Source organism: Silene latifolia, chromosome 9 (genome assembly GCF_048544455.1).
Source record: "Silene latifolia isolate original U9 population chromosome 9, ASM4854445v1, whole genome shotgun sequence".
Taxonomy (NCBI): Eukaryota; Viridiplantae; Streptophyta; class Magnoliopsida; order Caryophyllales; family Caryophyllaceae; genus Silene; species Silene latifolia.
In genome coordinates, this window is record NC_133534.1 from 225,456,729 (window position 1) to 225,528,817 (window position 72,089).

The following is a 72,089-nucleotide window of genomic DNA, read 5'->3' on the forward strand; positions in this document are numbered from 1 at the left end:
GATCAATCCGAATGGCATTACCGTGTAGCAATACGTTCCCCATTGGGTGACGAATGCGGTCTTGTGCATATCTTCCATGGCCATCTTGATTTGGTTATAACCCGCATATCCATCCATGAAGGATAGTAATGCGTGGTCGCAGATTGTCCACCAATATGTCAATGTGAGGTAGAGGGAAGTCATCTTTCGGACTCGCTTTGTTCAAGTCCCTAAAGTCAACACAAACACGGATTCTCCCATCCTTTTTGGGTATGGGTACTATGTTAGCTACCCAAATCAGAATACTCGGAAACTTTTATGAACCCGGCTTTGAATTGCTTGTCCACTTCTTCCTTAATCTTTAGAGCCCATTCTGTTCTCATTCGTCGAAGCTTCGCATTTTGAGGTTTGAAACCCGGCTTAATTGGAATTCTATGTTCGGCGATATCCCTGTCGATCCCTGGCATGTCTTTGTAGGACCAAGCGAAAACGTCTTTGAATTCATTTAGGAGGTCTATGAAATCGGCCCTTTGGTTGAGTTCAAGGTAGTCCCTATCCTAAGTTCTTTGGGTTCTAGTTCGGTTCCTACATTGATGGGTTCGGTGTCCTCTATTACAGGTCCCCCTTCCCCTTCTTGTAATATTTCTTTGGCTACATAGGGAGGTATTTCGGTCAAGTCTGGGTCTTGGTCATCCTCGGTATCATCATAAACAGAATTGCACTCGAAAGAACACAGAGAGTAAGCGTAACCCGATTTATTCATATTAAGATTTGAGTAAATTTGAAACAAAGAAGCCAACCGATCCATGGTCATAGCGGCAAAGGGACGAAGAATTGGGGCATTTCCCGAATTACCGTGACTACTCGAGGCTAAGCTAGGAGAAACAAAGGGAGTGGGGATGACAACAGGAGTAGATTCTCTAATGACTCCTCTGACTCGACCGACTCCGACCGACTCCGACTCGAACTCTCGTCTTCTCGGGTTCTCCTTTGAACATCTCTCCTTCTCCAAGAGTGAGCTTGAAGAGTCTTCCTTGGTTGTTGGTCCATTTGATAGATTTTCTCCATCCTTTCTGTTGCTTTGTGTCGATTTTCGTGATCAATGCGGTTGGGTTGAAGCGATCGTCCGTAGTATCATAGTAATGATCTCATCCTGCGCGGCCCTAATGAATCGATCTTCTCCAAACAATAGGCTAACAGCTTGTTCGTCTAAGCAAGGTGCTTGACGGGTTCTGACGGTAGGAACCGTTTCTGGAGGAATGAAGTAGCAATCGTGAAAGATCTCGATTCCGCCTAACTTCCTTTCGAGATAATGCCAAGGTTCGGGAAATCCATGAAAGGGTTCTGAACTTCCTTCTTGAACAAAGTACCCATTTAGAGTGGGGAGATATGGTCTCATTTGGACTCCCACGTGCTTGCGATTTTGGACTTGGGCTAGCATTTCGAGAACTTCTTCTTTTGTGGGTTTGTACCCTAGTCCAAGTGGTATCCTTGTCGAGTTGCCTTACTTGTATGGTGCGAAGGTGTTCTTCTGATTTGGGTTTAAAGGCATTCCAGGGAAGTATCCCTGGGATTTGAGTATGTGGTTGACCACCAAGTTAGAGTAGGGATTATAGTATAAGGGTGCCAACTCACTTTCTATGACGTTTACACTTTGGAAGCCCCCAAGTTTGTATATGGGATCCGCAAGGACTTGATTGTTTGATTGCTTTTCGATTATGGCCTTGATGGGTGACGAAGTGATCGTCACTACTTTGCCATTTAGTGGAATCTTGATCTTTTGATGAAGGGTGGATGTTACCGCTTTGGAAGCATGAATCCAAGGCCTTCCTTAAGTATGTTGAATGAAGCTTCGATGTCCACTATTTGGAAGTTAACCTTTCGTTCAATCGGCCCCGTGGCTATGGTTAGGCTAGCAAGTCCAACCACTTTTCGTCGCGTACCGTCATATGCACTAACACCTTGATTTGTAGGAGTCCAATCCGACTCTTTCATGCCTAGTTTGTATGCCGTTTTGAGGGGTATGACGTTGACCGCGGAGCCATCGTCTACCAAGGTCATTGGCACATTTTTCTTTAGACAAATGACAGTGATGTATAGAGCAAGGTTGTGACTAGCGCCAAAAGGTGGCAAGTCTTCATCCGAGAAAGTAATAGGATTACTTAGCTTAGGTGATTCTTGGAAGACCAAGTTGACTACATCTTCAGAAGTGGAGTTATGTGCTACATTCAATTTGGCCAAAGCTTGCAAAGAAAGCTTGGCGGTGTGGAAATGAGCTTGCCACTAGTTGCCAGACTGAAAGATCAGCCTTGGTTTTTTGTAATTGCTTGAGCAAATGATCAGTGGGGTCATCTTCGTTGTCATTTGGTGTGATGACGTTGGTTGGACCGTTTTGAGTAGTGCTTTGATATGGGCGACCCGAACGAGTTAGGTGATCCACATCTTGGTCTTCACCATTTTGGACTATTTCCTTGACTAGGAGTTTTCAATGAGATATTCGTCTTCATCATCATCGGCCCAAACCCCATTGACTGCAGCTAGTTCCTTCATTCTCATGATATCACTTTCTAGTCGTATGATTTGATCGACTAGTTTATCAACCACGGTGACTACTTCTTGCATAGTGGCATTTTGAGAGAAGATCAATGGTACGCGTTCTTTAGGTATTGCATTGGGATTGCGCAAGGCCGTTACCATGTTTTCTAGTTCCCACACTTGTCTATCTACACTCCTTGCCCATGTGATGAAGTCGGAAATGGTAGGGGAGATAGTGGAGTAGAGCCTTTCTTTCTCAATTGCATGAATTTCAATTTCGGTGGGAGAAATGAGGTGTGAGCAATCTAAGGTAGATTCGTCACTTGTAATCACTAGAACTCCAAGAGGATTCTGAGTGTTGTTGGGCTTACCTCCTGGCGGAATTGGAAGTCGACCATCTTCAATCATATCTTGAAGCACGTGTTTCAACTTGTAGCATTTTTCCGTGTCGTGCCCTTTGCCCCTATGGTATTCACAAGATGAATTTTCATCCCAAAACTTGGATTTCTTTTCGGGTTCGGGAGTAGGTCCAATGGGTTGGAGTTTACCTTGTTTCATTAGCCTTTTAGAGCGTTGAGTACGTATCCCCAAGGTTTGTGAACTTCCTTGGTGGGGTAGTTTTCTTGGATGGCTCGAGAAGGTTAACCTCATCGGTCTTGCTAGTAGAGCCGTATGAACGACTTGTGGACCCTTGATATCCTCTTCCTACCGTTTTGGACAAGAGTCCTTTACGGATGTCATCTTCAATTCGTGTCCCTAATACGGTTAAGTCCTTGAAAGTCTTGATGTTTTGATATCTCAAATGACTGGCATAGATGGGTTTGAGATTATCCACGAACTTTTCCACAAGAGTAGCCTCATCCGGGCGTTCAACTAGTTGAGTACTAGTCTTCCTCCACCTACTTAGGAAGTCGGTGAATCCTTCTTTGTCATTTTGGGTAAGAACCTCTAGAGTACGCATGTTGACTTGGATCTCGGCATTATCCGCGTATTGTTTAGAGAACTCGATTGCGGCGTCCTCCCAAGTAGCGACCTTCTTGTGATCTAAAGTGTAGAACCATTGCTTCGGGATGGTGTTAAGAGATGAAGGAAAGATCCTTAAGAACATCTCGGGTTTGATGCCTTTGATAGACATGTAATTTTTGAAGGCACGGATGTGGTTCAGGGGGTTCTCATGTCCTTTGAACTTAGGGATATCCGTCATGCTAAAGTTGGTTGGTAATTTGGAATTGACGGCTTCATACTTGCGATTGTTTTCCCTATAAATGTCATCCCCCTTAAGGTACATCAATTGCTCCTCTAGGTATTGGAGTCTCTTCTCGGCTGCGGTTGTCCCTATGATTGGATTCTCATCTTTAGACTCGTCATCGGAGAAACGTAGTACTTCACCTTTAGGGGGAGGCAACCTTCCCTCTACATCAAAGATACGGCCTTCGATAAGTTCAAGGCGGTCATAGGTTTGTTCTTGAGTGATTTGCATTTGGGCTAGCGCGGCTAGGATTCGATCATTACTCTCTTGAATTTGCTGGAGGTTTGTTTCATCACTTGATCCGGGCATCTTGGAAACTGGATAAGAGATCGGCGACGAATCAAAACACGATCGACCATTCTATCACACTTGCTAAAAGAGGAAAAGTTTTGACTCGTGAAGTGGGTGTGTGCCACTTGTGTTGAGTGAGTTTTGAAGAAAGACAAGGTCTTTGAAAATGTGTGTCCTAGTCAACTGTAGTGTAGTTGTAGGAGTGGACTCGAAGTGAGGTTTGAAATGGTCTTGTGGCCCGAATTTTGACACGACAAACGGACGGAGTTTTGACCGGATTTTGCGCTAATTAAAGGCCTATTTCGAAATTCTTGTTTGAAAATAAAGATTTTGATTTTTTGAAAATTCGTCATGGTTTGTTTAGAAATGGTGATCACGCAAGGTTTACACATATTTATACAAGCATTATAACGGGATGCTGAGTGCATTTAAAAGGGTTTTGGTTTAAAGGGTGGGTTGCCATACCGAACCATCAAACCCGAAGTCTGTGGAGAGGCTCGTGCCAAACAAGAGTAAGGCCGATTCCTAGTCCATTTCCTCAAGTAGTGAAGGCCCTTGATACAAACAAGAGTAAGCATCATGGTATGGATGACGTCAATCGCTATCCATCCTTAGGCCCAAATAAGAATTAGGACCGTTTAGACGGGACGATTGGTCGAATGGGTTGGGTTGGGCCTAGGAAGGCCGAATTAAACGGTCTAGGAAGACCGAGTTATGAAAACCGACAATTGTCTTGTACAAATTATTCCCTAACCTTGTTCAAGTTTCACCCTTGGCTACACGTAAGTGTATTATCCCCAGTGGAGTCGCCAAACTGTGGACAGCGGGCCGCCCACGGGGGCGCTTGGTGAGAAGCGAAACAAGCGTTTGCATTTTGTATGGAGTCGCCACCAATTTTTATGGGAAATTGGAACCGTTCGAATACCCCGTGTCATGTCAAGACACAAAGTAGTGACATGAACACTAAGCAATCGTTACCCTTAGCATTCTATGTCTAGAATGACTCTCGTGGATGCCAATGAACACGGTGCTCACGAGATCCTGGAGTAAGGGGTGAGGGTACGTATTAGGAAGCTCTTTTGATCGAACACCTAATCCCGCCCGCCTCGATAGCGGCCTCTACTAATGATTAGGGAAGTTATTCGTACTCGATATATCGTCGGCTATATGCATGCAATGCAACATCCAAGTTTTAATCCTAGCATGTGAGAATTAGACTAAGTCGGTGAACAAGTAGCTTATCATGTAATTAGGTCGAAGTTGGATTTAATGCTCATTTACATGTGAAAGCATACAAGAAATAAATAAAAGAAAATTACAATAATGAAAATTACAATGATTACAACGGATTAGGCGATTTATGTCGAAAATACCTTTAAAACGGATATTTTGAGAAAAAGAAATAAAAGAATAAAAGGGATAAAATTAATGAACAGGAATTAGCGATATTACGGATATTAGTTAATTAATATGTAAACTAATTAAACTACGTCAAGGCAGAAAAGGAGTTCGGAGGCGTAACTCATCTCGAACAGCGCAGAGATCGCGCCCCTGGAAGAGGCGCGGCGATTCTTTGTCGCGTCATTCTCAAGGGTGAATTTCGGGCCGTGAAGCCGAATCGCAAATCGTTAATGTCAATTGATGATTTTAATGGTTGATTGATAAAATTTACTCGGATGAAAGTGATTAGCATGTTAATTACATGTGAATGATGGTCATAAAAGCGATAAACATGAATGAGACGGAATTAAACGAATTAATTACATGAGATTAATTAATGATGAAAGATCGAATGATTAATTAGTGACATCGGTGAATGAAACAAACTAAACATGATAAATTAATGACAAATTAACGACTTAACATGTGAATGAACAGATGAAAACTATATCAATGACGAATCCCAGAAACTCAATATGAACAAATTGAACCTCTAAAATCCGGGTTTGAATTTAATGACGAAAACCCGTAAATATGGATTATTTAGGATTTAAGTCGGATTTGTGATGATTAAAACAAGTTAATGATGATGATTAATACGATACAATATACATGTGAATTATCAATGGCGATTATATCAAAGAATTAACGGACGAACAAATAACAAAACGAATTACAGAGGACGAGGAAGAAGAAAAGAAGCAGAATCTGCGCGAGCCTCACGAAGAGGCGCAGCAGAATCGCGCTCCTTCAAGAGGCGCAGCAGTTGCTGCGTCTTTTCTCGACGTCTGTCTACTGGAAATCCGCAAAAACAGATTTTAACAAAGGGTTTTAGAAATCGATTTTAACGGTATTTTCGACATAAACCTTACAATGATGATACGATAAATAAAATACAATAAATAAAGAGAATTATACACCCTCAGACTTACATGTTGACGGAACGAGATGAACTAAGATATCGACTAGTGAATGCTCGACGCGAATGCAAAGAGAGTGCCCTCGTAAGAGGAAAACGATTGATTAATTAAGTTGATTAAGTGTAGTTGGTCAAATTGGTCGGTCATGCAACGGAGAGGCTGGTACCCGGAAAGATTCGAGCTTACGTGGTCGGAAGTCCAAGCACGTAGGCGCCAATTAGTAAGAACAAAGTCTAGAATGCAAAGGGAGAAGAGAAGGGCGGACACTCGCGTGAGAAATATGAGGAACGAAAGCTCCTATTTATACTAATCACGTGAAGGAATAGGGTTTCGGAGACTCTTTGGAAGTAAATCTCGGAAAGATATGAAAAAGATACGTAAATCATGCAAAGAAGGGCCTGGGAAGAGGCGCAGCAGCCACTGCGTCTCTTGGAAGAGGCGCAAAGACTGCTGCGTCCATTCCCGTGAGGTTTCCTCCTCCGTTGAAGAAAGATTTCGCGTTTGAGTTATGGTAGGACGGAAATAATTCGATTATCTTATGAATATTACGGGATATTATTTGCCAAAAGATAAAATTTATGAAATATGGAATAGAAATATCCGGAACATTCCAGAATATTCTGACTCGGGATTTAACGGTTATCGAGTAAAAATGGGAGACGGTTTTTGACCCGGACCGAATGTACTCTAATTATCGCCAAAACGACCGTATCGGACGTAGATGACAACTAAGAGGTCGACATTTAATATTTGAGCAATCACTTGACGATAATCTTATGAACTGTCACAAATCGTTCCGCGTATCAAACATGCGGCCCAATCATCACCGGGTGGTTTGCGAGGGGTGCAGAAACGAGGTGTCTACAATCATCATTCGAGCATGGTCATGCATTTCAGTTACAACTCCTCGAGTGGCCCTGAGAAATAACTATACCTGATAAGGGTTGGATATTTTCCTCAACTCGAATCCTGCAGATGTAAGCACGTATGAAATGACCCAGAAAAAATCTACTTAGCCTCCGATTCAGGCGAGATCGTGAGAAAGAAACCAAAGTCACCCAAAAGCGCCTTAATCTCAAGAGACAGTCGATAGTCAAAAGAATCGACTCTAGGAACACAATGGATGTCCTATCCACGACCTGGCACCGAATGTTTTTAAACATTTAGGACTCCATTACGTTGTCACAAAAATTTGTCCTACGAGGTATCGTTATAATCTCGCATTTGTGATCGATCAGTCAACAGTTTGACTTATGGCTCGTTGAACCCGCCATCAATCGATCGCACAATATAATAGCCGAGTTATCGCTCTTGTAGGCGATTACGGACCAAAACAAAATATAATGTAATTCAGTTCACTTTGTGGCGTTCAAAGTTGTCGAGACAATCCACATGAAAAACAAAATATTATAATAAAACGATGAAGTTATAAATAGTATATGAAAAAGATAATGTATCAAATTCATAATCAACTACTACAACTCAGGAACACGTTTAATTCCCATGGAAATAACGTGCCCTTCATGCTTATCAAAATTCAACGGTTTAGTGAGAGGGTCCGCGATGTTATCATCCGTCCCAATCTTGTCAATCACTTTCTCTTCTTGCTCCACGTAATCACGGACCAGGTGAGCTTTCCGATGTATATGTCTAGATTTGTTGCTAGACTTTGGCTCCTTAGCCTGTAAGATGGCACCTCTATTGTCACAATAGATGGTGATCGGTTCATTCGAACTAGGAACTATCGTAAGTCCTTGTAAGAATTGACGCATCCATATCGCTTCCTTAGTGCTTCCGAGCGGCATAGTACTCGGATTCAGTGGTAGAATCGCTACAACACACTGTTTGGAACTCTTTCGGTGACCGCAAGCACCATTAAGAGTGAAGACGAACCGTGACCGAGATTTTGAATCATCTCGATCCGTTTGGAACCTAGCATCCGCAGAATCGATTGCGATAGCTTAAGATCGCCTCCATAAGTCAATACCTATCCTTAGTCCTCCGTAGGTACTTAAGGATATTTTTAACAGCCTATCCAAAGTGTGTTTCACCTGGATTTTTTGGTACCGACTCGTCATACTCAATGCATATGCCACGTCTGGACGTGTGCATATCATGGCATACATGATTGATCCTATTGCAGATGCATAAGGAACACGACTCATGCGCTCAATCCCTTCAGGCGTCGTGGGTGACTGAGACTTGCTCAACTGCATCCCAGACGTCATTGGAAGGTTCCCCTTCTTGGAGTTGGTCATGCTGAACTTCTCAAGAATCTTATCCAAATAAGACTCCTGACTAAGTGATAACGTCCGTCGTGATCTATCTCGGTAGATACGGATTCCCAAAATGCGTTGTGCCTCACCCAGATCTTTCATCTGGAAATGGTTCTTCAACCATTCTTTAACCGAAGATAGGAGAGGAATGTCATTCCCAATCAGGAGTATGTCATCGACATACAATATCAAGAATACAATCTTGCTCCCACTCGACTTGATATATATGCATGGTTCTTCGACTGATCGAGTGAAACCATACTCTTTTATCACCTGGTCGAAACGATGATTCTAACTCCGAGAAGCTTGCTTAAGTCCATAAATGGAACGCTTAAGCTTGCATACTTTCTTAGGATGTTCAAGATCTATGAAACCTTTGAGTTGCACCATGTATAACTCTTCCTCCAAATAACCGTTTAAGAAGGCGGTGTTCACATCCATTTGCCAAATTTCATAATCATGAAAAGCGGCAATCGCTAAGATTATCCGAATGGAACGTAGCATGACTACAGGTGCAAAAATCTCATCATAATGCAATCCGTGCACTTGAGTGAAACCTTTTGCCACTAGTCGTGCCTTATAGGTATCTGGTTGCGCGTCTACAGAACGCTTTATTGTAAAGCCATTTGCACTGTAGAGGTTTTACCTTATTAGGTAAATCAACTAGATCCCATACGTCATTCTCATACATGGAGTCCATCTCGGATTGCATGGCTTCGAGCCATAGCTTTGAGTCGGAACAGGCCATAGCACCTTTATAGGTAGCGGATTCATTACTCTCTAGGAGTAAAACGTCATTCTCCTCGACCATACCAATGTATCTGTCCGGAGGATGAGAGACTCTACCCGACCTTCTAGGTTCTCTCAGAATGTTAATCAGTATCATCGTTGGAGGAACAACTTCCTCCATCTGTTCCTCGGTTGTTGGTTCTGGAATCTCCGACAACTAGAAGGTTCTATTACTTGTCGTGTTCTCGAGGAATTCTTTCTCTAAGAACGTCGCACTAGCCGCAACAAAAACTCGATGTTCGGTAGGCGAATAGAAGTAATGACCAAATGTTCCTTTTGGATAACCTATAAAGTATGTCTTGACCGATCGCGGGCCGAGCTTATCCTCGTGTCTCCACTTGACATAAGCCTCGCAGCCCCAAACCTGAATAAAGGACAAGTTAGGGACCGTTCCCTTCCACATTTCATATGGAGTCTTGTCGATGACTTTAGTCGGACTTGGTTAAGTATAAGAGCAAAGCGGTGACAAAGAGCAAAACCCCATAATGAATCGGCACTACCGTGTGACTCATCATGGATCGAACCATATCAAGTAAGGTTCGATTTCTCCGTTCGGACACACCATTTAATTGAGGTGTTCCAGGTGGAGTTAACTGTAGAACGATTCCACAGTTTTTAAGGTGTTGATCAAACTCATTTGAAAGATATTCGACACCCCGATCTGAACGGAGTGCTTTAACCTTTCTACCCAGTTGGTTTTCAACCCTGTTCTGGTATTCCTTGAATTTCTCAAAGGACTCACTTTTATGCTTCATTAAGTAGACATATCCGTATCTACTCAAATCGTCCGTGAAAGTGATAAAATATCTATAGCCATCTCTAGAGGTAATTGACATAGGTCCACAAACATCAGTATGTATGAGTCCTAATAGGTCACTAGCGCGCATTCCAACACCTTTGAAGGAAATTCGAGTCATTTTGCCAGTGAGACATGATTCACACGTGCCATATGTAGAAAATTCGAATGCGGGAATAGTCCCATTATCGACGAGTTTCTTTACGCGTTTCTCATTTATGTGTCTCATTCGACAATGTCATAGATAGGTTTGATCTTTGTCACCAACCTTAATTTCTTATTATTCATGTGTAATACTTCTGTGGTTTGATCTAAGATGTAAATTCCATTCATGGAAACCGCTTGCCATAAATCATTTCATTGAAAGAGAAAATACAGCTATTATCCTTTATTAAAAATGAAAATCCGTCTTTATCAAGTACGGAAACTGAAATAATGTTCTTAGACAAACTGGGTACATAGTAATAGTTATTTAAAAATAACTCAAAACCACTAGGGAGTTGGATTACATATGTTCCCTTCGAGACAGCAGCAACTCTAGTTCCATTCCCGACTCGCAGGTCCACATCACCCTTTCCGAGAGGTGTGATGTTTCTTAGACCCTGCAAATGATTACACAGATGAGAACCACAACCAGTATCAAGTACCCAAGTTCCGAAACTTGCATGGTTAATCTCAATCATATGAATATAAGATGACATACCAACAGGAATGACGCGGCCTGCTTTGATGTCCTCACGGTACACGGGACAGTTCCTCCTCCAATGTCCAGTCTTGTGACAATGGTGGCACTCAATGTCACCGCCCTTCCTCTTTGCCTTGCCCTGTGAGCCACTAGTCTCACCGAGCCCACTCTTACCATTTCCTGGCTTCTTGAATTTTGGCTTACCTACAGCTAGGTCGCCTGGAACTTTGCCCTTACCTTTACCCTTGTTGGAAATCGTGAGAAAATCCTGCTTCATGCTCCCACTCAATTTCATATCCTTCTCGATCTGTACGAGAAGGGAGTGTAGCTCATGAGGACTCTTTTTCAAGTCATTCATGTAGTAGTTCGCCCTGAAAAGGGCAAAACCATCGTGAAGAGAATGAAGCATTCGGTCAATGACAATGCTCTCACTGATTTTGCAATAAAGTGCCTCCTACTTCTCGACATTCTCAATCATGTTAAGAATGTGTGGGCTAACCGGTTGGCCCTTTTGGAGTTTCGCATCAAAGAAGCGACGGGTATGCTCATAAGTAACGATCCTCAGTGCTTTTGAGAACTCGTTAGTGAGCGTGGTGAAAATATTGTTCGCACCTTGGGCAATGAAGCGTCTCTGCAAATTGGTTTCCATTGCAAAGATGAGTACGTTCTTTATCGCACCCGCTTCCATAACGAAATCACTATAAGCAATTGACTCGTTAACTCCCGCATTGGGGGCTGGTTTGACTGGTATTGGCTCAGTTAAGTACTTGAGCTTACCGTCAGCAATGGCAGCATTCCGTAGTGCTGCCTCCCAGTCCGCAAAGTTGGACCCATCATTCTTGATCGCGTGTCCGATTCATGTTGTCCATAAAAACTTTCACCAGGACTCGCGTCCAAGTGTGGCACTAGGCATTGGGATTTCGTTATTTCCAGCCATTTGTTGTAACAGTAATATAAACGTGTTCTACACTGCGAAAAGAAGAATAAATAATAAGCATTTGCATCGATTTTAATTTAAGTCTAATGAACTAGTGTCATAACGCGAAGACTCAAAACATTTATACAATTGACCTTCCTCAATAATATATAAATGATCCCAAGACTCAATTATCTGTAAATTGATAAGCCAACCTTTTGGCTAATTCTACTGTTAGAATTCTTGGTCGATAAATTTCTGTAAATTCCATCTTTAGTCCATCATAATCACGAGAAACTCTTCGGACTATAATGTTGAGATAAACTAAGTCAACACAAACTACTTACCCAACGTAGAAGGGGTCATATTATGCCTACCGACGAAGAAGGGATTCATAGTTGTTTGCTCTTATAAAGACTAATCTCAATTTCCGTTTTAGAGGAAGATCCCATCAACTTTATTTTAATTCATTTTAAGTGAACTAATATCTAGCATGCGTGAATGAATAAACTAAGGTGATGGCTTAATAAACATGTGACATCTGTATGTCTATGAAAACTAACATACAACCTATATGTGTCAATTTTCATGCATTTTAGTAGTAGGTGGTTTGGTTTTAGGCGGAATATGATGCATAAACTATCATGTGAATGAAAAGCAATAGGAATAAAAAACGTAAAAACAATAAAAAAGTCCTAGTGTGGCCTATCCTATCAAAATGAACATTAAATACAAATTTGGAATCCATCCTTGGACCCGAGAAACTTGTCTCGATGTTCCATCTTGATCCATGTAGCGGGAGTGAGCTCCAATCTCCATCTTTAGTCTTCTTTGAAAAATACAATAAATAAATTTACATAATAAACCTATTTATTACATTCTAATTTCAAAACCCAAAAACTAAAGAAAAATAAAGGAGATTCGAGATCTCATAGTTAAATAAAAATTATGTTTCCTTCATTACGAAAACATAATTAACTAAGGCCACACTAAGTATTACAAATTACAACCGATTGCAAAAATACGTAAATAGATTCATTCAACGATTCATTCAACAAAAGAAAAGCATCAACTAAAAAAATAAATATGCAAGACATACTTATTTAATTATGTTGATTAATTTTATCCAAACCACCTATTTAATTGATCAAATTAAGTGACAATTCCTCAATTAATCACAATAATTTTAATCTTAATTCATATTAAACTTGTAATATGAATTTAATCCATCAATATTGTAAACTGCTTTAAAATAATTAGGTATCTAAGAATTATGAACAGCTTCACAATTATTTATCATACATTGCAAATTTAATGTATAATCATTCTAGGCCAAAACAAAACAAAACAAAAACGAAAACAACCCTTTTTTTTTTATTGGTCTCGGCATTCCCAAAAAAAAAAACAGAAAAAAAAAAATTTATAAAAAAAACTCCCGGCATAATTAAAACAGCCCGGTTTTTTTTTCTTTCACGGTTTTTCTGTAAAAACCGAAACAAACAAAAAATTTTTTTTTTTTTTTTTATAATCTGCCCACTGTGAACAGTAACCGAAACAGAAAAAAAAAAAAAATTCACGGCTCAAATTAAAACAAGAACCCTAATGCCTCCCTTTTTTTCTTTTGCGGCAAAAATGCCCTAAAACAAAAATTCGATGTAGAAAATCGTTTATGGTTGCTATTTAGAACATGATTAGCATATGAATTAATAAAACATGATTAACTGTATATGCCAAAAAACTATATAGCAAAAACAATTTTTATATCATCAACATGACGATTCTATTTGCATTTTAACTTAATCTTCATTAAATCAAAATCTACCAATTCTTCATATGATAATTTTAACTGATTAAAACAACAATATGAAAAATAAAATTGGAAATAAATCATCAAACAAAAGAAAAAAAACGAAAAACAGACGAGAAAAAAAAACACCTCTCGGCAAAAAAAAAATTCAGCCGAAATCCTTTTTTTTTTTCAAAATTCCTTTTATTGTTTACATACAATTTTTATGAAAATCATCAAAATAAAATTCGTGGTCCTGGCTCTGATACCACTTGTGGGATTTATCTGTATGCATCCCTTTAAATTTAAGGACTATAACGAATATATCATGATGAATGCTAGTCATAAAATTAAATTACATAAACAAAAAGGTAAAGAGATGAAGAATCAACCTTCGGTCTTAGCAAATTCGGCCTAAGAACAATATCACAATGATATTCGTCTATTAGTTGCACCCAAGACGATATGAGAAATGCCCTTAACTTGTTGCTAGAAACGATCCCCAAATTTCAGTAAATAAATTAGGGTTTTTGTTTTTGTGTTTTTAGATGAGAGGCAAGAATGGGAAAAAGAATTAGGTTAGAAAATTCTCCCTTCTACTCTTATTATAACCGAAAAAGAGTAGAATAAGGGGAGTTTTTTCATCTCCTAAAACTCGGCCCAAATCTCAAAATTAAGAGAGTTAAATTCTCTTTTTTTCGGTTTCATTTCCTACCCAAAAATAAGGAGATTAAATCTTCTTATTTTGGTAGTATACAAAATGTATAAAATGTATTATTTATAAATTGTCATTTAGTGAGTATCGATCCCATAACCTCTTGGTTTGAGTACCCTTACTATTACCACTATGACACATTCATCTTGTTGATTAAATATAACCGATTACATTTAATTACGAATTAACATATTAATTCGTCCAAGCTTACATCATATACATTAATTAAATATAACTTATTATATTCAATTTACGAATTGTGATTAATTGTCTCAACTAATATTATTTAATTGGCATTAAATAATCGTCTCATCAACACATTGACTAACTGTTTAGTCATATAAGGCATCAATGTGATTACATTTCCATAACCACATCTCTCAAACACATCCTATAGGTGTGACCTTTAGGGACCAGTTGATCACCGCCATATGTATGATAATAACGTCAAACTTTCTAGCAAGTCAACCGTTATTAGGTAATCGTTAATCAACTGATAAAATACGAAGTATACCCTTGTGAACCTGTAAGAGATTTACAAATGTTATCACACTAATTTGTGGAGGACACAAGTTCTAACAAGGCTAGTAGATAATGTAATGTTTGATAGGTTACTTAACCTAATTTTATTGATTTGATGTGTTTTGGTGGGAAATTCAAAAGCTCATTTTCCCACTCTTTTTGTAAAATATCTACTTTCACTCACATTTCCCTCTCGTTATTAGCAAAACCATGAAGAGGATTGTTTTGGTGGGAAGATTTAGCCATGACCCCACATCTTAAAAAATCTGCTTTATTTGATAATTATACACACAAGTTGCATCTAATCTCATTGTCTTGGTTGTTGTACCAAATGGAAATGGGTAGATAATTGTAGAATGGAGGAAGTATTTTTTTTTTCTTGAATTTTTTTTTGTGAAAGATGTCATGAAAATAAGTGTAAATGTTTTACTTTTATAATCTAATAATTTTTATTCTCCAACTTATTTTCCAAACTTTGACCTGCCAAAAGTGAATGGGATGAAAATAGATTTGTGGAGGGAGTACTATTTTAAGCAATAGAATTTGCAAATCCACATAATTTTATCGGGCTTATTTGCTAATATTTATTGGGCTGGGGTGAATAGTGAATTGAATTAAGCAAGCTAACTGTATAAAGGAGCAAAGAGTCAAATATACTTTCTCGATCCCGCTTATTTGTTTGGCTGACACTTGAAAAACACAGGAATTGGAAAATCCCATGAATTGCAAAAACATAGGTTGTTTGGTTGCCATATTTTTTGGAAAATGAGGGAATTAGAAGTTCCCAGGAACTTCCAATGCCTACATGATATAGGAATTGGCTTACCTACTCCCCCCAAGGTCATTGGAAGTTCCCATGGAATTTAATTCCTACATGAGCAACCAAACACTTTTGTCAAATTCACCCGAATTGGATCCAGGAACTTAATTCCCATGAAATTGAAGTTCCTAGGAAAATTAAGTTCCTTGATCAACCAAACGACTCTTGGACTTGTTTGGTTGACATAAGGGAACTAAAGATCCCGGGAACTTCAAGTTCACATGAATTTCCAATTCATGTGAATTTCCAAAAAGTGTTTGGTTTGCATGTGGGAAGTTAATCCATGTGGGAAGTTCCAATGACCAAGGGGGGGCTTGGTGAATGACTTCCCACATAATGGAGGAAGTAGATTCATGTGGGAAGTTCTACTTCCCATGATTTTGGCAACCAAACAACATCATGGTTTTACACTTCCTAGGAAGTTTAAAATCCCATGATTTTAATGGGTAACCAAACAAGCCCTAGACTAAGGAAAGATGGGGAGTAATTATTACTCCCTCCATTCAACTCTACTTTGCAAGTTTGCTTTATCACGTTTGCCAACGCAACTTTTACGCGATAAGTGCATATTAAAAACATTTCTAAAATAGAAAGACAAACAATTGACCAAATTGAAATAGATAAATAAATGACGGGACGGGAGAGAGAATATATATATAGACGTATGATTTAAAGTATCAATGAATTTTTTTTTTTTTTTTTTTTTTTGTCTAAACCATCCGGTAATCTGAATTACATTGAGCCGATTAGTCCGGATTTTGGGGCGTGTCCAAGAATTACGGTATTTAAACCTCTCCCAATCGCAGTTGTAGGGGATCGATCCGCAAACCTACCTACCAAGGATGATCCCATGCTACCACTGCGCCAACCAACTATTGGTTGTACGAATGAAAATATGAAAAGGGAAGATTTCGAGAATAGAAAAGGTAGGCAGGCTAGGGTTCATATAAATTGAGAGTTGGTAGAGCTGTGAAATACATGGAGTTACCCCAATTTGATCACACCCCTTACTACTGGTAAGTGGTACCTACCTACTTTCCTTTCGCTTCTCAATTCGCAACCATTGAATTCTTCTTCATTTTTTATATTTCCTTATTTATATTATATTCTGCACAACAGAATTGGAGTATGATTTGATTTGATTTGATAAAGATGAACAATTGAACATGATTGATTAATCTATGTATGTATGTGTTGCTTTTAAATCGGAGTATCGGACCTCCGAAAATTGGCAGTGCATGGATTAATCTAACTCACCTAGCTTGGTTTTTGGTAGTGAGGAAAACATCTACAACCTTTGCAAGAAACTTTCTTCATCCGGGATCGCAGATGCTCAGGCTTCTCATCTTTTTGTTGTTTTTATATCTAATCATAATAAACAGGCATGTCCCTCCACCTTCTTTGCTCTCTTGCTTGGAATGGGAGTAGTTATTAAGGGAGTAATGAAGCTAAAATATAGTGTAATAATCACTCCATTAGGGGAGTAATTGTTCGTAATGGAGGTAATAATTCCACCCTCCACACACCACCAATCTCCTCCTATTTCTTCTTATTTTAGCTCTCATTACTCTCATTCGAAGCAAGCCCTATGTGTAATTCTCAGTTGAATTTAAGATGCAAGTGAAAACAACGTTTGTGGATTTACAGTGACACAAATTTAACTCGTATATTTGCAGTAGATCCCACTCTGGCATCAGAAGGCCAGCCATAGGGCTGATGGCGTTATTCTTTGGGACTACCATGTCATCTGTGTACAGGTAGGTAACAACTCTTTTTCTTATTCTCTTTTTTTTTTTAGATGAATCATTCATTGTGTGAGGACTGAGAAGAGTATTTGACTGATTTGCTATTCTGTTCGTTTTACTTGGATTGTTGCTGGATGGATAACTTGTCTCATCTTAATATAATTTCTTTCAGATAAAAGGAAGCGGTGACGCTCCTCAAGTATGGGATCTGGATTCCACTCTTGCATTTCCTTCTCCTCTACCATCCTATGTGGCACAAACTTTCCAGCCATCATTTCAACTTTTTCCTGAGTACCAGAGGTTTGCAATCTTTACTTGAATTCTTTCCTCTTACGAGTATTTTTGATAAAACAAATTATTTTGGTGCTCTTCTCTATGCTGGCCATGACCAATGACTATCCATAACAATTTGGGTTGCTTGAACAGATTTTACCGCATAGTGCATGCTCCCATTTTCCTGCGCAGTTTTGCATCTGATAGAAGGCACATGAAGGATCCTAATGGAGAGTGGACTGCTCAGCCACCTTCTTATGACCCAATAATTGCTCAAGGTATGCGAAAATCATTACTTATTATACAGTTGCCCCTCTTTTCTTGTCTTTGTATGGTGTAACTTACTCATAGGTAACTAATGTGAGAATGCTAGAATTAGGTACTGAGTAATTCTCAGTTGGCAAAGATGTATTCCCAGTAGTGTTTAGGTGCAAGCTCTTACTTTGTTGCTCTAAGTTAATTACTCCTAAGTCCTAACTCTTTCAGCATTCACTTACTTTTGCGTAGATGGAACAATCCACAACCTGAACGAGTACATGGAAATTCACAGTGGTGACGCCGTTCCTAAATTAGAAGCCAAAGTGGTAAATGCAGTAAGTGAGGAGAGGCTGGGTGTGGTGGTTAATGAAAATCAGCTGCAACAATTCTTTGCTCATGCTTCCTCCGTAACTCCTCATTCATGAACGGATACATTGTGCAATGCAGATAAGTGCTTTTGAGGGAGGAATGCTGTATACATTCTAATTTAGTTCCAACAGCCTGTGCAAGTTTATATTTTGATTCTTTTATGGTTCATATAATTAAAGAATGGTATTGAGGCTGATTGTGTTTTTAATGAACAAGAACATATTTCTATTACTGGGGGCGGAATTCTGTATCCATCGAACAAATTGTTAACTGCAATACCAACAAACTTATAAGTATTTGTCTTAAATGTTACTTTTCTTTAATTACTCCGTACTAATCAGCAAATTAACATCTTTTTTCTCTTTCTTCCGTTTTCTCTCAGTTTCAATTGCATCATCACTCCCTTTCTGTCTTTGATTATTGTAATACAGTTGACACTTATTTTGTTTAATTGAGTAATATTTAATGTCTTATATTATTAAGTTTTTGCTCTGTAAGGTATAAGACCAGATTAGATCAATTATGGTTGACTCAACCAAACTAGAATTAGTGATTAATGAAAGACTCAACAATTTTTTTAAAAAAAGAGAGTTTATTCCCACCAGTCCACTAACTTGAAATTTCCTACTATATTGCTAAGCTTCAATGACCCTTTCTCCTCATTACACTAAAATAAAAGAAAGACCTTTCTCCATCTTCTGCTTTCTTTGCCATTTAATCCCTATCTGTTTCACTGTTTGCCTCGCAAACAAGTAAGGCAGTAACCATCATTCCGTCACAATTCCTTTCATCATTTAGGTATGTTCTCCGGTTTGCTCTTTTCTTTATCTTCATGTTTACTTTGGTTCGGTCTTTCATTTTAGTTGTTTCCTGAATTTATTTCGTTGATCTCTGGTACTTCGTATTATATGTGAATATGTGATCATGCAGTTTTCTTAACTTTCATGATTTTGAGACCTTTGTCTACCTTATCTCTGGAATTACGTGTAATTGCTACCCTTTCACAGACTTATACTATGAGTCAAAGCCTCGTTTCTTTATACCATCTGACCGCCTCTGCTTGAGCTTAGGTAGAGCTACTGATGCGCTGGCTTGCCTATCTTTTGTAGCTCGATTTTCTTCCGGGTATTTTTTGCTTGTTCAGGTAGCCATTATTTCTGCCATAATCACCATGTTGATTTAGCTTTGAAAAACTGACTCGCAGCTTTCACCTCCTCTGTTTTTCCCATAAAAGCAGAGGCTTTTTGGTCAGTTGGAATTGGGGACAGAAAAATTACTCCTCTCCTGAAAATGTTTGTTTGTGCTGCTTCCATTATCTAACGCGATGAGTGGACATGTCTTTTGGCTAGCAAAGAACTTATTACTTATACTTTGGTTTTTATACAATCTGAGCTTGCTGAAAGAACGACCTGCTATTAGAAACTACTAGTGATATGAAGATATTGAAATTACAGGCTTTTAATTGAGTTGAAGTTGTAAGTCCTGTAATTGTGTAGTTGCTGTGTTGATGTCTGGTTACTCAGAGCTTTGGTGTCAGGTGATCAAGGACCTCAGGAATGTCGACTGCTACGAAGGCGTTGGATCCTGCTTTTCAAGGAGCGGGTCAGAAGCTGTATCCTTGCTTAGTACAGCCCGATGTGCTTACACCTATTTCTTGTTTTTCTTCCTTTTTTACTTAGAGTATCAATGCTGTTGCGAGGTCGATGCAATTTTTATGTTAGAGCTATAACTATTATTCACAAAGTTGATCCAACCTTGGATGCAATGACGAGAGACAGTTTCCTTCATCATACCAGTTATGCTGTCCTCATCCTCATTTTGTCAATCTCAAAGTGAATGAATCCTTTTGTTGGGAATTCACGACTCCTAAGTCCTAATTAAATAATCGTTTGTTGGGTCAAATTTAATAAAGAGTAATCCCATTTAAAAGTGAATTGTAACCCATTCAACCCACAAGTTTAAGCCTATTAGTGAGGGTACAACCACACTTATTATAATTTATAAACTACCCAAATAGGGTAAACTACTCAACATCCCTCTTAGGGGTGGCAAATGGGTCAATCGGGTCGGGTATGAGTTGGGTCAGTTTGGGTCGGGCCATTTCGGGTTTGACATACATTTCAGGTGGGGTTGGGTCGAGTCATTTCGGGTTCCGAGTCAATTTCGGGTGACCTGTTGTTAAGGTCACTTTTGGGTATGGGTCATTTTGGGTCGGGTCGTTTTCGGGTCAATGATTAAAACACTTTAGTTAGTACTATATAGATTAAGAAATACTATTTATTAGGAATTGTTATAATTAATGACACTCTTTGGGATGCATATAATATTAATATGATTTAGTACTTGTCGTTTCGGGTCATTTTGAATCGGGTCACTTATGGGTCGGGTCTTTTCGGGTCAGGTCATCTTGGATCGGGTCAACATTGGGTCAATCGAGGTTCAGGTCGGGTTTGGGTCAATTCGGATTCCGGGTCATATTTGGGTCAACCAAGTTCGGGTCACTTTCGGGTTTGGGTCAGCCTTATCGGGTCGGGTCAGCTTTGTCAGGTCTAATCCCTCCCTTGCACGATTTCATTTAACTCTCCCGTGAGATCAGCAAACTCATCTTTTATTACATGCCACTCAATCAGGAGAAGTCTTGCTTAAGACCGTCTTAACTTAAGATGTCTCACAACCTCTTTTTATTTCCACCTTCATTATAATCCGTTGTGAGAACCGTTTTTTAAGCTAAAACCGTATTAAACAATAATTGGTGTTCGATCAGTTGATCACCACCGTACAGAGTATCACAAGATGTCTATCTTACACTTGCACTACACCAGCCCCATCATTTGTTCTTACCATTGTTGGGCCAGAATTAGAGTTGGCTAGCCCCATTTATTAGTCCAACCCAAAAGTTTAAGCTCACCATTGTTGGGCCAGCTTTCACTTCTTCTTCTTCCCTCCGACCAGATCAAAGGTAACATAAGGAAAATTGGAGTATTTAAGAAAAGGTTAAGAAAGTGAGGGTAAAAGTGGGAAAAAATAGTGGACCATATAATTGTGAGTTGATAAGTAGAGTATGTGATGACATTTTGTGTAAATATCAAATAGGTATAAGGACAACTTAATAATATTATGGCCAAATAAAAAATGTTACAATTGGTTTGGATCGTCCATTTAGAATAAGTGCTATATTTGGTATGGGTTGTAGGGTGTATATCTTTATACTTGGCAAAGCTAACCTGTTTTTGGGAAGGATTGTTTTATTTCATTAATAAATAAAAGTTCTCAGGTGCAAATATAACCATTACCATTAGTCAACCAAACTCATGAGCACTTAAATCAATCGATAAGGAATTATTTTAGCTTAACTAGAAATTTCGTCAGTGTTAAAACTCATAAGGGGAGGCTTTATCGCCCTAGTGACCAACTGAACTCGAATCCGGACTAAATCGGTTGGTCTATACCAAAAAACAATTAGACAAGCAAATAAAGCGTGACTTTATTCATCCTAAGTTCGACATTAGACGTATCAATTTAACTACTACAATTGTATCATTGTAGTAGTTAAATTGGTACGACTGATTTTGATTTTCTTTGCCCATATTGACTTTAACCCATTTATCGATCATCAATAAAATCAAACTACAACCCTACAAAAGTTAAAGTTTTCGAGATAATCTTTCTTACAAAGATCCCTATAACTTTTTCATGCCCCGTATAAGGTAGAAACTTTCGTTTGGCAAAGGGTTTCAAATAACTTTTTCATCAAAGTAGGTTTTTTGTCTAAAGAAAAATACTACAAGCCCGAGGTCACCAAAAAAAAAGTTGCACAAATTTGTTTGTTTGTGACGCAAGATATATCCGTCATTTCTTGAGTAAGGAAATTTTACCTCACATCCAGCAACACTATTCATGTGGTCCCCTTTCTCCACTAACCCATTTTGTAATCATTTTAACTCACAAAATATCCGCCACAAATGGTAACCCGTCACAAGGGAGACCAATTGAAAAAGTTGATAGAGAACATTCTTGGAATCAACATTTTTCGAGGTTACTACAAGCCTGAGGTTGAGGTCACCAAAAAAGAAAGTTGATACGAAAAATGTACACATTATCATCTAGAGGAAAAAAATAAAAGAAAAATATTGCGGTGAACTTTGGGTAAAAAATTTGATGGGGAATCGAATAGGTGATGAATCGAAATGAATAGTATGGGTAAGAATTTTGGATTTGATCAAAAGTTGTCGAAACTATGAACACAAATTGAACTCCAATTTAAGTTGTAAACATGGCATTGTCAATGTGAAATGCTTTTTATAGGCCCCTCGAAAGAAAATCTTTATTTTCTCACTTTTGATCAAATCCAAAATTCTATGGCAAATTCTATTGTTTTTTTGGTTGATAGCTTGCTTTTATGTGTGTGCTACTGCTTGTATTATTGTTATTATTTGTCTCGAATCTTAACTCCTTGAAGAGGAAGGGAGATATGGCGAATTGAGAATTTTGTACCCGTACCTTTACCCAAGTCTGACTATGGCAAATTCTATTGTGGCGACTCTTACATTATTTTACAGGTACACCGCTATTTTGCGACTCACTCTCACTGCATCAATAATTCAATATGTATTTGTTACGGGTACGGTTGGATTCCTTTCCTCTGTCAGTGGCGGATTTAGGGAGCGAAATGGTTATAAGAAATTTTGAATTTCTTAATTAAAATTTTTGAATTTTTTCGAGGTTTACTTAAAGGCCAACCATTTCGCCCCTAAGAAGAAATCCTGGCTCCGCCACTGTCTACATGTCTCAACATTTGTTATAACTCATTCTCACATATCGTCTGGATTGTTGACTCAGTACAAGTGAATCCCTAAGAAGACATTTTATTGATGCTATTTAATGTTGCTGTTGCATCGCTCCTGGGATTCCCATTGCGTGGCCATTCTGTCGACTGTCGTGTCTCCAACACTCCTACTCTTTATTTTAGACTAAAAACTAATGTTTATGTTTAGCCTGTTGGACTGTTTGGAATCTGACATTGTGGACTTCTGGTAATACATAATTTTGCAGACAAGCTCGGTCAGGGGAGGTGCTTATTTATATGATATACACTTTTGGCTCGGAAAAGATACCACTCAGGTTGGTCTTAGCTATGTCTTCTCAACCTAATCTCTTTTCTCTGACCACATTAGACCGCTGAGTTTTGAATATATGATGATTATAGGATGAAGCCGGAACTGCTGCCATCAAAACAGTCGAACTGGATGCATCCCTTGGAGGAAGAGCTGTACAACATAGAGAACCCCAAGGTTTTGAATCTAACAAATTTTTGTCCTATTTTAAACCATGTATCATACCATTAGAGGGCGGTGTTGCATCTGGATTTAAGAAGCCGGAAGAACAAGAGTTTGAAACACGTTTGTATATTTGTCATGGTAAACGTGCTATTACGATGAAGCAGGTATATATTTTTTCCATCACTTTTTGCGTCATAGCATCACCTTGTATATGCCAAAGCTAAACTAGTATATTTGCTTTGCAGGTCCCATTTGCTCGCTCCTCTCTAAATCATGATGATGTATTCATCTTGGATACTAAAGATAAGATCTATCAGTTTAATGGTGTAACTTCCAACATACAAGAGAGGGCCAAGGCCTTAGAAGTCGTTCAACTTCTTAAGGACCAATATCATCTAGGAACATGCAATTTTGCAATTATTGGTATAAGAAATTAAATGTTGTCTTTTACCCCTCCTTTCCCATCATGGTGATCCTCAATCCTAATTTGACCAATTTAATATTTTCTAAGATGATGATGAACTTCAAGCTGAATCCGACTTTGGTGACTTTTGGACACTCTTTGGCGGTTTTGCCCCGCTTGCTGAAAAGTTTACAGTGGATGATGATGTTATTCCTGAAGAAACTCCAGCTAAGCTATACATGTATTCCCACTCTCTCTACATTTTCCCATTGACATTGTAGATAAGTTTCTTTGTCGTTTTGACCACTATCTAGTGAAGATTGGGCAGGCATTATTCTTCGGGAATTGAAGTTGCTGCCTTTTATCACCCTTTTTGCTGTCATGTCACTAATGCTAAACATTCCCCCTTTCCATTTCGATTGTTTTCAGTCAATGCAAACATAAATTTACTGTTAGGCTGTGACTATGTGAGTAATTAGAAGTGAAAGACTGGATTTAAAATAAAAGGGTGAGATTTTGAGCTCTAAATTTGATATTTTATTTTGTGAACCTCGCCCTTTTTGTGAACTAATGTTGGCGTTGTTATATTCTCATATTGTTTGATGCCTTTCATAAGATCGACTACGATGTGCCTTTTTGTAGATGAATTTTTCCATTGTTTCAATTGGCTGGAAACCTTTTTTTTAGCGCAGCTTATGAATTGTTATGCTATGACAGCCGATAAATTAGCGCTGACCATCTATTGTCTTTGGTACCCTACTCCAACCACTGACTCTCTGTTGTGGTATTTCTGCTAGTTGCTTCTCTGACAATCTATTGGCAGCCCTGCAGCCTTCAGACACGATTCAGTTACAGCACATAGTGGCCTAGTGGCTAGTTGGAACTCTAGCTCAAAAGCTATGACTTAGCCTGTTCTCTCCGTTTATAATTTGACATTTATTGCTACGAGTCTGCCTGATCCATTTGACATTGTTGGGGCTGTTTAGATATGTATATTCTTAGATGTGCTCCCTCTTTCTCCATCTGAGCCCAATTTAGTTAGTCTGGAATGCACATCGTCTATCTTCTTGTTTATAGAAAAAATAATTTTCATGGAATTTTTTTTGTATGAGCCGCATTCATCTTTGCAAACTCCTCGTGACTGCTGTTTCCGAATGATTTGTTTGCGTCATAAGATTTACAAGTATTGAGTATTGACCAATTAGTTTACATCTTGCATGTTGCTAATAGGGATGCTTATCAATAATCTGGTGTGACAGCTAGTTGAAATTTTACTTTTTAGAGATTATTGTGGGAATGGATCATATTGTTTCAAGTGCTCAGGTCACTCTTGACATTTACTTTCATTCTTGTAGCATCACTGACTGCCATGTTCAGTGGTTGGACGCTGAGCTTTCCAAAGGGTTGATGGAACATAACAAATGTTATCTTCTAGACCATGGAGATGAAGTATACATTTGGTTTGGCCGTGAAACACAAGTGGAAGATAGGAAGGTGGCATGCCAAGCTGCTGAGGTACTACTTATGGCGTTATTCACTTCTTAATTTGGCCTTTTCAGGTGAGAAGTTTGCATAACCTATCACAAATTAGCCTTGAGTAAGAGACAAGGCATAACTTTTCGTAGGTCCACAACATGACTGCCATCGGCATGTCACAGACTTAAACACACTTAATTGATTAGCGAATTGTTATTGGCTTTTTGTCTACCTCAAGTCCTCAATCGAAAGAGAATGGAATATGTGCATCACTTTGGGTTGTTTATTGTTGTTTTTGTATGCTTCCTTCAGGAATTTCTCAAGAGCCACAGTAGGCGGAAGTCAACGCGTATTACCCGTGTTATTCAAGGATATGAACCACATTCATTCAAGTATCACTTTAACTCTTGGCCAGCTGACTCTGCGGCTCCTAGTATCGAAGTCGGAAGAGGAAAAGTGGCAGGTATTAACATTCTTCACCTGCAAACAAAAAGTCGTTCTTTGATATTAGATTTGTATTAAGTCTAACGTTTTCCTCTTTGGTAGCTTTTCTGAAGCAACAAGGCATTGGTGTTAAAGGCGCGAGCAAAAGTGCTCCTGTTAATGAGGACGTTTCACCCTTTCTTGAAGGCAGTGGAAAAATTGAGGTTCAATAGATATTGATCTTATCTCGTTGAAAATGATATAGTTACTAGTTACTTATTCTTGTTAATTTTTTCAGGTATGGCGAATCAATGGTAGTGCCAAGACTCCAGTGGCTAATGACGAAGTTGGTAAATTTTATAGTGGGGATTGCTATATTATTTTGTATACTTACCAATCTAGTGAGAAGAAAGAAGACTATTACTTGTGCTGGTGGATGGGAAAGAACAGCATTGAGGTAGCATTTCTTTTCTGTGTAGCAATATTCTTGTTTTTTGGTTTCTTATTGGTCAAGCGAGATGTGTCTATGGTATGCTTCTTCAAGGAAGGCTTGTTGGAGTGGTAAGCTTCTCGGTTGCCACTGTTGGGCTGCCTCTCTAGTTACATCCATCTTAATAGGTCCTCAATTTGTGGAAGTAGGCCATGTCTGATTTTGGTCATCTGTGTATGTTGGAAGTTGTTTTCTCTTTGTGAGCAAAAAGGAAAGCTGGAAAGGATGATAGATTACTTGAAAGTTATCATGTGGTTAACTATGTGAAAAGCCATCTCATATCCTCATCATTAATTTAAGCTATACAAGGACAAGAATTAAAACTTTCTTAACTCCAATTGATTATGAACTAGGACGTAGTGCTAGACAGTATCAGCAAGAGAGAGGAAAGCTCATTTAGCCTTTTCAACAAAAAATACCCACATACTTTTGATAGGATGAGCAAACGAGCCAAACATGTCCAATTAATGTCGGCAACTCATGCTACACAAGGCTTGAGCAATTTGTAGGGAAAAAAATACAGCCTTTTGATTCGTGAACTAAAAGATATGTAATGGTCTACTAATGTCCAATTGTGGATCTTAATTCTCATATTGAACAAGTAATTACTTCGTTTTGTCAACAAATTACATTAATTTTTGGTGGATTAAGTTGATTTAATCGTTTTTATCTTTAATTAGGGTTTAAAATTTTCAATTAGGGTTTTGATAGGAGAAGGGTGGTGGTAGTGGTGGTGGTGTTGAAGGGGCATCAGGGAAGGGGGCAGGTGGAGGTGGAGGCTTTGTGGGGCACAAGGCAGGTGGGCGGTGTTGGGGGTAGGGATGCTGTGTAGGGGAGACGAGGTGGGTGGTGTAGGGGTCATGCGTGGAGGCGTGACTGGTTGCGCTTCTTTTTATTGTGAAGTATCAGTAATTCAATTCGATGCAGTTCTCGATGCAATTTTCATCTTGTCATTCGGAAACAGCCTCTTAGTGTTGCTAACACAAGAGTAAGGCTGCGTTACTGCGTACATCTAACACCCTACCTCACAATTTGCAAGAGCCATTGAGGCACCGGGGTAATGTTGTAGTTTTATGACTTATATGTTTGGCTTATGGAGCATATATTACTGCCCTATTCAGGATGATAGGAAGACGGCATCACACTTGACTACCACAATGTGCAATTCTTTGAAAGGAATACCTGTTCAGGTATCAGCCAACTGACATCTCCATCAATCATGCCATAGTAGTTTCAGAGTCTGCGAGCGCTTTTTTAAAACTCATGGTTGGCACAGGGTCGAATATTCCAAGGGAACGAACCACCTCAATTTGTTGCAGTGTTTCAGCCTATGGTTGTGTTAAAGGTATGAATATGATGCCTGGTCCAAATTATTACCTGCTTTTTATTATTCCTTTGTTGGGGAAAATTCACATGAATGATGTCGATTCACATAGAATAATGTCGATATTACATATTATGTCGATTTTATCTTCCTAGAATAATCCCAAATTTGCATTATCATCCAATAATTCGAAGATTAATTTCGGTTATATATTTTTTGATTTTTCTTACATTTTTTTTTCTTGAATATTCAAACACAAATGTTAACTTTCTTATACAATGTACATTTTCAACATGTTTTTATAATTTCATGTGGTATTAAACTATTAATCTGACAGTCACCTTTAACTTTAGATTGTTATGGTCATTTTTGAGTTATAGATTAAGGAGAATAATAAATTTAAAAATGGAAACACCGAACGAAAATTCCGCGTTTTCTTATTTTAGATCATAATGAGAAGATGCCTTCAAACCTTCGGATATTTTGAAAAGAGATTTTTTTTTTTTTTTTCTAAAATAGAGTTCAAAGGCAAAAAAAATTATCAAAATGGTGTTAACATGAAACTTATTACCAAAAATGGGTCCACTTCAGCTTCGAAGCTAGGTTCGTATTTAAGTCGCTTACCCCCTCAACCACCTATGTTACTCACGGGTGAATGTCCAAGTGTCGGACTCGGCTATTTTTTTTTGAAAAATATGCATATTTTGGTCTAAAATGAGGTGTCCAAGGGTCATACCCATGTCCGAGTGTCGAGTGTTGGACACGGGTACGAGAGGAAATTAGAAGAGTCGGAGTAACATAGTCAGCCACTAGTACTCTTTCTAGTATTAGAAAGAGGAAACATAACAAAACACATAAGTAGCCTCAACAAGATTTGAACCAAAGTCACTCAGCGACTTCATCCAAAAATGCAAATAAATAGCCCAGCAATTTTTTTTTTTTTTTTTTTTTTTTTTTTTTTTTTTTGCTTAGTATACTAGGTACGATTAACCAAAGTCGCTCAGCCAATGAGCAACTTTGCTCCAAACTCGATTTTTTATATATTTTTCTATTTATTTACATTTTACTAAGGTTGCTAAGGTACCTAACGACTTAACCCCAAGTCACGCGGTCGCTAAATGACTGACTCCGTGATATAGCTTCGTGCATTCCTATCCTACGTGGACCCACTTTCGGTAATAAGTTTCATCGTAACCCCACTTTGATAATTTTTTTGCCCTTGAACTCAATTTTAGGACAAAATTCTTGAAAAGACTTAGCAGACTTGCGATTATCTGTGTGAACATTCCCTTGTTATTATGTAATGGTTACGGTTCAAATTGATTTATCTTGATTCTTGCATCAGTTCATCCCTAATTCTGATTTTTGTGTAGGGTGGACTCAGCTCTGGGTACAGAAAGTTTGTGGAGGAGAAAGGGTTGGCTGATGAGACTTATTCAGATGATGGTGTTGCTCTTATTGAGATCTCAGGAACCTCTTTGCATAACAACAAAGCCATACAAGTTGATGGGGTATGTATTATTCATTGTCTTGTATTCTAATGTTAGTCTAATAAAATATTTGTCTATAGAGTGTAACCCCTCATCCCGTCATTGAAGTATGACAATTCTTTTTCAAATTATAGTTACTGATTGTGCAGCGGTGTTAGTCAGCCTCTTTGTCATTCCACTAGCACTCATACATGGGTACCCATGCCAGATGCTCGTAGTTTTGAAAGTTAATAATTACATTAATATTATGCTTTTTCCTCGTCCAGGTGGCTTCTTCCTTAAATCCAAATAGTTGCTTTATTCTGCAATTGGGTTCATCGCTATTGACTTGGCAGGGCAATCAGAGTAGTTTTGAGCAGCAACGGCTAGCTTCTAAAATTGCTGACTTTTTGAAGGTTTGCTTTCTTTTTATTTTGAACTTGATGTTAGCTTCAAGGACTGTGGCATCACCTTAATCTGTCGACCATTACCTAAGGCACTACCTTGTATTCTATCGCTGCTTCTGGACTGAGATGCTTTCTTTTGAGTGCCCTACCCTACTAATCAAGCGCCTTGGATTATGTATCTTCTTTTAGATACCTCTATGCCTAAGAGATTATGTTTACAGCAGCCTTTTATCTAGCGGATGGCTAATTCCTATTGTCCTAGCTAAGCTGTCTTCTGCAAAGCAAGACACTGTTCTTTTTGTCTGTCGACGTTTTATAAATTGGTACATATATCTCCTCAAAATTAAAATGAGATAAATGTTGGAGGTGCATAATTTAAACGAGCAAGACAGCAACAACTACAGGAGGTAAGGTGTAATTTACAGCTTGAGTTGATTTTACGGTGCTGTTTTTTGGGATTTGGAAGTGGAGTCAACGGTTTTTACTTCACCGTCGGCTTCAATGAATTTGGAGTTGGAGTAGCTCCGTGTTTTCTCTATGTTTTTTGAACTATCCATTTTCTTTTTTAATTCTCTTGTCCATGAAGTTCTGTTGGAGAAATGGCTTAAAAAGTCTTCCTTGTTCTTGTTGCTTGACCCAATTGGAAAGATTTACACTTTGGTTTTGGGTTTATAAGGCTACTCTGTTACCTTATCCACTTTGGTCATCCCGCAAATACTTTAAGAGTTTTAAGTCAGTGGTTGATACCTTCACAGCCTTAAAATATCGAAAAGTTTTCTGTTTTGCCATTGTTATTCACTTCTTGTTCTACAAGTCCTTCGGTTCAAAAACACAACCTTCATGGCAAAAGTGTGGGATTTAAATTTTAAATGCACCATTCTAATTACTGCAGTATTTTGTTGGATTTACATCAATCCCAACTGAAGGTGGTTTTACTGGACTCGAATTTGTATTCTAGTCCACCACCTACGATGATATACCGGTAGTATGGTCATGAAACCTTGGTAAGAATTTCTTACATATGCCAACCAATCTTAAATTCTCAACCAAATCAAATGACAGGGGTATTATGATCATAAAACATTGGTAAGAATTTCAGAATGATTCCCTTAGTCATGTTATGGCATTATGCTAGTGACTTTGATTTAATTTCATGTAGAAAATAAATTGTGTGATTTCTTCTAGAGTTCCAGTACATTGGCGTGACATCATTTTTCTGGTTTCCTTGTCAGCCTGGAAGTGTTATTAAGCACGTTAAAGAAGGAACTGAGAAGCCAGTCTTTTGGTCTGCACTTGGAGGAAAACAAGCATACACAAGCAAAGAGGCATCTCGAGAACTTGTCAGAGACCCGCACTTATTCTCTTTGTCCTTTAAAAAAGGTTTGGCCCTTTATTGTTTCCCCTATTTATTTCTCTCCCTATAAGATATATTCGTATGCAGAAGACTTTGTAATTTGTGAGGGATTACATGCTTCCAAATTTTGTAGTTACCCCTGAACTGATTCATTTTTTTCTCTCTTTGTCTTGGCCTCCGATTGGCAGGAAAGCTTCAGGTGTGTTTGATTTCAAATTGGCTTTTAAATATGCTGCTTATTTTAGAAAATAAGTGGTCTGGGACTCTGGGTCTTATGAGGGTCATTTGTTGTATATTGCAGATTGAGGAAATCCACAATTTCACACAAGATGATCTGTTGACTGAGGATATGATGATACTTGACACCCACATTGAAATTTTTGTTTGGATTGGTCGATCAGTTGATCCTAAAGAAAAGCAGACAGCTTTTGAAATTGGCCAGGTACAATTTTGAAAATGAGGTGATTGCTTGATTAGTATTTTGTCAATGGAGACATCTTTCACGAACAACTTTAAATGCAGACTTATGTTGATTTGGCTGCTTCACGGGATGGTCGGTCTCTCCATATCCCATTGTACAGAATCACAGAGGGCAATGAACCGTGCTTCTTTACAACATACTTCTCATGGGATTCTGCTAAAGCAAATGTATGACAAATAGGCCACGGATCGGATATTCGATTTTATGTGCCCAAAAATCCAAATTTTGACCATCCAATATCCGACCCAAACTAATTCAGATATCTGATTTTATGTATCCGACAACAATGAATCAGATATCCGAATCTCCAATATCCGTTCCTTTTCATCAATAGTGACTGTGTTTCATCCTAATACTTGAAGCATGTTTTAATCAGTGTCTGTTTGTTATTTATATGAAATAGTATGTGCCTGTCAGATTGAGAATAACATGACTGGCCAACCCTAGTCTTGCGTGCTTAATGATGTAAACACACAGACCTGGGGGTATTTCTGTATGTTATCTTCTATGACAATTATTTTTGTGCCTTTGGGCATGCTTCATCAAGTTTAAAGACGTTGCATTTGTATAGAGACTGGAGTTTCTTATGAGTCTGCCATCTCCCCATCAAATAAGCTGTGAACTTCTCTTCTTTTACGACCTTAAAATTGCAATGTCTGGTGTTAAGAACACTTGTGTTTTACATGGCTATTTTTGCATGTTGTTCACATAGAAAAACTTTGCGCTCACAGGTTCAAGGCAATTCATTTCAAAAGAAGGTCATGTTATTATTTGGTGCCAGCCAATTTGTCAAGGTAATTCTTAAAGCAATTAATTGTCTTAATTCCTGAGATTATTATACCTGTTTAAAGAAGTATAGATTTTTTTTAAGAACTATTGATGTAAGATCATTGTGCATTTTGTACACTCTTTTACCTGTCATTGTCAATTATCTCTCCCCAAGAGATCAATTTGTTTATGATGTGTTATTCAGTTTCGACTGGATAACGTGAGATTTCTAACTTGTTGGGTCCTCATTCCTTTTGATTATGGTATTAATACTTGTAGATAATTCATTACACGGTTTGTTTATGAGGGGACAACATAATCAAAAGAGCTTTGCTTTTTAAGATTTTGCAGAAGTCAAGTGGATTAAATGGTGGTGGAGCAACACAGAGAGCCGATGCTTTGGCCGCCTTGTCGTCAACTTTCAATCCTTCATCTGAGGAAAAGCCTACTTCTCTAAATGTGAATATATACTCTTAAGTCTCCTATTATTTGGATTTGTCCTCTTGCTAGTCATTATATGGGGAAGAAATTAGTCTTTTTTTTTCAAGCATCAGTTGCGGGACACTACCTTTAAAATGGTCGACTTCCAAATACTTTCTAGAATTTTTTTCTTGAACTCACCCCTTATAAATCTATTTTACATTAGATATTACCCATAATCATTTTACTTTGAAAAAGTAAACATTCCGATGATTGACCACCTTGACAGAATACTAGATTTTCCTAAATTTTACCCATTTTCTAAATACAAGTCACCCCTCATTTCTTGTCCTTAAGTGTTCAATTTCCCTCCGTTACTAGTTGCATGTAGAGCTTTATTTACTTGGGTCATCCTTAAACGCGGACTCTTATTTAAAAGTTTAATCAGAGTAAGAAATATTTTTCTTAGAAGTTACCAATTTAACAAATTTATTTACTTTAAATTGTTCATAGTGGTTGTTCATTTGATGGCAATCATGATTTGTGTGTATGTTAGTTTAATTTCTAATTGTTGTATGTAATTCATATGTTCAATTAATACCCTAATTCTAGTGGTTTGAAGAGGCATACCAGAATGTTAAGTAGAAAATAAAGAGGCTGAATAATGGAGGGGGAAGGGAATGATTAAGGAGGGAAAATATAGAGGGAAGCAGGAGGATGGAAGGAAAAAGTATAAGTTGGAGGGAAATATGAAAAGACGATCAATCACATGCCAAGACGATCAATCACACTGAATGTTGACCTTCTTCCTCTGGAAAATGAACTTAGGTAGTATACTACTACTATCTCACGTAAAAATAGATTTTTAAGGAGTGCGTTTGCAAGAAAAAAATGTTCCGCAAATCAACTCTCTTACAGAATTTAGGTAGTGTCTTAACATTGTCGACTGCTTTGTTTTTCGCATGGTATCCATTCATTTGAATCTACTGTCACCCATCCAGTCATCTTTATCAACTGTGTGTTTAAGGAATCTCACGAGCCCTTTCATTGTCGCAGAAGTCAATTAGGACAAATCAAGGAGGGAATACGCAAAGAGCCTCTGCTTTAGCTTCTTTGTCATCTGCGTTGAATCAAACTTCGGAGAAAAAGGGTGCATCACCGACTGCTCCAAGGCCAGTGAGCTCAGGTCAGGGATCACAGAGAGCCGCTGCATTGGCTTTTCTTTCATCAGGTACAATTGTTGACTCCTTTTTCCAGACGGGAGCTGTTTCCATATACTCCTATATTAACCGTTTGAAATCAGGAATAAAGCAATACTCCTTCCATTCCATTTATATGGTCCTACTTTCTGTTTTAGGATGATTTAAGGAAAAGTTATAAATTAAACACTCTACCCCTTGAGTTAAAAGAAAATGGGGACAACAAGGGAATAGTGGTTAATAGTTTAGGGGCAATATATGATGTTCACTCTCTTTTAGGTGCAATATAGTATTTTGGGATATTCACTCTTTTTCCTTGTCAAATTTAGAAAGAGGACAATTAATTTGGGATAATTTTAAAGGGAAGGGACAATTAATTTGAGAAAATGTAAGATAAAGTGACTTAATGTTATATCACACGGATTACTTCCTCCATTCAAATCCAAACACACCATTTGCTTTTGCACACATGTTGCAAAGTTAACATCTTGAATTATACAACAACAACATCAGAGCCTTAATCCCAAAATGATTTGGGGTCGGCTGACATGAATCATCCTTTCGAACCGTCCATGGGTGAACGCACGCCTCAAAATGCGAATAAAAAAGGGGAAGATGAAAAACAAAAAGGAAGAACGAAAATGTAATGGAAAGTCAAGGTAAACTTAGGGGTTTTAAAATCGAATTCCGGCTTTCTTTTATAAAAACTTAAAATTTAAATCGAGAGAAAAAATTAAAACGATTTTTAAAAACCAAAATAGAATTAAGGATCCGGAATGAACCAGGTAAAATCTATAAGAAAGTGGTTGGTAAAAAAGTGTAATAAAGGAGAGAAGAATAAATAATTTAATTTCTTTAAATTAAATAAAAAAACACTAAATATGTCAAAAAAACATCAAATACTAAAAATCCACATGTATCCTTTCCATCCATTGTGCCCTCTCCGTCACCATACTCTCCTCAAGCCCTTAACTCTCATATCGTGCTCTATCACTCTCAACCATGTCTGTCTCGGTCTTCCTCTACCTCTAGGGACCTTTTCTGTTCTCCAAGTCTCCACTTCTCCTAATCGGTACGTCCATAGGTCTCCTTCTCACATGGCCAAACCATCTTAGTCGGTTTTCCATCATCTTGTCCTCTATTGGCGCCACTTTTACCTTTTCCCTAATCACCTCATTCCTTCACCGATCTTTCCTTGTATGTCCGCACATCCACCTCAACATGCGCATCTCCGCCACACTCATCTTTTGAATGTGACAATGCTTCAGTAACACTGAGTCGTAAAGTAAGGCAGCCTAATTGTCGTGCGATAAAATTTTCCCTTTAATCTTTGGGGCATATCTTTATCGCATAGAAACCTCAAGCACTCTTCCATTTCAACTATCCCGCTTTAATTTCGCGAGCCACATCTCCGTCTAACTCCCCATCTTTTTGAATAATAGATCCTAGATATCTGAAGAAATCCGAACCCTCAACAATATTCCCATCGGAAATAATACTCCCCGCCTCTGTCGATCTCAACCCCGCCACCTTAGTGAATTGACACCTCAAATACTCGCCTTACTCCCCGCTCTCCGCCGAGCCTCGAACCCACGAGTCTCTAAAGCCCCGCTCCACAATTCCAACTTCTCTTCACCCCTCTTTTGTCTCATCAATCAACACAATATCATCAGCAAACATCATACACCAAGGGATGTCGTCCTGAATATCACTTGTCAACTCATCCATAACTATAGCAAAGAGAAAAGGACTAAGTGCGGAACTTTGATGCACCCCGATGGTTATAGGAAATTCTTCCGTTCTCCCAACATTAGTGCGAACACTTGCACTAGCCCCCTCATACATGTCCTTTATGAGGTCAATATATTTTCGCGACACACCCTTTCTCGCCAAAGCCCACCAAAGTACTTCTCTTGGTACCCTATCATATGCCTTTTCCAAGTCAATAAAAACCATATGTAAGTCCTTCTTCTTGTCCCGATGGTATTCCATCAACTGTCTCATGATAAAAATCGCATCCATAGTCGATCTTCAGGGCATAAATCCAAATTGGTTATCCCAGATGTCAGACACATTTCCTGAGCCTTTGCTCGATTACCCGCTCCCATAACTTCATTGTATGACTCATAAGTTTAATTCCCCGATAATTGGAACACTCTTGAACATCACCTTTGTTCTTGTACAAAGGGACAAGAGTGCTTCTCCTCCAAGCCGATGGCATCTTGTTGCTCCTCCAAATCTTGTTGAAGAGCATGGTTACCCATTCGATCCCTTTCTCCCCGAAGCACCTCCAAACTTCTATGGGTATACCATCCGGTCCCTCTGCTTTCTTGACCCCATCTTCCTTAACGCCTTTCTAACTTCACTCTTTTGTATTCTACGCACAAATTCCCGATTAACCATGCTTGGTGTTACCTCTACATCCCCAAAACCTTGTTCCTGATGTCCATTGAATAAATTATCAAAGTAAGAATTCCATTTAGCCTTTATTTCGTTATCCTCAACCAGAACCTTGTCGTCCATATCTTTCACACACCTAACTCTCCCAATATCTCTCGTCTTTCGGTCTCTTATACGAGCCAGTTTATAGATATCTTTCTCTCCTCCTCTCGTGTCCAACCTGGCATACACTTCTTGGTTAACTTTTGCCCACGCATCCCGTACGACCTTTTTAGCGGCTCGTCTAGCCTCCTTGTACTTTTCAAAGTTCTCATCACTCATGCATTTCTCCAGAACCGTATAGCATTCACGTTTAGTCTTTATCGCTTGTCTCACCACATCGTTCCACCAAGATGTGTCCTTACTTGATGGTCTATTCCCTTTAGATTCCCCTAACACCTCCCTCGCCAAATCCTTTACAACATGCTCCAATTTATCCCACGTTGCATCAATATCTCTTCTCGCAATCCGACCAAATATCGCTACTTCCAACCTTATCCAAAAACGCTTGTTGGTTTCCCCCTTGTAGCTTCCACCACTTGATCCTTGCCTCACCGATTATCTTTCTCTTCCTCAAGTCTCTCTTACCCCGAAAATCAAGAACCACTAGTCTATGTTGTGTTCATAAAGACTTTCCCTGTATGACTCGCAATCGGTGTACTCTTTCCTCCACACATTCCTTACCAAAAGGAAGTCAATTTGACTAGCATTACCTTCACTTTTATAAGTCACCAAATGAGAATGTCTTTTCTCGAACCAAGTGTTCATTACACCCAAGTCATATGCCAAAGCAAAATCTAATATGTCACTTCCTGCTTCATTTCTCTCCCCGAACCCAAAACCCCCATGATTGTTTTCGAAGCCAACTCGACTAGTACCCACATGCCCATTGAGGTCACCACCAATGATCAATTTCTCTCCAATAGGGACTCGTTCTACAACCTCTTCCAAATCTTCCCAGAAGGCTCGTCGAAAAGAAGCATCCAAACCTACTTGAGGTGCGTAAGCACTTATAACAGTCACCACCTCATGCCCGACTACAAGCTTAATGCTCATAATCCTATCACTCTTTCTCGATACTTCTACCACATCATCAATGTAATCTTTATCAATGACAATACCCACTCCATTACGACTTTTGTCTTTACCCGTGGACCAAAGCTTATAACCCCAAGGCGCTATCACCCTTGCTTCATCTCCGACCCACTTTGTCTCTTGTAGACACATTATATGCACTCTCCTCCTTTTCATAACCTCCCTTACCTCAGCTAATCTCCTTGTCAAAGAGCCAACATTCCAAGTACCAAAACGTAACCTACTACCCTTCCTAAAGTCATGTCCTGATTTCTTTACCCGCTCTTGACCATGCTTCCTAGATCCAAACCTATTTGACACCACACCCATACTTCGAGGTGGCGCGCCGCTTTTGGGCGGCGACCTAACAACCCTTGCATATTTTTCACTACACCCGGTCTAGAAGATGTAGCGCACTCTTGCCTATTTGACACCACCCCGGATGTAAAGATGGCGCGTCGCTTCCGGCGACGACCTAGCAACCCTCACATACTTTTCACTACACCCGGATCTAAGAAGTGCAAGCAGATCGCTTCCGAGGAGACGCCCCAACGATGTTCAAATTCCGATTCATGTCCATAAAATGTGACTAAGTTTTTATGCTGGCTGCCACAGACCTACCGCAACCCTCCTACTTTATCCGGGCTTGGGACCGGCAGTGAATGCCCGAAAACACTCACAGGCGGAGTTAACATCTTGAATTATACATTATAAAAAATTGTAAAAGTCTGATAATCTTATTGTACTCATAAAGACGAATCAAACAAAGATCATGAATAGTGTCAAAAAGTAAATGATGTGTTTCGATATGAATGGGGGGATATATAATACTACGATGAAGAGCGTTGATTGATGTGGGACAGATTAGTGAGGCAATCTCAAAGACTTCAATTGATTCGTATGATCTCCTTGCAGCTGCAGAAGAAACTGAAGGCTGTCCTTCAGAGGCAAGTGCGACAGAAGAATCTATACCTGGGACTAATGGGAAAGAACTGGCATCAAAAGATGATGTGGAACACGAAGAAATTGGTTCAAGTACTCAGACCACATTCAGTTATGAGCAACTCAAAGCTAAATCCGAAAATCCTGCGACAGGGATTGATTTAGAACGTAGAGAGGTAGGTTGGTTGGTCCAGAACTGAGTATATTTATGTGATAAGCACTTTGTTTTATTGGCTTATGCCTACATTTTTGTTTGTTTTATCACTATAGGCCTACTTATGTGAGGGAGAATTTCAGTCAGTTTTCGGCATCACAAAGGAAGATTTTTACAAACTTCCTGGATGGAAACAAGACCTGCAAAAGAAAAAGTTTGATCTGTTTTAGATACGAATTCCCTTCTGTTCATTGTTGATAAGCTCTTTGATGCTCTTCATGCTCGTCTTGGTATCCTGTGGTGTATATATGGTAGATTCAGCTGTGGTTTATGCTTTGTATATATGATTGAATTATTTGGTGTTAATATTTGTCTTGCCGTCTTGGTATTTGGTGTTCCTACAGAGTGATTATACACGTGGACAGAATTTGCGTGCTTGTATCTATTGAGTAATTGTGAATTTCAGTAGTATCAGTAGTACGTGATTTTATTTTTCAGACTCGTAAATCCGAAGATACACAAATTCCATGTGGGGTGATATATTTGCAATTAGGATCCTCTCCATTTCCTTTCTTTCCATTTCCTCTCACAAACCCATTTAATAATATTATCCTCTCCATACTTTGTTAATCCTTTATTTCTATGCATAAATCGTGAACAGTTCGATGTTGATAGAATTCAATCTCGTCCGTTGATAGGAAATGGACTCTCCATTTCTTTACTCATATATTTGACCCGTCTTAAGCAAGAGTAGCTGGGATTAGGGTTATTTGGATACACTAGTCTTGATAAAAAGAAAGGATAACCTGGTACTTGGGTAAATAATAACTTTATGTGGTTTGAGAACCTTTGCAGTTTTCTTGTGTTGAAGACTGTGATCTAATAAGTGTAGAATGTGGATAGCAATTAGCATTGGGTATGAGACAATTGATTCTTTTTTTTGGTATTTTTATTTATCTTTAATCAAAGTGCAGTAGTAGACTAGTAGTGGTGTGGGAATATTGAGTAAACGAATTGATACAACAGAATATATATAGATTTGCTTCTTTATAGGTCTCTACTCCACCAAGGTAAGACAGACAAATAGGGAGGGGGAATAGATTAATAATAAGATTAAAGCCGAGGAGAAGAAGAGAGTTGGTTAGTTTACAAGGGGCGAGTTGATAAGCAATGGGGTCGGAATCAAGAATCAAATACGCATGGATGCTAAGGTGCAAGAGTAGTAAACAAAAACAAAAAAAAAAAAACACTTGGGGATGATCGACTGTGATACAAATAAAGACGTTCCAGTCATGATAAGTGTCGGTGGTGAAGATTGCTTTTCAATTTGTGACAACAATTAATTGGAGTTCCTGCCACTTGTGGTGTGTGTGTGTATGTAGTACTCCCTATATATGTAGAGCGGCCCATTTGTGTACTCAGAGTGGGGAATTCAATTCAGGCATCCCTATCTTTACAAAATCTCACTTTAAACGGTTGTAGATGGATTAAATATGTTACCACTTTCATAATAAGATAAACAATAAGTGGGATGGTGGAGGTTATCTTATTATAAAAGTGATGACATATTTAACCTATTTATATCTTTAGACGAATATACTTATCTAGTTATCTACAATGAGACTAATTGTCCTATCTTATCATTCAATCTCAATTACTCCTTCCTTACACCTAGACTGCTCCGTATTATCTCATCTCTTTAGTTATGCTACCCATCAATATATGCAGTGTGCATCACAAATATCAATACATAAATTGTTTTACCAAGCATCGGTCTCATCCTAAATCATTCGCCTTATTTAATACTCCCTCCATTCTACAATAATGTTCCCACTTTCCCTTTTAAGACATCCCACAATGATGTACCCATGTCTCTTATTTCCTTTTATGGGTCTAATATATGACCAATGTATCCTTATACCACCCATATGTTTACACAATATACCCCTCATTTAACAACCCTAAACCTATTTAACTCACCCATTAACATTAATGACTCCCTCCATTTTTCCCTCACATTTGTTTTTCCCACCAATATTTCCCCCAATCCGTCAAACTCTCCCTCGTAAAACTCAATTGCCCTCTCTCTCTCTCTTCATTACTCCATTTTCTACAACTACTGTCTCCTCTCTAGAATCTTCCATCCTAAAAACCCTAAATCTCTCTTTCACTCTCACCGTCGTCTCCTCATTTTGTTCCATTTCACTCCCTCTCTCTAGATCTACTCATATTTTCCCCTTTCATATACTCTTTCTCTCCGATTATGTCTAAATCTAATCACAATAATATTGTTTCTTCTATTTCTTCGAAGAAGAAAATTGTTGGGTCTACCTCTTACCATAGTTCGATGGATGGAGTGTTGTATATTCGTGGTGTTGGTCATGTGGTAGCTGATACATATTTCGGTTATTGATCCCTTCTTGATTCTCAAATTGATGATGATACCGAGGTGACTTCTGCGATTTATATGGACTCTACAACTTGCATTCCTGATACTTTTGTAGATGAAGCGCCTTTCATTGTTGGTGAGGTTGAAAGATCTGTTGTTGCATGTGTTGATGAAGAGGGTATACCTCTGGAAAGTGGTAGATCACCAAGTTTGTCACCAAAATAAAAAAAGGTTCGAAAGGTATTGTGCAAACTTCCTAGAAAAGCTGAGGAAAAGAGCTGAAAAGAGGTGTAAATTTCTTCATCTCTTTCTTTAATTGTTTTTTAAAGTTGTCTTATTATTTGATCTTGCAAAAATTGAAAAAATCGAAGTCTAAAATGTTTTGCTCTTTTTGTGTTATGAAGTTGTTGTTGTTGTTGACGTCCCAGTTTGTATTGATGAAAAGGCTATATTTATGGATAATGGTAGAGCTGATGATTTTTCACCAAAATCAAAGAGGTTCCATGATTATTGTGCATTTTAGTAAAATGCGGAGAAAAAAATGCTAAAAAAGGGAGGTTTATTTCACGAACTCGGCCTTAATTATTTCTAAATGTTGTTGTAATGTTTCTATGTAATGTTCTTGGATGTTGAATGTTGGTAGTTGTTCTCTTCTACTGTTGTTTTATTAGTATGGATATTCTGTTCATTATTGTTGTTTCGCTAAGTATTGTGGGTTCTGTGTTAGGTTATTTGGTTGTTCTATTATCTCCCGGTTCTTCGGGTTTTGCATCTAAAGTGTTTGAGTGTTGTGTTATCTCCTCGTTGTTGGGTGTTCCATCTGTTCTGTTTTGGGTTTTCTGTTATCTGGTAGGTGTTGGGTGTTGCCGTTGGTGTGTTGTTGTTGGATTGTTGCGGGTTTTTTAACTCCAGTCTGATGGGTGTTAGTACTGTAATGTATGGGTGTTCTGTTATATGTTGGGCTTGATTATGTTGATAATTCCTCAGTGAAGGTCATACTCGACTGAGAGGTTACCCAACATTCTGACTGTCACTCTATTAGGCCAGTCAACACATCACTCCAAGAAAAAGAGGTCCATGTTGTTGCCATTATTTATATGTTGATGTAGCCATGTTGAGGTACTCTTTCTTCTGTGTGTTATGCTACTTGGCATTCTTTGACAATGGTGTTGAATTTACTCAATGAAGACAAATTGCTTGCCGAGAGTTTTGGTGTGTGCAACCTCAATGAAGGTCCAACTGGACTGAGAGGCTGTATGTTAACTGGTGGGTGTTTGACTATTACTCTGTTAGGCCAGTAAACACATCACACTTGTTAAAAGAGATCCATGTTGTTGCCACTATTTATATGTTGATGTAGCCATGTCGAGGTACTCTTTTTTCTGTGTGATATGTTGGTTGGTTGGCATTGCTGGACTGATAACTCAATGATGGTTGCTGAGAGTAAACCTCAATGAATGTCCAATTGGACTGAGAGGCTGTATGCTGCTTGATGCGTGCATTTCATATAGTCTTTTTAAGCCTTATTTGCACGTATTTCTATGTATTTTACGTAGTATTATGCTACAAATGTCCCCCGAATCGTATACTTTGGTTTGCTTTGTCTTAATTGTAGGAATGTACCAAAAAGAGCGGAATTGAGCCTTTTATTGTCTGCCAAGCGTGCATATAGGAGATGAGTAGATTTGGAGCGGAAATACTTTTGCCTTGGGATGCGTGAAGACGTCTTGGAAGCTAAATCAACGTCCTATGAGCTGATTCAGTGGTAGTTAACTCGATTGAGAGCCTTGCTGGCTCAACTGTTCGATCGAGTCCTTTGTGAGGCTGAAGATTCCTCGATCGAACTCCTGGTATATTCGATCGAGAGATGGATTATTGGCGTTCCTCGATCGAGTAGATTTTATGCTCGATCGAGGTTTTTGCTGGAAATTGATCGATCGAGTTGTGTCAATGTGCTCGATCGAACACTTTGTTATCTGACGCGAGATTTTATTGCGTAAACCTTATTTACTTAATATCTTAGTTATCGTATTTAGGTTAATAAATATCTCTCTTATAAATAGGAGAGAATTAATTAGGTTTAGGTATCTTTTCATTAATCTTTTAATCATTCATTAACTCCAGAATTAAGCATTCATTACTTTCATTACCCTCGTTCAACGTTGCTTTGCTATTTCCCGGAACTCGATTTGTGTAATTCCTTTCTCTCTTGAATTCAATTTAACTAGTTTTAAACCCGTGCAAAATTGCACGGGTATGTATTTGGGTCAATATTAATGTTTTTGGATGTATATTTATTTTTGCATTTCTATTGTACTTATCTAGTTGGTCTAAATCTACGATCTACATAATTTATGTTTAAATTTGTTACAAACACATGTTCACACACACTGGTTTATAAGGAAATAACGTAATCTACTCTTGTAAATAAAAATTGCATACATAAAAAGCTTTACATCCGGATAAAAGAAATAAAATCTAATATAATTAACTTTAACATATGTATGTAATTCATTTGCGTTTTATGTTCGATCCCGTATATAAATGTTATTCCTTCTTGAAATTATGTAATTTTGTTTTAAAAATTATGAAATTCAATTTCATTTACTCGCACTTGTAATTCATTCTACGTATATGTTATTAATTTTATTTACACGAAATGTATAAAATTATTTCATAGAATTTTTTCATAATATTATTTCATAGAATTTGTTGTAAGACGGAATTTATCACATGTTTAAAAAGACGAAAATCTGAATAAATAAATACATTGCACACTCACGGGTCCCACCATAACATGAATTTCCAAAAAAAAAAAGTGCATTAATGACGTGGCGCGCTGAGTATTGAGTATTGTCTTTTGTATTAATAAAGATAAGATTCCTTGTGCAAAATATTATTCTCTTATTTCTCTTGTTTCTTAATTACTATTAGATTATTAGTATTTATATTTAGTTTATTCAATTTCTGATAATTCATTTTTATTCCATGTCTAATATAGTTTTATCTATCGTTATTAGTTTTATCATCGTTATGAGTAGCTAAATTCCTAATTGCTAGGATTAAGGGAGCCATGATAGTAAAACAATGACGCTATAATTAGTTTAGGAGGTTTTAATGTGAGAATTGTCTTATAGCAATATAACAGTAATTACTTGGTTGAGTGCACGCGAGTAATTTAATTAACTAGTTAAATTCAGACCTAGATCGGAATATTGGAATGAATAGACTTGTTATGAACAATAGACTACCCTAATCAGAGCGGAAGCAATTTAGGAAGAATCTAGGGCGGATAACGGACCGGGAGGACCTTTCCACTACCCTTCTCACATCAAGCCGACTGGCCTTACCTTTAGCTGATTTGCGTAATATCATGGTGAACCAACATCCTAGCATCTTTCTCTCTATTTGATCACACTCTATTTCATTCTTGCTATTTTTTATTGTTGTTTCTTTTATCGTTTTAAATTCAGTTTTTTTAGTTTAGTTAAATCAAATCAACCAAAACCCCAATTCGTGACCCCGACAGACTTAGATTAGCAAGTGGATAGCAACATAGCCTCCCTGTGGATACGATACCCAACTGCCTCTACTACATTTTGAAGAGTTTATGGATTCTAAGTACCTAAGAGGGGGAGGGGGTGAATTAGGTACTTTTTAAATTTTTTTAACTAAACTTAATTGATTTAAATTAGTCAAATGAAATGATATTTCAAGTATCTAATAAACACCCCTTTTAAATGAAAGTTAAAAGGCGTATTGTTGAACTGACTGGAGCAACAGTGAGACAGATCATATCGATGGCTTTGCAAATGTTATAATAAAAACGATGAATGAGTTTGATGAAAATTTCAACTTAAATCTCTATTGTTTAAAGATAAGTTGATGAACAATGTTAAGAGTAAATGGATACATCAACTAAATGAAATGATTAAGTGTGTATCACTTAAGCTCGAAGAAACAAGTGACGTTTGAAGGTAACAGCTTGTTCGATGTTACACGATGGTCTTAGTTTATGAAGTGAAACAGAAGACCAGGAGTGACAAAGATTCAGATCTGTTACTAACAAAATCGTAAATGGAAAACAAGTAAATAAGTTGCAGCTGAATAAAAAGCGAAGAGATAAACAACACAACGATTTTGAATTGGTTCGGCCGACACTCTAAAGGCCTACGTCCAATCTTCTTTTATTGATAAGTGATGTAATCTACTCCGACTACTTTGAAACACTAACAACAAAAGGACCAACAACCTACTCCGGTTGCGACACGAGTTCTAAGACTACTCCGTCTATGAACTACCAACAACCTACTCCGGTTGCGACACGAGTTCTAAGACTACTCCGTCTATGAACTCTACACTCTAACTAGAATGTTTACAAACCAAGTTTCCTTAGACTGATTCTTTGAAAAGAATTGAGAAGGACAACTTATTGGTACAAACGATTCTAGATGAGAGAGTACAATACTTTGAAGTAACACTAATTTCGACTGACACACTTGAAGACTTAGAAGATTTTTTGCAAAGAAAATTTTGAGTTCTTAAAAACTGATTTTGCAAAAACACTTTGATTTCTCTGGAAAAGTCTTGCTTTCAAAGTGAAGAGAAGGGTTCCTTTTATAGAGGAAGCACACAAGAGGAGGCAAGCTAGGGTTTGTGAGTCAAAGCATCTGAAAAGAAACAAAGACTTTAACTTTCCCATGTTTACACCAAATGGGTAATCCTTTAAAAAGTAAAATAAGAAAAGAAGGTTTGTAAGGCACCCAAAGAAGGTTTGTTTTCAGAAAAATAACATGTGAACTGATACTAGGATTTGTCGTCATTTCCCAATCAAAAACAATTTATAAAACTCAATTAAAAAGTAGTATTTAATCGGGGTCGAACACAAAGATGGCGGGGGTTAGATACTTAGTTTGTTTTAGTCTTTAGTTTAGTCAAACAAATGTAAGAGGTTGATTAATTGTAAATTAAGATGCAACAAAGTATAAAATTTAAACTAAATGAAATTGTAATTAATCAATATGAGAAAGACTAGAGCTTTCGGGTTCACTCAGGTCATTGGGCATGAAACAAGACAAATATGGGGAATAGGTGATTCAATTAGTCAAGGAATTATGCCTAATGTCTTAGGACACCTAGAATTCATTAACCCACTATCGTATGATTAACTAAAACCCGTCACACACATCCACAAAGATCGTCCAATAGTCTACACACCAAGATTGTCATCCACTAGTATAGACACCAAGACAACCAAACATGTGAGAAAATACTCGAACTTTCATAGGAGCAATTCTACAAACACTTCATGTGCAAGAAAGTGACAACCAATAAAACACCCAATTCCTTATAATTCTAACCCAAATCATACCCATTATAGACCCGAGATCCCCCTAGGCCCTAGATGAGGACTACTCACACGTGTTTAAAGATGAAAAACTAACAATAAGATGGAACAATACACACAACAACATGCTAAACATAATAAAGATAGAAACTTTGAATGAAAACATTAAGTAAAGAACAATAAATGTAAACTAATGAAGTAATTGTAAATAAAAGATGAGAATTGTACCAATAAAGATGAAAGGAACAAGTTTTGATAATAATGGAAGATGAATTTCTTCTTGTCTTCCAAATGCAACCCAAATGACTAATTGTATACTAATGAGAAATGAAGAACTTGAATAAACTAAGGAAGAATTAAACTAAAATTAAAGAAAGATTACAACTTTTTATTGAATGAAAATTGAGAGAGGAAATATTAGGGTTCTACAATATTGGGAGAAAGATGAACTAACTAGTCTAATTTTCTAGTCTAATTTCTAATCTAATTTTCCAGTCTAAATGGTAGTGTGTTATTGTGTTTTTATACTAGTCTAACAATAATAATAATAATAATAATAATCCTAAAACTAAACTAATCGACACATACAAAATGACATAAAAACCACTTATTAAAACAAAGCAAAAAAATAAAAAGGGGAAAAGGGCAAAACACGACAATCACGCAGTCATGGGGATCACGGTCCACCGGCGGCCGTCGAAGGGCACCGGTAGCGAGGAGCGTCAAAAGAAGGGAAGAATTGATGTTTGTTGTTGTGTGCCGGTCGGTCGCGACGGGATACCGGTAGAGAGCACAAAATGACGCGAGATTTGAAGAAGTGTAGTCTATGCCGGTCTCTCGCTCTTTGGTTGCTATGCCGGTAGCAAGACTTTCACAAAAAGGAGGAGAAATTGATGTTGTGCCTACCGGTAGAGGATTTCGATCGCCGGCACGGCATGGAGCAAAGATCGACTTCAAATCGACCCGGTTTCGATTTCGACTTTGAATAATTCAGTGATGGTGCCAATGGTGAAGGTGGATTAATGGGTTGTTGCTGTTGTTGATTGGAGTGGTGATGATGGTGGCTGTGGTAGTCGTTAATGGTGGTGGATGGTGAAGTGAGTGAGAGGAGGGCAGAGGAGAGTCACGAATCGGGACTCGATTCTTGGTTTGATGACGGAAATGGGAGCTCGATTCAGTGACTATGGTGATTAAACGGAGATCTTTGGTGTTGTGAATTGGGATGCGGCTTTGCACTGGGCAGCCATGGTTATGGTGAACTCAACTCGGGTTTTGGAACGGAGTTGAGGAGCAGGTGAATATGGTGATTAATTTGTGATGGTTGAATGAAATGGGGTTTAATGGTGGCGTTGAATGATGGTTCTGGGACGATGGTGGGTTGATGATGAAGGTGGAGGTGGATGAATTGGTTGATATGATGCAGGGGTGAAATGGTGGATGGAGATGACGGGTCAACCAATTGACAAAAGTCAAACTAGACTTCTATCTTCTTTGTTTGATTTTCACATCGAGCTCCGGTTTCCGTCTTGTCATTCCGTCTCACCTGCATATCAAATTAGAATAATAAAATAATAATAATACTAAAGTAATTATAATATTAATATTATATAAAAACACAATTAATTATTAATTATAACTAAAACGACTAATTATTATAAATTAGTTAATGAATGAGCTTTTTTTAGACATTTAAGCACATAAAATCTAGTCGGAATAAGGTATAAATGCGGGGTAAAATACGACTAAAATACTACTCATCATGAACCAAACAAAAGAGGACAACCCTTGAAAGACCATTTTGGAAAGAAATAAATTTTGCTTTCATAAAGTAAGGGAAAGTCTTTTTACTATTTTAGAGAAAGCCTTTTAGGATATTCAAATGGCATATTCTTTTCAAAGACCACCTTCAAATATTTCAAACTTGAAACTCTATTTTAAATCTGATGAGTAAAAGTGTAGACACCTCGTTTCTGCACCCCTCGCAAACCACCCGGTGATGATTGGGCCGCGTGTTTGATTCGCGGAACGATTAGTGACAGTTCGTAAGATTATCGTCAAGTGATTGCTCAAATATAAATGTCAACCTCTTAGTTGTCATCTACGTACCGATACGGTCGTTTTGGCAGTAATTAGAGTACATTCGGAGTCCGGGTCAAAAACCGTCTCCATTTTCTGATAGCTGTTAAATCCCGAGTCGGAATGTTCTGGAATGTTCCGGATATTTCTATTCCATATTCATCAAATTTTATCTTTTGGCAAATAATATCCCGTAATATTCAAAAGATAATCAAATTAAATCCGTCCTACCATAACTAAAACGCGGAAATCTTTCTTAAGCAGGAGGAAACCTCCTGGGAACAGACGAAGCAGTCTTTGCGCCTCTTTCAAGAGACGCAGTGGCTGCGCGCCTCTTCCCAGTGCCCTTCTTTGCATGACTTACGTATCTTTTTTATATATTTCCGAGATTCACTTCCAAAGAGTCTCCGAAACCCTATTCCTTCACGTGATTAGTATAAATAGGAGCTTTCGTTCCTCATATTTCTCACGCGAGTGTCCGCCCTTCTCTTCTCCCTTTGCATTCTAGACTTCGTTCTTACTAATTGGCGCCTACGTGCTTGAACCTTCGACCACGTAAGCTCGGATCTTCCGGTACCGGCCCTCTCCGTTGCATGACCGACCAATTTGACCACTACACTCAATCAATCTAATTAATCAATCTTGTTAAATCGTTTTCCTCTCACGAGGGCACTCTTTCCTTGCATTCGCGTCGAGCATCACTAATCGATCTTCTTTAGTTCTTCTCGTTCCGTCAACATGTAAGTCTGAGGGTGTAATCTCTCTTTTATTTATTGTATTTTAATTATTGTATCATTATTGTAAGGTTTATGTCGAAAGTATCTCATTAAAACCGATTTCTAAAACCGCCTTTAAAACTCGTTTTTGCGGATTTCCGATGAGACAGACGATCGAGAAAAGACGCAGCAATCGCGCGCCTCTTCAAAGGAGCGCAGCACTGCTGCGCCTCTTTGTGAGGCCGCCGCAGATTCTCGCTTCTTTTCTTCTTCCTCCGTCCTCTCGCAATTCGTATCAAATTTATTTGTTTTGTTTGTTCGTCTGTTAATTCCCCGTCATAAAATCATAATAATTAGCATGTATATTGTATCATATATTTCATCATTCGTTCACATGTTTAATTCATCTAATCCGACTTAAATCCCAAGTAATTCATATTTGCGGGTTTTCGTCACTAATAATATTCAATTCGAGTTTTAGGGATTCAATTCGTTCATGTTGAGTTTCTGGGATTCATTGTTGATATATTTTTCACCATGTTCATTGTTAATCCGCCATCAATTCATCATGTTTAAGTTAATTATTCGCTTGATTGATTCGTTCATTAACATCGACCCTTCACATAATTAATCATCTTTAATTCCGTCTTCATCCATGTTTTGTCGTTTTATGACCTCAATCACATGTAAATAATCAGTAAATCACTTTCATCCGAGTACATAATCTAAATCAATCCCTTAAATTCACCAATTAACGTTAACAATTGCGTTTTGGCTTCACGGACGAGAGTTCGTCCTTGGGAACAGACGCAAAGAATCGCTGCGCCTCTTCCAAAGGGCGCGATGTCTTGCGCTGTTCCGGTGACGACTTACGTCCCCGAACTCCTTTTCTGCCTTGACCTATATTAATTAGTCTACGTATCAATTAACTAATATTCGTAATTCCTGTTCGCTAATTTGTTGTTTTATTCTTTTATTCTTTTCATCCGTTTTAAAGGTACTTTCGACATGAATCGCCTAATCCGTTGTAATTAATGTAATTCTTTTTATCCTAGTTATTATTTATTGTATTCCTTTCATTGTTTTGTATGCTTCACATGTAAACGAGCATTAAAATCCTACTTTGACCCAATTGTTTGCCTAATTAATTGTTCACCGACTTAGCTAATTTCACATGTTAGATTTAATCTATTGGATGTTGCATGGCATGCATATAGCCGACGATATATCAAGTACGAATAAACTTCCCTAATCATTAGTAGAGGCCGCTATCGAGGCGGGCGGGATTAGGTGTTCGATCAAAAGAGCTTCCTAATACGTACCCTCACCCCTTACTCCAGATCTCCGTGAGCACCCGTGTTCATTGGCATCCGCGAGAGTCATTCTAGACATAGAATGCTAAGGGTAACGATTGCTTAGTGTTCATGTCACTACTTTGTGTCCTGACATGACACGAGGTATTCGAACGGTTCCAATTTCCCATAAAAATTGGTGGCGACTCCATACAAAATGCAAACGCTTGTTTTCGAGCCCCTTCACTCCCAAGCGCCCCCGTGGGCGGCCCGCGTCCACGGTTTGGCGACTCCATTGGGATTATACACTTACGTGTAGCTAGGGTGAAACTTGAACAAGGTTAGGGAATAAGTTTGTGCAAGACAATTGTCGGTTTTCATAACTCGGTCTTCCTAGACCGTTTAATTCGGCCTTCCTAGGCCCAACCCAACCTATTCGACCAATCGTCCCGTCTAAACGGTCCTAATTCTTATTTGGGCCTAAGGATGGATAGCGGTTGACGTCATCCATACCATGATGCTTACTCTTGTTTGTATCAAGGGCCTTCACTACTTGAGGAAATGGACTAGGAATCGGCCTTACTCTTGTTTGGCACGAGCCTCTCCACAGACTTCGGGTTTGATGGTTCGGTATGGCAACCCACCCTTTAAAACCAAAACCCTCCTAAAAGCACTCAAAGATCCCGTTATAATGCTTGTATAAATGTGTAAAACTCTACATGATCACCATTTCTAGACAAAACCATGACAAATTTTCAAAAATCAAAACCCAATTTCAAATCAAGAATTTTGAAATAAAGGCCTTCGATTAGCGCAAAATCCGGTCAAAACTCTGTCCGTTTGTCGTGTCAAAATTCGGGCCACAAGCCCATTTCAAAACCTCACTTCGAGTCCACTCCTACAACTACACTACAGTTGGCTAGGACACACATTTTCAAAGACCTTGTCTTTCTTCAAAACTCACTCAACACAAGTGGCACACACCCACTTCACGAGTCAAAACTTTTCCTCTTTTAGCAAGTGTGATAGAATGGTCGGTTGTGTTTTGATTCGTCGCCAATCTCTTACTCAGTTTTCAAGATGCCTGGGTCAAGTGATGATACGAACCTCCAGCAAATTCAGGAAAGTAATGATCGAATCCTAGCCGCGCTAGCCCAAATGCAAGTTACCCAAAACCAAACCTATGACCGCCTCGAGCTCATCGAGGGCCGTATCTTTGACGTAGAGGGAAGGTTGCCTCCCATTAAAGGTGAAGTACTACAATTTTCCGATGACGAGTCTAAGGATGAGAATCCTCTCATGGGGACGACCGCAGCTGAGAAAAGGCTCCAATACCTAGAGGAGCAATTGATGTACCTTAAAGGAGATGACATTTACAGGGAGAACAATCGTAAGTATGAAGCCGTCAATTCCAAATTGCCCACTAACTTTAGCATGACAGATATCCCTAAGTTCAAGGGACATGAGAACCCTTTGAACCATATCCGTGCCTTCAAGGATTACATGTCTATCAAAGGCATCAAACCCGAGATGTTCTTAAGGATCTTTCCTTCATCTCTCGACACCATCCCAAAGCAGTGGTTCTACACTTTAGATCACAAAAAGGTCGCTACTTGGGAGGACGCCGCGATCGAATTCTCAAAACAATACGCGGATAATGCCGAGATCCAAGTCAATATGCGCACTCTAGAGGTTCTTACCCAGAATGACAAAGAAGGATTCACCGACTTTCTAAGTAGGTGGAGGAAGACTAGTACTCAACTAGTAGAACGCCCGGATGAGGCCACTCTTGTGGAGAAATTCGTGGACAATCTCAAGCCCATATATGCCAACCATTTGAGATATCAAAACATCAAGACTTTCAAAGACTTAACCGTGTTAGGGACACGAATTGAAGATGACATCCGCAAAGGACTCTTGTCCAAAACGGTAGGTCGAGGATATCAAGGGTCCACGAGTCGTTCATACGGCTCTACTAGCAAGACCGACGAAGTTAACCTTCTCGAACCATCCAAGAAAACTAGCCCACCAAGGAAGTTCACAAACCTTGGGGATACATACTCCAATGCTCTAAAAAGGCTAGTGAAGCAAGGCAAACTCCAACCCATTGGACCTACTCCCGAGCCCGAAAGGAAGTCCAAATTCTGGGACGAAAATTCCTACTGTGAATACCATAGGGGTAAGGGGCACGACACCGAAAAATGCTACAAGTTGAAACACGTGCTTCAAGATATGATCGAAGATGGTCGACTTCCAATTCCACCAGGAGGTAAGCCTAATAACACTCAGAATCCTCTTGGAGTTCTAGTGATTACAAGTGATGAATCTACCTTAGATTGCTCACATCTCATTTCTCCCGCCGAGGATGAAATTGGGCAATTGAGAAAGAAAGACTCTACTCTACCATCTCCCCTACCATTTCCGACTTCATCGCCTGGGCAAGGAGTGTAGATAGACAAGTGTGGGAATTAGAAAGCATGGTAATAATCTTGCGCGATCCCAATGCAACACCTAAAGAACGCGTACCATTGATCTTCTCTCAAAATACTACTATGCAAGAAGTCATCACCGCGGTCGATAAACTAGTCGATCAAATCATACAACTAGAAAGTGACATCATGAGGATAAGGGAACTAGCCGCAATCAATGGAGTTTGGGCCGATGACGATGAAGACGAATATCTCATTGAAAACTCTTTAGTCAAAGAAATAGTCCAAAATGGCGAAGACCAAGATGTGGATCACCTAACTCGCTCGGGTCGTCCATACCAAAGCACTACTCAAAACGGTCCCACCAATGTCATCACACCAAATGACAACGAAGACGACCCCACGGATCATTTGCTCAAGCAATTACAAAAACCAAGGTGATCTTTCGGTCCGGCAACTAGTGGCAAGCTCATTCCACACCGCCAAGCTTTATCGCAAGCCTTGGCCAAATTGAATGTGGCACATAACTCTACTCCTGAAGATGTAGTTAACTTGGTCTTCCAAGAATCCCCGAAACTAAGTAACCCTGTTACTTTCTCGGATGAAGACTTGCCACCTTTTGGCGCCAGTCACAACCTTGCTCTATACATCACCGTCATCTGTCTAAAGAAGAATGTGCCAATGACCTTGGTAGATGATGGCTCCGCGGTCAACGTCATACCCCTCAAAACGGCACACAAACTAGGCATGAGAGAGTCGGACTGGACTCCTACAAATCAAGGTGTACGTGCATATGACGGTACACGACGAAAAGTGGTAGGACTTGCTAACCTAACCATAGCAACGGGACCAATCGAACGAAAGGTTAACTTCCAAATAGTGGACATCGAAGCTTCGTTCAACATACTTCTGGGAAGGCCTTGGATTCATGCTTCTAAAGCAGTAACATCCACCCTTCATCAAAAGATCAAGATCCCACTAAATGGCAAAGTTGTGACAATCACTTCGTCACCCATTAAGGCCATAATCGAGAAGCAATCGAATAATCAAGTCCTTGCGGATCCCATATACGAACTTGGGGGCTTCCAAAGTGTAAATGTCATAGAAAGTGAGTTGGCACCCTTATACTATAATCCCTACTCCAACTTGGTGGTCAACCACATTCTCAAAAACCAAGGATACTTCCCTGGAATGCCTTTGAACCCAGTTCGGAAAAACACCTTCGCGACATACAAGAAAGGCAACTCATCGAGAATACCACTTGGACTAGGGTACAAACCCACAACAGAAGAAGTTCTCGAAATGCTCGCCCAAGTCCAAAACCGCAAGTATGTAGGAGTCCAAATGAGGCCATATCTTCCTACCCTCAATGGATACTTCGTTCAAGAAGGAAGTTCGGAACTCTTTCATGGATTTCCCGAACCTTGGCATTACCTCGAAAAGAAGTTAGCCGGAATTGAGATCTTTCACGATTGCTACTTCATCCCTCCGAAACGGTTCCGCGTCAAAACCCGTCAAGCACCTTGCTTAGACGAACAAGCTGTTAGCCTCTGTTTGGAGAGAACCGATTTGTTAGGGCCGCGCAGAGATGAGATCATTACTACGATACTTCAAGACGATCGCTTCAACCCCACCGCTTTGATCACAGAAATTGACACCAAGCAGCAGAAAGGGTGGAGAAAATCAATCAAATGGACCAACGGTCAAGGAAGACTCTTCAAGCTCACCACTGGAGAAGGAGAGATGTTCAAAGAAGAACCAGAAGACGACGAATTCGAATCAGAGTCGGAGTCGGAGTCAGAGTCAGAATCTAGAAGAGTCATTAGAGAGTCTACTCTGTCGTCATCCCCACTCCCTCGTTTCTCCTAGCTTATTTTCGAGTAGTCACGTAGTTCGGGAAATGCCCCATTATCGTCCCTTTGCCGCCACTATCCTTGGATCAGTTGGCTTCTTTGTTTCAACTTTACTCAAATCTTAATATGAATAAATCAGGTTCTGCTTACTCTTTGCGTTATCTTGAGTGCAATTCTGTTTATGATGATACTGAGGATGACCAAGACCCAGACTTGACCGAAATACCTCCCTACGTAGCCAAAGAAATACTACAGGAAGGGGAAGGGGGACCTGTAATTGAGGACACCGAACCCATCAATGTTGGAACTGAACTAGAACCCAAAGAACTTAGGATAGGGACTACCTTGAGCTCAACCGAAAGAACCGATTTCATAGACCTCCTAAATGAATTCAAAGACGTTTTCGCTTGGTCCTACAAAGACATGCCAGGGATCGACGGGGATATCGCCGAACATAGAATCCCGATTAAGCCAGGTTTCAAACTCGTGAAAGAAGCTTCGACGAATGAGAACAGAGTGGGCTCTAAAGATTAAGGAAGAAGTTGACAAACAATTCAAAGCCGGGTTCATCAAAGTTTCCGAGTATTCTGACTGGGTAGCTAACATAGTACCCGTGCCCAAAAAGGATGGGAGAATCCGAGTTTGTGTTGACTTTAGGGATTTGAACAAAGCAAGCCCAAAAGACGACTTCCCTCTACCTCACATCGACATATTGGTAGACAATACTGCAGACCATGCATTACTATCCTTCATGGATGGGTATGCGGGTTACAACCAAATCAAAATGGCCATGGAAGACATGCATAAGACCGCGTTCGTCACCCAATGGGGAACCTATTGCTATACAGTAATGCCGTTCGGATTGATCAACGCCGGAGCTACATACCAACGCACCGCGACTACACTTCTACATGACATGATGCATAAGGAAGTCGAGGTATATGTAGACGACATGATTGTCAAATCCAAGGAAAGAGAGGGACATATTGCGAACCTTCGCAAGTTCTTCGCAAGGCTACGGAAGTACAATATGAGACTCAACCCTCAAAAATGCACATTCGGGGTGACATCTGGCAAACTCCTAGGGTACGTCGTTAGCCAACGAGGCATAGAAATAGATCCTTCCAAAATCAAAGCTCTGATCGAAATGCCACAACCTCAAACAGAAAAAGAAGTCAGAGGATTCCTGGGAAAAGTGCAATACATAAGTCGATTCATATCGAAACTTACGATGATTTGCGAGCCTATCTTCAAGAAGCTCAAGAAAACAGACCACACCATGTGGGACGACGATTGTCAAAAGGCATTCGACAGAATCAAGGAGATATTGGCTAAACCACCAGTGCTCATGCCACCACAACGAGATCAACCTCTTGGTTTATATCTCACAGTAACTGAAACTGCCATGGGTGCTATGCTAGCTCAAACCGTAGGAAGTGAAGAAAGAGCTATTTACTATCTAAGTAAGAAGTTCTTGGAATACGAGTGCAAATATTCACAACTCGAAAAGACATGCCTCGCTCTTGTGTGGGCAACAAAGAAGCTACGCCATTACATGCTTAGCTACTCTGTCAAGATATTCTCCAAAATGGATCCAGTCAAATACCTCTTCGAGAAACCCGTTCTCAACGGACGTCCGCGAGATGGACCATGATGCTCTCCGAATTTGACCTCAAATATGTGCCACTGAAAGTAATAAAGGGTCGCGCCGTCGCCGAATTCTTCGCAGAAAATCCCATCAACGACGCACAAACCATAGATACTTGGTCATTTCCCGACGAGGATATACTTTGACCGATGTAGAATCTTGGGATCTATACTTTGATGGAGCATCAAACCTAAGAGGATTTGGGATAGGAGTGTTGCTCATTTCTCCTGAAGGTGAGCATACACCGATTCTTTGTCAAACTCGACTCGAGGTGACAAACAACGCTGCAGAGTATGAAGCTTGTCTCATTGGACTACAAGCGGCAGTTAGCTTAGGTATCAAAAACCTACGAGTGCATGGGGATTCGTCACTGATCATCAACCAAGTTACGGGATCCTGGAAAATCCGAAGTGAAAGCCTTGCACCCTATCAGGCCAGGATAGACCAAGTGGCTCAATTCTTTGATCATGTAACCTACTTACACCTACCTCGAGAGGAAAATCAATTTGCAGACGCTCTTGCGAAACTTGCATCTTTGATAAACATGCCAGATTACATGATGGAAATGCCTTTGTGTATCGAACGACGGTCGGAACCAGCGTATGTCCATCAAATTACCGATGAAGAAGAAATCGCACAAGAACCCTGGTTCCAAGCAATCCTAAACTTCAAGCTTAACGGTACCTATCCACCAGAAATGGACAAAAGGGGACAACGAGCTATACGCCTACTAGCTTCCCAATACATCCTGATGCAAGGAGAATTGTACAAAAGAACACCTCTTGGTGTAGTCCTACGTTGCCTTGATCATTCACAGGCACGGAAAGTAATGGAAGAAGTCCACGACGGAGAATGCGGTCCTCACATGAGTGGGCCTATGATGGCAAAGAAAATCACACGTCTAGGGTACTATTGGACCACAATGGAATCCGATTGCATCAAATATGTGAGGCATTGCCACAACTGTCAAATCTTCGGGAACGTACAACACGTCCCTCCTTCGTTGCTCTATACAATGACATCTCCTTGGCCATTCTCCGCATGGGGAATTGATATAATTGGGAAAATAACCCCAGCCGGAACAGGGGGTCACTGTTTCATCCTAGTAGCGATTGACTACTTCACCAAGTGGGTAGAAGCGGCTTCCTACACCGCTCTTACTGACTAAAAATGTGGCAAAGTTCATACAAAACAACATCATCTGTCGATATGGTTGCCCGCATGAGATCATTAGCGATAATGGGTCCCACTTCCAAGCCGAAACCGAACAATTGCTAGCCAAGTACAAGATCAAGCATCATCACTCCTCGCCCTATCGACCACGGACTAACGCGCGGTAGAGGCGGCTAACAAAAATGTCGTCACGATCCTCAAGAAGATGACTGACAATTATAGAGATTGGCCAAGCAAAATACCCTTCGCTTTGTGGGGGTATCGTACATCGTCAGACGCCCACCGGGGCTACTCCTTTCTATTTGACCTACGGCATGGAAGCCGTACAACCGGTTGAGCTAGAGATACCATCCTTGCGTATTCTACTAGAAAGTCAAATCCGGAGGCCGATTGGAAGAGGGATAGATACGAAGAACTCATCCTCTTGGATGAACGTAGGCTACGTGCCTTACATAATGTCCAAACATATCAAGCACGTATCAAACGAGCTTTCAACAAGAGGGTTAGGCCAAGAAACATCAAAGAAGGAGATTTAGTTCTCAAATCGGTTAGAGCTCTTTTACCTGTCGACCCAAGAGGGAAATTCAAACCTAATTGGGCCGGACCATATCTAGTCAAATCCATACTCCCAGGGGGTGCGGTTAGAATCACGGACTGGATGGAAATGAGTTTTCAAACCCCACAAATCTCGACCAACTGAAACGGTACTATGCCTAGGATAGAATAAACGCGCCTCGCGTAAGCCTAAGTGTCGCTCTTGTGGCACTAAATAAGCGGCCCCTGGCCCATTTGAATGTCACTATGCTCTTGCATCTTGGCAAACTTGTCATCCTCATATCATCAAACAAACTAAAATTCGCACCTCCAGAGTAAGTAAAGCTCATGCTTATTTTCTATGTTCATTACAAGCTCTTGCTTCGAACAATTATTCTTTTACATTTACTCGAACTACGCGCAAGGGTTTGATTTCGCTTTCTTTAAGTGAATACGTAGGCAATCCTTCACGGGATTCAACCCGCCATCATATATAAAATAAATGTAAATAGAAGGACATTTGCATCGCATCTGAAATTCGACAAGAATAATTAAAGAAAATGCCAATGATTTCATAACCATTTAACCTCTTTTATTTCATTCAATTTCTAATAATAATAGTACGACAAATAATAAAAATAGATAGGCTAGGATTCTAAAAATCCCTCCTTTTTATTACAACAATAATAATAATAATCAAATAAAAATAAGTAAGACTTGGGCTATTCCTCCATCTTTCCCTTGCCCTTGTCGTTCTTGTCATATTTCTTGTCACGACCTCGAGCCGGGCGCTCTTGCACCACTTCAGACCTAATCACCAACGGTCTTTCTCGAGGCCCGACTCTCCGTTCTTGTCAACCACCATCTCTCGGCGGGGAGTAGTCTTTGATTTCTTGAAGGATGAATGACTTGAAAGCCGGCTTCTTCTTCTCCTTCGGTCAGATGCTTCTCTTTCTCTTTCTCTCCCTCGCGCACCTTGTAATCAACGGGCTCGCGCTTCCTCAGTCTTTCGCGCTCTTCCGAAGTTGCAGCCTTCCTCCACCTCAGATAAGAGTCCGACACCCACAAGGCATTGGAGGAGAAGCTCAGGAACCACATGTTTCTCTGGGCCCATTTCATAGCCCACTCTCTTCGGCTCTCGGTAGTCAACGCCATAGCAGTCTGCGGGACGGTGTCAAGCCTAGGGATCATCTGCTTCAACCCAAGTTGCCTCATCAACCTCTCAGGAAAGATGCACACCATAAACTCCAATCCAGGAATGCGCACGGACCTAGTGGGATCTAAAGAAGACACCCAAAGTGTGATTTGAGGTGCCACCACGGTACAACCCACCCGATCAAAGGCCGTCATCGGATTTTCGGCTTGTTCTTCCAATAGTCACAGACCGGGTGAAGTCCACCATGTCTGTACGCGTCCTCATCGAAATCATACGGGCATGATAGGAAAGTGCATGAACCGGGGCTCAAGCAATCGGAGCCGTTCCATGAGCCAAACCTACCAAGACAGGTATTAGACACCAAAACGAAAAAAAAAAAAAAAAAAAAAAAAAAAAAAAAGAGAAAAAGAAGGTGTCTTTTACCTGTAGGATAACGGGACTTCCCAAGAACGGCAGATCGCGGTTGGATTTCCTATTATCCAAACCCAAAATGATCTCCCCTAAGCACAGACAAGCTGGGCTCCTGCGCAGCTCCATTTGCTCAATAAGGCTCAAAAGGCGAGGATCACCTCTCAAGTCCTCATCAATATGTCCCTGAAAGACATACACATGCAACAAACAGAAGCCAAATGCTCTCCTTCTAGCAACATAAGAGACAGTAGGGTCGGCCCTGTTGATGAATCGGTCTATAAAATCCAACATCCGCACGCCTTTTGGGGTAACAAGACGATCTACCTCGAGTCTAGTCAGTCCAAGCAAATCTCTAAACTTACTCTTATACCCTTGAGCAGTAGAAGGGATGGCAGGTAAGTGTTCGGGGTCCCAACCGCCAATAGCAGCAATTTCCTCTGGAAAAGGACAAATATCACCTCCTGGAAAGGCGAATACATGATAATTTGGATCCCAATAATCAAGGCAAGCATCTAAGAACGGTTTCACCACCTTGATGAGTTTCAAACTCAATAAAGACCCAAGATTATAAGCACCCATGTCGTGTTTTTCCGTGTTCGAAAACTCATTAGTCCATTCCTTCAAGCGAACCTCTAAAGTATTCATGATGATAATTTTCTCTTGAAAATTTATTATAGGAGTTTTAGGAGAAGCGACGAAGAAAAGACGGAAGAATTATATGATTCAAAGCTTCGGCAGCGCTTCTATTTATACTAATTTACTGTTTCCAAAATCCGTCAGAACAAACCCCTCTGGGAACAGGCGCGGCACCCGCTGCGCCTCTTCAAAGGGACGCAGCTCATGCTGCGCCTCTTCCCCAGGCTCACTCCTGTGATTTCCGCGTTTGGATCTTTCCTAATTCTATAACACGCGTGATTTCCTATTCCTATCGGATTTTATTTTGGTAAACTACGGAAGTTTACCATGTTTTGGGATTTCCTAATTTCGCGGGCACGCATTTCGAGGCAACATTGACATTTTCGCCATTTTATCACATTTGTGTATTTAATTGTCCATTTAATTTCTTTTTATTATTCAAACTTTCATATATTTATTTCATTTTCTTAATTTCTTTTGCTACATTTTCTAACTTATGAATTTCTATTTTTTCTTTTTTTGCGGGGGTAACCCTCCCTACCGTCCGGTCATTTGTCATTTCATTTCCGGCAAAATTTTTGCATTTTTGCGTTTCTTTTGAGTCTCATTGTGCGCTAATTAAAGGCCTTATATGTATATAAAATGTGTGAATCGCGTGATTTTCCATGTAAATTTCGGCAGCATAACGGCATAAACCGTTATCTACCAAACCTGTTCAAGAACTAACCTGCAGGTACAAACAAACAACCCAGCAGCAAAGGCACTCAGGCCATCATATATACAGCAAAAAGCAAATATACAAGCAAACTGGGGGCTCGCGCCCCGAACAAGTCCAGATGTACAAGCAAACTGGGGGCTTGCGCCCCGACCAAATCAAATCCAAGAAAACTGGGGGCTTGCGCCCCAAACCATGTCCAAAAATGTTTCAAAATCAAAATGTACAAATCTACAAAACTACACAAGCTACTGCTGGGCACCCTCCAACTCAGCAACTCTCGCCATCAGAGCGGCGATCTCGGCATCCCGAAACTCGAGCTCCCTCGACAAGCGAGCCGTCTCCTCCCGAGCCTGGGCCAACTCTCGTCCCGACTCGCGGTCACCCTGCAAACAGCAACGAATTGGCTCACGTCAATCAACTCAATTGGAAAACCAAAAATAAAAAAAAAAGAAGATCGAAAAATGGGTATAAAGGTTCATACCTGACGACCTCGACCGCCGACGAGTGCCTCAATGGCCGTAGCTCGTAGCCGGTTGGCCACCCTCCATAGTGCCACGAACCGAGATGGCGCGACTCGCATTTCAAAAGGAAATTCTCAAAGCAAATTAAACAAATTGATCAAACGTGTTCTTACACGAAAACCATGCAAAATGGGAGCTCACCCTCCGAATCGATGATCGCCAGTCATCCAGCCAAGATCCGTCCCAGTCACGGCTACGTCAAAGTCACGTAACTCGAGAGATCGTCGTCCTCCCGAGAACGTCGGTGTACTCGAGGGTCTCGGGGTACTCTGGGGGCTCGATGCCCGCCGCCTCAACCTCCTACAAGGACAAAACAACTCTCGTTAATCGATGATCCTTCGTCGTAATTTTCAAAATCAAATCAACAAGAAAACAAAGGATACTCACCACTACCGGCCAATAGGCCAACCTCCCGTAAAGGAACGCCGAGTAATCCTCCCCAGGGAGAAGAAGGTCGTCGCCACTGGCACCGGCCAGGTCCGCCTCCTCTCGGCCTCGAAGGCTCCTAAACATCGTCTAGGAGGATCGACGGGAACCGTCAACGCGCCCGAAAGCACCGACGAGCTAACCGCTCGCCCGGATACCATACGGGACCCATCGACGTCCACAACAGCGGCCCGACTCGAACTCCTAGGACGAAGGGTCTCAAAGAACAAAGGGAGGCGCTCCGGCGTACTCCGCCCAAGGTCCGGGCACCCCTTTGTCACAATATGAAGGCAAAGGTCATTCCTATGATCAATTGAAAGCAAAATATGAGAAGATGTGAATGAATGCAAATGGGATACTCACGCTACTCGGTCACCAAGGGCGTTCACATCCCGCCGGTAGACGTTGTGAGAAGAACGCTTGCTCTTCGTCCGGCACATGACCCAATCCCTCACCACGGGATAGGCCCTCTCCAACGGCTCCGTCCTCTTGGGCGCGAGGTCCGGAAAGTAAGAGTACACCACGCCGTAAAGCGAAATGGTCAATGACGATCTTTGATAAAAGAAAGGAATTTACGTTGATCTAAAGGAAGGTTCATACCTCCAACACAGCCCGGTCCGACGGCGCCGGGAGAAGTCCCCTTCTCCATCGGCCGGGCGAACCATGGCCCTCATAAAGCGGATGAGGACCGCAAAACCAAGCAAATGACCCGGTCCCAACGCCCTAAGGAACTCGAGTCGAAAGAAAGGGGAGAAGCCGTCATGACCTCTCACCCTTGTCTCCGAGGTAAATCGAAGACAAGAACCACCAAAGCCACAGCACGAGCCCTCGCTCTAACAGACAAGGAGGAGGAGCCGTCTCCCTCCCATCGATCACCACCGATGCCGGGGTCTTCCCTGCAAAGTAATCTCGAACATAGGAACTGGGTACCAAACCCTAAGCACCGCAACACCTTCGGCGACAAGTTCCACCGATCAACCTCCTCGCCTCGGCCGAGTCCGCCTCATGCCAGACCTCTCCGGCCACACCATCTCCTCGATCCGCACCTGCGGACCGGAAATCATGCCGTAGTCCTCCAAGGTGACTCCCACCTCACCAAAAGGCAGGTGAAATGTGGAAGTCGTATCCTTAATCGATCCAAGAAAGCGCGAACCAGGCTAAGGTTGGCCCGCAACTTCCTCTTCACGATATCCCTCCAAACTCGAACCGGAGAGGACCAAACGCTCCGCGCTCAATCATGGCCCTCTCCTCCTCCTCCGACGACCGCTCGTAGTGCTCCATCGCCGTCGTATACCCCGAGAACGACCGGATGTTCCTGGCCTCCTATCATGATTAGAAACAAAGCTATCTTTAGTTTTGGAATAAATTTGAAAGAGATTTGAACAAAAACGGAAAAGGATAGGTAATGAGTTAGGGAATTCCTATTTACCAAGCTCTTCACCGTCCTGTAGGACAAGTGACCCACTGCAGCCCACACAAGGTGCTCGCTCTCCCGTGTCTCGGCCCACGCAGAGCACCTCTCGGTGGCGACCCCCTCGTCCGAGGTGGGCCCGTCTCGGAATCTCCTCTTCGTCGCCAGACCTCCTCCTCGGGGACCTCTCTGCAGCCAGCCCATCACCGCGGCGGTGAAGGCTCGCTCTAAAGCCTCCTCAACAACAGCGGCGTCTATGTCCATGGGATCTCTCCCGGAAGTAGAAGCATCGTCACCTGCAACGATTAAAGCAAATCCGGGCCGCGTCACATGACGACAAGCCCTTGTTAAGTAGTTTTCGAGCCTTCAAGGCCCAGAAATCGCCCCTTTCCGGCCATCCTTGGCCATATTCCCGCCAAACCCAATCACTCATGTGATGAATAGGGTCAAGTCAAGTCCAAGTCAAGACCTAGTTCCGAGTTCGAGTCGAAAATTCGGCAGCATTTCGCCATAATGGCGATTATGCCCTAAAAAGTGTCCTGCAAAAGTTGTCACAAACCAAACTTCCGAGATGACAGGAAGTTTACCCATCATCCAAGGGTCCCAAATATCAAATTTCATCACAAATGGGCAATCCTAAGGCCATTTTCGAAGCAATTTATGATCTAGCTGTGAAACCGTCTCAAAATTCGCTCAAGGGCTCAAAACTTGATGAAAATTGAAAGTAAATACATGGTTATGTTCCTAACATTGCCTACTACTCGTTTCTAGTATCAATTTGGCATGAAAAATTCATTTGGGGAAAAGCCCCAAATTTTCGATCAATTGGGTCGAAAACCTAATGTTCGCGCTCAAAATTCGACAAATATGGAAGATTAATGCAAGATTAAAGCACATACCTCGATTAGTCATATTGTAAGCAAGCTTTTGAATCCAACCTTGATAGAAATGGTGAAGATTTGAGAGAGAAATTGAAGGATTTGTGTTTCGAAATAATGAAATAAAACCTTTACGATTTCGCGTTTTTACGCGAATTCTTTGAATTGGGGGAACAGACGCAGCAGGCTGCGCTTCTTCCAAGAGACGCAGCTCTTGCTGCGCCTCTTCCTTTGTTTCCCTCCTGATAGATTTTCAAAAATCCGTTATGAGTTCGTTACTCGTGGGCCCATCTTTGGTGCGCCTCTTCCTCGATGACATTTTATCACTTTGGTCCGTTTCGACGATTTCCTTTCGTTCCGGCCCGCATTTTATCCAGTGCGACAATATTTCGCAGTATTGTCCGAATTCATTTTATCCGCATGTGAGATTTCGAGTATTGCTCAACCATTTTGGCGCAGAGTATTTTGCGATCGCTCACTCGAGACTTTCTTTCCCACGACGATCAAGATGTTTCTCGTCGTCAATATGTCCCCAACAAGAGTTCGCTTGAGACCGACGCAAGCAGATTCAACTTCCAAATTTCGCCAGAATTCGCTCGAGGCTGACGCAAGCGGATCCCCCCAGTTTCTACCGACGTCCCTTGTTTTCAATATCTCTTATTCCCGCGAAGATCGATTAAGTCTCGGGTATGATCTCTTCTTATGGTGGCGAGCCTCCTTACGTAGTCTAATGGACTTTAAACGACCCTCCCGGAAGTCGACAGACTCTAAAATGTTCCCGACGACAGGTCCTTGGTTGAGACCCCTTGAGCCGCCTCGCGTCGCCATAGTCGTCAGGTTGTAATCTTCGATTGACCTGATGGCTATACTTTGACTTTCGCCTTGTCCAAGCCTCAGTCAAAGTGGGGGCTCTGTAGACACCTCGTTTCTGCACCCCTCGCAAACCACCCGGTGATGATTGGGCCGCATGTTTGATTCGCGGAACGATTAGTGACAGTTCGTAAGATTATCGTCAAGTGATTGCTCAAATATAAATGTCAACCTCTTAGTTGTCATCTACGTACCGATACGGTCGTTTTTGGCGATAATTAGAGTACATTTGAGTCGGGTCAAAAACCGTCTCCATTTTTCGATATTTGTTAAATCCGAAGTCGGAATGTTTGGAATGTTCCGGATATTTCTATTCCATATTCATCAAATTTTATCTTTTGGCAAATAATATCCCGTAATATTCAAAAGATAATCAAATTAAATCCGTCCTACCATAACTAAAACGCGGAAATCTTTCTTAAGCAGGAGGAAACCTCCTGGGAACAGACGCGAAAGCCAGTCTTGCGCCTCTTCCAAGAGACGCGTTGGCTGCTGCGCCTCTTCCCAGGCCCTTCTTTGCATGATTTACGTATCTTTTTTTTATATCTTTCCGAGATTCACTTCCAAAGAGTCTCCGAAACCCTATTCCTTCACGTGATTAGTATAAATAGGAGCTTTCGTTCCTCATATTTCTCACGCGAGTGTCCGCCCTTCTCTTCTCCCTTTGCATTCTAGACTTCGTTCTTACTAATTGGCGCCTACGTGCTTGAACCTTCGACCACGTAAGCTCGGATCTTTCCGGGTACCAGCCTCTCCGTTGCATGACCGACCAATTTGACCACTACACTCAATCAATCTAATTAATCAATCTTGTTAAATCGTTTTCCTCTCACGAGGGCACTCTTTCCTTGCATTCGCGTCGAGCATCACTAATCGATCTTCTTTAGTTCTTCTCGTTCCGTCAACATGTAAGTCTGAGGGTGTAATCTCTCTTTTATTTATTGTATTTTAATTATTGTATCATTATTGTAAGGTTTATGTCGAAAGTATCTCATTAAAACCGATTTCTAAAAACCGCCTTTAAAACCTGTTTTTGCGGATTTCCGATGAAGAGACGATCGAGAAAAAGACGCAGCAATCGCCGCCTCTTCAAAGGAGCGCAGCACTGCGCGCCTCTTTGTGAGGGCCGCATTCTCGCTTCTTTTCTTCTTCCTCCGTCCCTCTCGCAATTCGTATCAAATTTATTTGTTTTGTTTGTTCGTCTGTTAATTCCCCGTCATAAAATCATAATAATTAGCATGTATATTGTATCATATATTTCATCATTCGTTCACATGTTTAATTCATCTAATCCGACTTAAATCCCAAGTAATTCATATTTGCGGGTTTTCGTCACTAATAATATTCAATTCGAGTTTTAGGGATTCAATTCGTTCATGTTGAGTTTCTGGGATTCATTGTTGATATATTTTTCACCATGTTCATTGTTAATCCGCCATCAATTCATCATGTTTAAGTTAATTATTCGCTTGATTGATTCGTTCATTAACATCGACCCTTCACATAATTAATCTGTCTTTAATTCCGTCTTCATCCATGTTTTGCTGTTTTATGACCTCAATCACATGTAAATAATCTGTAAATCACTTTCATCCGAGTACATAATCTAAATCAATCCCTTAAATTCACCAATTAACGTTAACAATTGCAGTTTTGGCTTCACAGCCAGAGTTCGTCCTTGGAAGACGCAAAGAATCGCCGCGCCTCTTCCAAAGGGCGCAGTGTCTGCTGCGCCTGTTCCAGGACGACTTCTGTCCCTGAACTCCTTTTCTGCCTTGACCTATATTAATTAGTCTACGTATCAATTAACTAATATTCGTAATTCCTGTTCGCTAATTTGTTGTTTTATTCTTTTATTCTTTTCATCCGTTTTAAAGGTACTTTCGACATGAATCGCCTAATCCGTTGTAATTAATGTAATTCTTTTTATCCTAGTTATTATTTATTGTATTACTTTCATTGTTTTGTATGCTTCACATGTAAACGAGCATTAAAATCCTACTTTGACCCAATTGTTTGCCTAATTAATTGTTCACCGACTTAGCTAATTTCACATGTTAGATTTAATCTATTGGATGTTGCATGGCATGCATATAGCCGACGATATATCAAGTACGAATAAACTTCCCTAATCATTAGTAGAGGCCGCTATCGAGGCGGGCGGGATTAGGTGTTCGATCAAAAGAGCTTCCTAATACGTACCCTCACCCCTTACTCCAGATCTCCGTGAGCACCCGTGTTCATTGGCATCCGCGAGAGTCATTCTAGACATAGAATGCTAAGGGTAACGATTGCTTAGTGTTCATGTCACTACTTTGTGTCCTGACATGACACGAGGTATTCGAACGGTTCCAATTTCCCATAAAAATTGGTGGCGACTCCATACAAAATGCAAACGCTTGTTTTCGAGCCCCTTCACTCCCAAGCGCCCCCGTGGGCGGCCCGCTGTCCACAAAAAGCCCATTTTAATAAGAGTGAAATATTCACGATGAAAGACTTGCTTCAAGTGTGACGGGTCAAACGTGACAGTCAAGCACACTGTTACCCGTGATGAGTAACGATATGCTCGACTGTTACCATTACATGTATTCTACCCTTTCATCTTTACATAGGTTGACAAAACAACTCTAAATCTTGGGTAGCAAATTATCAACCATTCTTGACTTTGACATTGATTAATTCTTGCTTGAGTAGGTTGTATTATTCCTGAAATGGTACACTTAGAAACATGATTAAATTGGGCATGTCATCATCAACAAATATGTCCTAACACATTTTATAGAGACCGGTTGGTTTTATTTTTTATAGGGCTCCGACAGCCGTGTCACTGGTATTGCTGTTGGTGTTGGATCATTAGTTAGACTTGATGACCTAGATTTGATGCCACCAAAAGTTTTAATTAATGTTGAGGAACTCATATTTTGATGTACCATGACTTATTCCTTTTGATGAGGCACTTGTATGAGGTCAAATTACTCTATGAGGTCAATTTGCTTGCTGAGAGTAATAAAATGTTCTTGCATTCATCATCAAACATAATTGTTCATTAATTTCATTTTCATAATGAGTTTACATACTGATTTAACCAAAATGAACATCAATTACCAAAATGCATACTTAAGGATTGCTGTTTGTATTCACAAACAAACATATCAAAAACACCCTTAATGTTTGTTTGTCATACAAACTGCCACATACCATTGTTAAAAAATGGAACTTGAATACCTAAGTCTAACATGAGTTGTTCTAAGTCTTTTTCAAACCACATGTAATTAAAAATTGAATACATTCCTTGACTAATTCTTCATAAACCTCTAAATTTCTTAGAAGTGTTCCTGCTCTTCTTGGAATCTATCTGATGTTTCTGCTTCAAGAAATATTTATCATTTCCATTGATATGAGGCTTAGCATTATCTTGTAGGATGCTTATCTTTTTTGATGCACTAGCTGACCATTTCTGTTTTATTGATGGTATAACTAAATTAAGCAGACACTCTTTTGTCACTTTCTTGGTGATTGACTCTATTGGTTTTGTCACAATTGTACCTGCCACTCTGTTCTTGCCGTTTCTTTTTGCTGGTTCTTGGAATGTGCATGGTCATGTACCAAACTTTCCATCGAATCCAACCTCCCCATTCTCTTTATATGTTGGCCTTGAAATAGCACACATGAAGATTACTTTAGTAATGTACCTCTTGCTTTTACAACATCTATATGGAGTTGGTTTAGTGCTGTCTGTGTAGTATCTTGAGCTTAGTTTTGTCATATAAAACCATTTCTCATCAATGTGCACAATAGTGCTCATATCAAAGAATTTGATACACCTTAATAGCCTACCAAAAACTAGTTTACCCATGATAAAATGTAACCTAAGATGCTTATTGTCTTGGGTAAGAGCTGTTTTGATTGCATTTGTGTGAGTTTTGATGATACCTTCCTTTACCCATCTATGACATGTTGAAGGTGAATGATCTATTGCCTTTCCCAATCTATTGAGTGTTGTTCTTTTGGAGACATCAAGTGTCATTATCACATTAATTGGACAAGGTGTTCATTCTTTACACTTCTTGCCTGCAGTTTTGCTCCTCACATTGATAGGAACTTCATCTTGCCTCTGTTTTTTTGCCTTTGTCCAGATATTGAAGATGCATTTTCTGGTTACATTGAACTTGATAGCCACCTCTTGCACCTTTCCATGTTGAGGCTTTCCATTTTTACAACTCTCGATAAGAGGCAAACAAGTCTATGCCTCTCATCATCACTTAGATTTGGTTTCTTCATTTTGTTGTGTAATTATTTGGTTTTTAGTTGTGTAATTTCTATAATTTGGTTTATTTAGAATGTGTAATTATTTAGGAGCTTATGTAATTTTTGATGGTTGTTGTAATTTGGTGTATTGGTAATGGGAAACTTGTAGTGGGACATTGTGAGTTGATGTAATTTGTGTATATTTGTCTAAAGTATTCCACGTAAGAACGTAAAGGTAAATAACGAATTTTCCTAATAACAATATAAAGTAATTCGTAATATATACAACAATGTTACATAAGACCAGTGCTTAACTGTAATACCCGCTCTATTAAAGATTATGGGTGAGCAAATTTAGGTCCGAACCGAAAAAATGGACCGGACCAGACCATTTGGTCTAGACCAAACCCGGACCGAATGGACCAAATTTCATGTTTTTAGTGACGCAACATTAAAATATTATGAATCGAATTAATATTTTATTTTCAAAAGACATTATAAACTAGTATTGTCAATGATTTTATAAAAGAGTCGTCTAATTATTTAAATGTATTTTATTTAGTGGAATTAAAATGTAATTATCGTATACGAAATGGTGAAAAAACTAATTTTAGGTCCATTTCGGTCCAAGACCGGACCGGACCAAATATTTCGGTTTTAGTCCGGTCCAAGATTGAAAGTTTTAGGTCCGGTCTTCGGTCCGGTTTGGTCCAGTCTTGGACCGATTCTCAGCCCTATTAGAGACCCGTTGAACGACCTTTGACCTCGTAGGACCCCTCATGGGAGATGGAAAAGGAGTTAGATTGTCTTTGTGGCAATGTACTCGACCTAGTAGCGGTCACTCGGCCGAGTGCCTGTGGTACCCGACCTAGTGCAGTGTATTCGGTCGAGTATACCCTATAATATAACGTGGAAGTTAAAACTTAAATCATTTCCGTAAAAACATTTCTCGTTTTAACCCAAAACCTAAACCAGAGCTTTGTCTCCCTTTCTCCCTCCCTTCCTCTCCTCACCTTAACACCCTTGATTCCTCCACCTAAAAGACCGTTATGGGAGCGAGATGTGCAAGTCGGGACGTAACCCTATCATCAGTCAATCGAGTTAGGAAAGTCGTTGTCTCCCCTGTGGTTTCAATTAAGGTTATACTTGGTTGTTATAGGATCATACCGTTGTTGTAGGTGTTGATGGCGGTGTCCGTGTGCATGTGTGATGGTCGATGCTTCCGTGAGAACCGCTAAAGGTAGGGTTTCCCTACTTAGTTCTTCCATTTGATTAATTGTGAGCGATGTAGTGATTATGTGATTAATAGTGATATAGTATCATGGTTATTTTGTTGGCATCGTATAATTGTTGGTATTGCTAGGATGATTGTGAAGCCATTGTCGAGAGATGGTATTCATCCCCATGTTCGCTCATTGTGGCTCCCGTCACAAGGGGACGTGTACATTTATGATCTGGGTTCGCTCGTTGTGATGAGCGGGTCTTTAGGTGGCAAGGTTGCGGTCTATAACTCGCGGTGTTGGTACCTGTTGCGATGGGTAACCTGGTGGGGCTGCTCGTTGCGATGAGAGTAGATTGTGTTTGTGGTGGTTAGAGTGATAGTAATTGGCATGCATGCGTTGTCTTGTGGATGTCGTTGTATTTATTGTTACCTTAGTGTTGGTTGTATTCACTTATTGACCTTGTGTGTGTGCGCGCTTGTGTTCTTTGTTTCCTTTCTGTTATGTATGTCAGTGGTGATCCATTTGATATTGTCGGCAAATGGTGAGCAGTTAGTGTTAACAGGTGTGTTGATAGCAAGGGAGCTTGGATAGGAGTCATGGAAGGAGCGTTTCACGTTAAGTTCTTTTAGTGTAGATAGTCTCACTTCAGTTTCGGTATTTTCTGCTGTAATCAGTTTAAAGAGTTTATTTGTAATAAAGTTTTAATTGTTCTTTTATTGCCAATTTGATATACTTTACCTCGGGCAACCGAAATAGTGATGCCTTTATTTAGTAGGGAATGTCTTGTAAAGACTCTTTGATAAGTGAGGGTGTTACATACTTAGACCATCCCCAAGCAGAAGGTCGCCCTAATCGGGTCACCAAAATTTTTCCTCTTAATCGCACCTTATTAATCTTGACCCACTTTCACCCTCCCAAGCAGAAGGTCACGACCTAGGTCACCAACTCAATCATTTTTCCACTTTCCAACATTTTCAATCATTTACCACATTCACTACCCACCAAACTTTTCTCCTACTTTTTCAATTAATATTTATTCACAAATTATAAATAACTTATTTTTGCAATTTTGTAAATATCTCAACAAAATAAGAACTACTCTAGTCTTACATGATCGAATATATAACAATATCATATTGTTAATTTTTTTTATCCGAGTATTAAGAAAAAAAATTGAAAAAAAAAAAAAAAAAAGGGACAAAAATGGACGTGGTTAAACCACACACACCAAAGCATATTATTTTAGTTATCAATTATCATCTCCTCTTTAATTAAAATCAATACATCATCAAATTCTTTTTATTTTCCCAAATCAACTCATCATCTACTTCATTCTTCATCCCAAATTTATTACATCAAATATTCCATTGATCTTCATCTTCCTTGTTCACCATCACCAAGCATCATCAAATATTCCATCGAGTTTATTTTATAAGATGATTTCAGTCAATTTCCTCCTTCATAAGCTGATTTCAGTCGATTTTTCTTCACCAAATCAACCAAATCTCCCTATTTCCTTCTCAAATCAACCAAATCTGCTTATTTCTTTTCTTCTTTTACCCAGATCGACATCATCCATTTGATAAATTGACCCTAGACCGTCACCATTACCACCGTCAACATCCTCGATCATCGCCACCATCACCATAGATCGTCACCACATTCTCG

The 72,089-nt window shown here is 39.8% G+C and overlaps 2 protein-coding genes across 4 annotated transcripts; both read left to right on the forward strand.

Moving 5' to 3' along the window:
- The first annotated feature begins 16,593 nt into the window (after positions 1-16,593).
- On the forward strand, positions 16,594-18,671 carry LOC141600479 (protein N-terminal glutamine amidohydrolase). The gene is made up of 6 exons (XM_074420718.1): positions 16,594-16,735; positions 16,996-17,101; positions 17,399-17,476; positions 17,637-17,764; positions 17,891-18,015; positions 18,245-18,671. The coding sequence occupies exons 1-6, from the start codon at positions 16,698-16,700 to the stop codon at positions 18,418-18,420; spliced, it is 651 nt and encodes a 216-aa protein (XP_074276819.1). The 5' UTR covers positions 16,594-16,697; the 3' UTR covers positions 18,421-18,671.
- A 1,179-nt stretch (positions 18,672-19,850) lies between these two features.
- On the forward strand, positions 19,851-38,963 carry LOC141600478 (villin-2-like). 3 transcript variants are annotated; one of them, XM_074420715.1, is made up of 23 exons: positions 22,088-22,173; positions 22,363-22,589; positions 22,755-22,923; positions 23,417-23,485; positions 23,571-23,807; positions 23,889-24,066; positions 24,155-24,287; positions 25,402-25,561; positions 25,835-25,985; positions 26,069-26,169; positions 26,244-26,402; positions 27,557-27,625; positions 27,712-27,780; positions 29,133-29,270; positions 29,516-29,644; positions 30,868-31,020; positions 31,291-31,431; positions 31,512-31,637; positions 32,202-32,264; positions 32,581-32,697; positions 33,715-33,889; positions 38,286-38,488; positions 38,583-38,963. In XM_074420715.1, the coding sequence occupies exons 5-23, from the start codon at positions 23,799-23,801 to the stop codon at positions 38,694-38,696; spliced, it is 2,388 nt and encodes a 795-aa protein (XP_074276816.1). In that variant the 5' UTR covers positions 22,088-22,173; positions 22,363-22,589; positions 22,755-22,923; positions 23,417-23,485; positions 23,571-23,798; the 3' UTR covers positions 38,697-38,963. The 3 variants fall into 3 exon arrangements, with proteins under 3 accessions (XP_074276818.1, XP_074276815.1, XP_074276816.1); XM_074420717.1 differs by lacking the exons at positions 22,088-22,173; positions 22,363-22,589 and adding an exon at positions 19,851-19,976 and having other exon boundaries at positions 22,824-22,923; positions 32,590-32,697; positions 38,583-38,877; XM_074420714.1 differs by having other exon boundaries at positions 21,996-22,173; positions 22,363-22,923.
- The last annotated feature ends 33,126 nt before the right edge of the window (positions 38,964-72,089 follow it).

Excerpts from the sequence above, each read along its gene's own strand:
- LOC141600479 (XM_074420718.1), top strand. The coding sequence starts at position 16,698 with ATGGAGTTACCCCAATTTGATCACACCCCTTACTACTG. Across the intron at positions 17,102-17,398 it reads TATCTAATCATAATAAACAG|ATCCCACTCTGGCATCAGAA; the intron begins GCATGTCCCTCC and ends TATTTGCAGTAG. Across the intron at positions 17,477-17,636 it reads ACCATGTCATCTGTGTACAG|ATAAAAGGAAGCGGTGACGC; the intron begins GTAGGTAACAAC and ends AATTTCTTTCAG.
- LOC141600478 (XM_074420717.1), top strand. The coding sequence starts at position 19,921 with ATGTCGACTGCTACGAAGGCGTTGGATCCTGCTTTTCAAGGAGCGGGT. Across the intron at positions 25,986-26,068 it reads CGGAAGAGGAAAAGTGGCAG|CTTTTCTGAAGCAACAAGGC; the intron begins GTATTAACATTC and ends CCTCTTTGGTAG. Across the intron at positions 27,626-27,711 it reads TGAAAGGAATACCTGTTCAG|GGTCGAATATTCCAAGGGAA; the intron begins GTATCAGCCAAC and ends TGGTTGGCACAG.